Source organism: Zingiber officinale, chromosome 1B (assembly GCF_018446385.1).
Source record: "Zingiber officinale cultivar Zhangliang chromosome 1B, Zo_v1.1, whole genome shotgun sequence".
Taxonomy (NCBI): Eukaryota; Viridiplantae; Streptophyta; class Magnoliopsida; order Zingiberales; family Zingiberaceae; genus Zingiber; species Zingiber officinale.
Genome location: NC_055986.1, coordinates 79446661 through 79518749, shown reverse-complemented (window position 1 = coordinate 79518749; position 72089 = coordinate 79446661). Strand labels below are relative to the sequence as shown.

General features: G+C 38.1%; 2 protein-coding genes and 1 long non-coding RNA gene across 9 annotated transcripts in view; 2 read left to right on the top strand and 1 right to left on the bottom strand.

Moving 5' to 3' along the window:
- Nucleotides 1-22795: 22795 nt before the first annotated feature.
- Nucleotides 22796-43368, top strand: LOC121968216. 5 transcript variants are annotated; one of them, XR_006108015.1, is made up of 9 exons: nt 22796-23036; nt 25061-25102; nt 25229-25316; nt 25740-25814; nt 28761-28794; nt 37943-39290; nt 39379-39472; nt 39587-39798; nt 42290-43368. XR_006108015.1 is itself a non-coding variant. In XM_042518701.1 (8 exons), exons 3-8 carry the CDS (start codon nt 25237-25239, stop codon nt 42321-42323), a joined length of 1665 nt encoding a protein of 554 aa, XP_042374635.1. In that variant the 5' UTR covers nt 22796-23036; nt 25061-25102; nt 25229-25236; the 3' UTR covers nt 42324-43368. The 5 variants fall into 5 exon arrangements, 3 of the variants coding, with proteins under 3 accessions (XP_042374635.1, XP_042374617.1, XP_042374623.1); XR_006108014.1 differs by having other exon boundaries at nt 42216-43368; XM_042518701.1 differs by lacking the exon at nt 39587-39798.
- Nucleotides 43369-43711: 343 nt separating this feature from the next.
- Nucleotides 43712-44501, bottom strand: LOC121968248 (light-regulated protein, chloroplastic-like). The gene is made up of 3 exons (XM_042518707.1): nt 44300-44501; nt 44046-44207; nt 43712-43965 (listed from the first exon to the last, which is right to left on the bottom strand). Exons 1-3 carry the CDS (start codon nt 44455-44457, stop codon nt 43890-43892), a joined length of 396 nt encoding a protein of 131 aa, XP_042374641.1. The 5' UTR covers nt 44458-44501; the 3' UTR covers nt 43712-43889.
- A 24662-nt stretch (nt 44502-69163) lies between these two features.
- The window catches only part of LOC121968200, a 3184-nt gene continuing 258 nt past the window's right edge, over nt 69164-72089 (top strand). The window contains exons 1-5 of one of the 3 annotated variants that reach the window (XR_006108000.1): nt 69166-69841; nt 69943-70381; nt 70509-70574; nt 70665-70731; nt 70960-71021. This is a non-coding gene — a long non-coding RNA (uncharacterized LOC121968200). Of the gene's footprint in view, nt 70382-70465; nt 70575-70664; nt 70732-70959; nt 71022-72089 lie in introns of all 3 variants that reach the window. The other 2 variants (XR_006108003.1, XR_006107998.1) reach the window with 2 other exon arrangements.

Genomic DNA, 72089 nt, shown 5'->3' with positions numbered 1-72089 from the left:
AATATCATAGCTTATATTAGGACTAGTACACAATATAGTGTATATTAATGTAACGCCCGAAAATTCTCAAAACTATTCTAGAAATATTCTATGATTTTTCTGGAATTTTAGGATATTTTTACAGAATTTTTAGAGTAGCGGAAGTAGCAAAAACAAATAGAAAACGAAAACGGCCTAAGCGGGAATTGAACCCGAGACCTATGGTTTACGGATAATTTTAGTAACCAGTTGAACCCAGCAGGGCCGTGCTGAAAGGAAAGGGAGGCAATTAAATTTATATTAGAGTTGGGCGAATTAATCCTTTAATATAAATAGGGAGGATTTAAGTAAAGAGTTATTTTGGGATCGTGCTTTTCTCTCCTCAAACCCTCACCGCCGACTCCCCTTCTCTTCTCCTGCTCTCGGCGCCAACCACAAGAAGGAGCCTAGGGTTCCTTTCCTAGGGCTTCAAGGACACCTTCCGGCGACATCTCCGACACGAGGACGTTCCTCTCCGCGAGAAGAACGCATAGACGCGAGAAGATCGTCGAAAGGATCGTTTCCTTCGGAAATCTAGCGATTAGAATCGTAAGAAAATCCGAACAGGAGGTAAGAAACCCCTCACCTGCAGTATAAGTAGCTTCCGTGTGAATTCCATGTTTTAGTTTAGTAATATGTAGACTTTCGGCACAAGGATGTAAATTAGTGCATACTAAGTGTTTGATTAAATTATTTAGCATAAAAAAATGCAACTTAGGCATTTTAATAGCTTGGTAAATGCAATAGAAGCATTTAAATAGTTTAGTTAGCCTTGCCACAGCATATATGGGACTACGGTCCAATGGGTGGGCACCCACAGTCGCCTCTAGGTTCAGATAACCTAGTAAAAGCAAGGTAAATTAATTAGCTATGATCCAGTATTTTACTTCCAGTAGGAGCACTGTACAGGATTAGATATCCATTGGGCTGGGCTCCCATAGTCGGTCCCTAGGTTTAGATAACCTAGTAAACCTTACTAAATTCGGGATTTGCAACCCCGGGTCTAGTTAAGGATGCGCGCATAGCATGTACAGTTGTCGGGCCCGTTAGTAGTATGATTATGTACTTTAATCTATTACATTATTAGTTTTTTCAAAACTCACAAAGATTAGTTATGTTAGTTGAGTTTGAATTCAGCTCCAGTCTAGCTCAGTTTATGTTCAGTTCAGTTTTTTTTATTATTGATACCTATGCTAGTTTATGGTTAGCTTTGTATGCCATGCTTTGGTGTTCATGTTCAGTTTTGTTACACATGTTAGATGATAGTATGTCATGACTAGCTTTGATTTCTATGTATGATAGCATGCCATGTTTCAGCCTAATCAGTACATGTTTTAAATAGCATGTTTTCAAAGCATGATTTGCATCGATTGCATGTTTTGTGAAGTAGATGGTTTCTTACTAAGCGAAAGCTTACAGATACTTTTTCCTTATACTGCAGATAAAGGTAAAGGAAATATAGACTAGCGGAGGCTGGAGGGCAATGCTACGAAGATGTGTGTGGGCAGGAACTTGGAAAGAAGATCTTAGGAAACTCTAGCAAGTTGTTTAAACATTAGAACTTTTCAGTGTTTTAGTATTTTGCACTTCAGTATGTTAATTGCCATGAATTAGTTAACCATGCACCTGATCATGCTTAGAACACTTCTTTTATGATGTTAGAATGTTATTTGTTAGTGGTAGAGTGATTTCTAGTCATTTTAGAACTTGTAATAGGATTGAGGCACGAAACAGTGCTGAAATCAGAGCTTAACTGCAAAATCAGAAACCCCAATCGATCGGTGGATCGATTGGGGGGTCCCAATCGATCAGCTGATCTATCGGGCAAATTGCTCCGTGAACAATAGGTTTCTGGATCGATCAGCCGATCGATCCAGCAATTTTTGTCGCGAACAGAAGGTTCTGGGATCGATCACTGGATCGATTGGTCAGTCTGGATCGATCAGCAGATCGATCCAGAATATCGTCCCGAGCACAGTAGCGTGCTGGATCGATCACTGGATCGATCCAACCTATGTCCCGCATACAGTAGTCGGCTGAATCGATCCCTGGGACGATCCGACGTTCCAATCGATCAATGGATCGATTGGGAGGTCTAATATCAGCGGGAAAATGTCTAAGTTCAGTTCCTTGGCCATGGGGGAAGTAAGACATGTTATGAATAGTTAGTTTACATCCCTTAGTATTCATAGAATCAAGAAAAGCAATAGTTTAGCAAAATTTTAATTAGTACAGCTTCCGCATCTAGATTTAATAATGGTCATGGAATAGCATTAGCACAGCATAATGTGACGATCAGCCTCACAGCCTAGTTAGTAGGAGGCGGGTCGTTACAATTAAACTACCAATAGCACTGACATATAGTTTTTTCTTCATTTCGGCTATTTTTTTGGGAGTCTTGGGATACATACTTTTGCTTAAAATAGTACCTCTCGCTAAAAGTATTTGTTCAATGTTGCAATATGACATATTGAAGTGTTGTAGCATCTTAGTGATATAAGCTTCTTGAGACAAATCCAAAAGTATTTTCGATTGATCTCTAATGATCTTCACTCCTAAGATGTACTCAACTTCTCCTATATCTATTATGTCAAATTATGATGAAAGCCACGATTTGACTTTTATCACACTTTATGTCAGTTCCAGCTATTAACATATTATCAACATATAATGATAAGATGACAAACTTTCCTTTTTTTCCTTTTATAGGTGAACATAATGATTCTCATTGATCATTTTGAAATCATAAGACAAAATAACTTTATTAAATCTTATGTTTCGTTAACTTGACGCTTGCTTTAGTCCAAATATAGACTTCTTAAGTCTATATACTCTATTCTCTTGGCTTTCAGCAATGTAACCTTCTAGTTGTGCCATATAGATTTTCTCATTAAGATTACCATTAAGAAAAGTTATTTTTACATCTATCTAATGTAATTCCATGTCAAATTGTGCTACTATAGCTAGGATGACACGTATTGACATAAATTTCACAACTAGGGAGAATGTTTCTTCAAAATCAATATCATCCATTTGAGTATATCCTTTTACAACTAAACGAGCCTTGTATCGATTAATCAATCCATCTCCTTTCCTCTTTATTTTGAGAATCCACCTATTCCCAATAACCCTTCGGCTTGGAGGAAAATCGACTAAATCCCAAACTTGATTATTTCTCATTGACTCTATTTCTTCATCCATTGCAATTTTCCATTCTTTTCTAACTTAGCATCTCAAAGCTTCCTCAATTGTTCGAGGTTTTTCATCGTCAACTGGAGAATTATCAATGTCTCATTCTCAATGTCAAACCTTCTCCAAGCAATAATCTGATGATTACTTCTTCGTAGGTTAGACTATTGAGAAACTGACTCATTCAATGGTAAATCACTCCCACTAGGTTAACTAGATTCAGGCATCTCCTGATTTGTTGATAAAGGAACATTATCCTCCTCCTCTATCGCATATAGGGGAATTGTCTTATCAACATCATCTCGTGTTGGGAACTCAGTTTTAAAAAAAGTACCTCTTGACTCTATTTCAAACATGGTTTCATCTTGTCACTCACCAATGAAGACATAACCCTTAGAAGTTTTAGAATACCTTATAAAGATACATTTCTCACCTCTAGGTCCTAATTTTTCATATTCATGAGTCTTATCATGACTCTATTTCAGAGATGGTTTCATCTTGTCACTCACCAATGAAGACATAACCCTTAGAAGTTTTAGAATACCTTATAAAGATACATTTCTCACCTCTAGGTCCTAATTTTTCATATTCATGAGTCTTATCATGAATATAAGCAGTTGACCCCCAAGTAGGGCTGTAAATGAACCAAGCGTTCGTGAACAAGCTTAGTGTTCGGCTTGGTAAGAGCTTGTTTATGTTCATTTAATATATATAAGACCAATTAAACAAATAAGCTTAAACATCTTGTTAAACTAAACAAACAACCTTGAACATATATGCGTTTAGCTCGTTAACGTTCGTGAAGAACGTTCGTGAACAACATTCATGAACAATGCTCACAAACCATATTCATTAATAAAACTCTTTTAAATATATTAAATAAATAATAAAATAAAATAAATAAGTTTGAATTATGAAGCTCAATAACCAATCAAATAACTAAAAGTTTCAAATAATTAAACAAGCTTAAATTGAAAGATTGATAATATCTAAACAAACCAAGCTCAAGCCAAGTTCGAACCAAGCTCAAGCCAAGTTTAAATTGAGAGCTCGATAACATCTAAACAATTCAAACTCAAGCCAAGCTTCAAACAAGCTCAAGCTCATAAAAAATAAACCAAGCCAAGCTTTAACAGCAATTTCAAAAGCTCGATTCATTTTAAGTTCGGCTCAGCTTGGCTTGGTTACCTTATCAAACAAGCTTGAACATCCTAAATCTTAGCTTAGCTTGGCTCATTTACAACCCTACCCCCAAGGTCTCAGATTACTCAAATCTCACTTTCTGCCTGTCCAACATTTATATGAGGTAGATGAAACTAACTTTGAAGACACTTTGTTAAGTATATAGGCCGCAACTAATAATGCATCTCCCCAATAGGATATCGGTAAATTAGCCTGTGCCATCATAGACCTAATCATTTCAATAAGAGTCTTATTTCTTCTTTCAACAACCTCATTTTTTTGTGGTGTTTCAGGGATAGTTAGCTATCTAATAATCTCTTTATCATTACACATTGTCTTGAACTGATCAGACAAATATTCACCTCTATGGTCAGTGTCTAAGATTTTAACCTTATGTTCTAATTGATTTTCAACTTCGTTCAAGTAACGAATGAAACAATCTAATGCTTCAGATTTGTGAGAACTCAAATATACATGACCAAAACATGTGAAGTCATCAATAAATGTAATAAAATAAGAACTCTCATTTCTAGCATGTACATTCATTGGACCACAAATAATTGAATGAATTAATTGCAATGGTAATTCAGCCCTAATAGTCTTACCAAATGATTTCCTATTTGATTTTCCAACAAGACAATGCTCACATATAGATAAATTAATCTTTGCATGAGCGCCTAAAAGACCATCTTTAACTAATCTATTCATTTGTTCTTGCCCTATATATCCTAGTCTAACATGTCAAATTCCATCATTAACATTAGCATTACTAGTAAAAACATTGTTTGAAAAACAACTATCATTATTATTTGAGTTTACATCAAGAACTATGAAACTATTTATTACATAACTATTCACAATTAACACAAAGTTAATGTGAAGTTCCACACAACAACTATAAAAATTTACACAATAATCTAAATCAAGAAGACAAGTAATGGAAACTAGATTTTGTCGAATCTCAGGAGCATATAGCACATCATGTAGAAATAAGGTACATACACCACGTAGGTTGAGTTTGCAAGTGTCAATTCCTTTTACTTCAATTCTTGCATTGCTTCCCATATATATCCATTTGTTGCCAGCTGGTACCCAACGGTACTCCACATATGTAGCCTGATCACGAGCTACATGATCATTGCTCATGAATCTATAATCCATAAAGGATAAGAATCAGCTAACAACACTGTATTTGCACATAATGCTCATGGAAAGAAGATAAAGATGGATCTACCTTTTTGGGCTAAGTATAATCTCAAGCAAAATGGTCATTCTTGCCACAGTTATAGCAAGTCAGCTTGCTCTTAGGTTTTGTCTATATTTCTTTCCTTTCTTCTTGATTCGGTCTTGCCCAGCAACAACACTAGCTTCTTTTCCTTTTTCCTTTCCTTTCTTAAACCATCTTTTCTTATTTTTGGAACCAGAACCTTTAGCTACAAAACCTTGACCAAAAATCCTTGCGGATTAAATCCTCTCCGCCTCAAATTCTACATAGCGTGAGATATCGGTGAAAGTCTTAATACTCTCACTATGAGTAAGGTTCTGTTTTATCATTTCCCAAAAATTAGAAAGAGGACAGATTACTGCTTGAACCTGTTGTTCATCGGTCAACGCATGACCAGTAGTCTTAAGCTCTCAAATCATATTACCTATTTCCCTTAGGTGTTGGGTCATGGTGGCGTTCGAGCATTTTTTATAGCTAGGACTGTAAACAAGTCGAGCCGAGCCGAGCTTTGGGGTGTTCAAGCTTGTTTGATAAGATAACTGAGCCGAGCCGAGCCGAGCTTAAAATGAACCAATCTTTTGAAATGAGTGTTCAAGCTTGGCTTGGTTTATTTTTTATGAGCTTGAGCTTGTTTGAAGCTTGGCTTGAGCTTGGTTCGTTTAGATGTTATCAAGCTCTCAATTCAAGCTTGGCTTGAGTTTGGTTCGAGCTTGGCTTGAGCTTGGTTCGAGCTTGGCTTGAGCTTGGTTTAAGCTTGGTTCATTTAGATGTTATCAAGCTCTCAATTCAAGCTTGTTTGATTGTTTGAAACTTTTAATTGTTTGATTGGTTATTAAGGTTGATAATTTAAATTTATTTTATTTTATTTTATTGTTTATTTAGCATATTGAAAAGAATTTTATTAATAAATATTGTTCGTGAACATTGTTCATGAACGTTGTTCACGAACATTGTTCATGAACGTTGTTCACGAACGTTAACGAGCTGAACACATATGTGTTCAAGCTTGTTTGTTTAGCTTAACGAGCTGTTCAAACTTGTTTGTTTAATTAATCTAATATATATTGAACGAACATAAACAAGCTCTTACCAAGCCGAACACCAAACTTGTTCACGAACGCTTGGTTCATTTACAGCCCTATTTATAGCTATCAAATTTAATTGTTAGCTGACAAAGCTTACTGAGACTTACTCCACTATACTTCTCTCTAAGGTCTGCCCAGATAGCATAAGCTAATGATAATGACTTATACTTGAATACCAGGTCATCCACCATTGACCTAATTAATATTCCCTTAGCAGTGGAGTCCTTCCTTTTCCATGTCTTATTGGCATCAAGGTCACGTCAGTGCTGCACTGTAGAACCATCAGCTGGTTCTTCCATTAACTGATTTACAACTTCTATAACTTCTTATTCCTCAAGAATATATTATATCTTGAGATGCCAAATTTTATAGTTATCTCCATATAATTTTTCTTACTTATTGAGTTTAGCTATGATATTCTTAGTTGCTATAATCTACAATAAATAAACATATTATTTATTATTTCAATGTAATTCATTATACATGTAATTAATTATTGATTCAATGGAAATTAGAATTTGTTTACAAAATCAAGTGATAACTATGTTTCCACTCATCATTTGTATATGTCAATCCAATCAATATTGATCAATTATATTACACACATCCTATCAAATGAACTAATCATTATGTTAAGACTGTTGACAAATAACATTCTTTCCCAAGTTTATAAAGTATAACATAACTTTCCATTAGAATAGCATTGTTTGTACATAATAACAATTTCTATTACATGATTTTATTAATATGAGCTTAATACTGTCCGCACATAGTGACATTGATAACAATTTAACTCTACTTTGTAAAATAAGTTAGCACCACTCCTACTAAAAAAATGCTAATGGAGTGGGCAATGTTATCCCGCTCATACTAGACTCGATGATGACATGACCAGCCTCAAAATCATCCTTCAGATTCATATTTAGATCTATTTCTAGATCTTTCACACACTCTTCTAGATCCTCTAATTCGTCATGATCTTTCTCCTCATATTCTTCGAGATCCATCTCTAGATCCTCCTCAAATTATGTGGGATCTATTTCTAGATCCTCCTCAAATTCTACGGATCTAGATCCTCTTCAAATTCTGCAAGATTTATTTCTTTAGGATTTGGATCCTCTTTAGATTCTTCAAGATCTCATTCCAATTGAAGTAACTCCCTTTATATCTTTGAATATGAAATGCACCCTTCAGAATGATCCCATAGTTGGTGTGCTATATCACTGAAATGTTCTGGCAGTGACTGAAGAAGAGTTTATCTTCTGTCTTTATCCAGGACTAGAAACTCCTCTCATTCGAATATTTAGAATATCCGATTGAGCTGACTAATAAGTCATCTGACTCTATGATACGGGTCATATTCTAGCTCCTTGATCTCCTCCCAAAGTTCTTGTTGTCATTCATGGTGACTAGTCATTGTGCATATTGTTTGTGGTATCTGGAATTGAAAATAATGATGTCAGTACAAAACTGACAAATCAGTAACAAAAACTGATCAAATTCAATTCTCACATATTTATGGAACAACATATGGAATCCATAAGTAAATAAAAAAAACATATTTTCTTTATTTAAGGAGTTCCAGTTGACTGATACACTGGATCGGTCGATTGGAAAATTGGATCCTAAATCATTTATCCTTATTAGAACTAATCCAATTGGGATGTTTAGTTATTTTTATTTAATCTAAGCTCATTTAATTAAATCATCCTAATTTATCTAGTTAAATCAACTAATAATTTGAACCAAATTGAGATCTGCTTGGACCAACCCAATCTGATATAGTTTAGTTCAAATGAACTAAACCGATTAAGATTGGACCATCAAGTAGTCATGCAAATCCAAACTAATTGAAAAATTAAAACATAAATTTTAATTTTTAATTTTCTTTAAAAAAACTTTCAATTATATTTTTTTGCAGGCTCATGTGAATCACTATGTTTCACATATTTTATTTTTATTATTTTCTTTACATGAAAAAACTTCTACACTTCCTCATTTTTTATTTGATTTAAAATCAAATTTAATTTGAATCGATTACACAGATTTACTGTGCTTCGTCAGTTTAATCTATTACACACTTATTTGAATCGATCAAAAGCTATTTTAATTGATTAAACTTCTTCTTCCACCACCATGACAACCTCACTTTCTCTATCACAACGAACATGACATCTGGAGAGACTGTCGATTGTCATTCCCCAAAAGTAGACACCAGTGTTCTTCGGTGCCAGTCCCAGCGATAGAGAACATGTGACTCAGTCACTTTTTCCAAGCATGATTACACGGTAGAGGTTGCGATGTAATTGCGGATCGTCGGAGGGATTTTTTTTAATTCCTGAGCACATTATTCTGATACCATTGTTACTATATATAAAAAGGATTTGTACAAAACAAATAACTCACACTGATGCTCGGAAAAGAAGATCGATGAAGACACCGGTGAAGATACTATTGTTGTCACCAAGAAGATCATCACTTGGAACATCCTCAGATTTTTTATAAACCAAATTCCTCTCTACTAGATGTTCTCCTTGTACCTTTGCCCACACTTTTGATCTTTGGCTTAGACATCATTTTATAAGGGGATTGAGGAACATGAAGAGGTAGGAGCATTCCTTCCTCACGTCAAACCAACACATCAACGAGGAAGATGAATGGGAAAAGGTGCCCCTTCATCTCCTCAATGTCTAACAAGTGTAGCATTGGTCCTCCATATAATCCAACCAAGCTATAGTTGGTAGTCCCTTCTGAGCTAATAGTCAAAAGGAGGAAGGATTAATCGGCTATAGGTACCTCTTCTAAACGGCCACTGCCCATAACTTCCTAGTGCTTGCCCCTATGAAATAATTGTTAGGACCCTTGGTGGTCGGCTAGAGGGAGGGGGGGGGGGGGGGAATAGCCCCTGCAAAAATTAAGCAAACAAAAAAACCTTTCTCAGATTTATAGCTTTATAAATTAAACACTTGCATATAAGAAATACAAAAAGACTAAAAGACAGAGGCACAGAGATTTACTTGGTTACAATCGGGGAGGTTGTTAATCCAAGGAAGTAAAGCGCACTAATTTCTCCTTCAGGCAAAGAAGCCTCTTTACGGCAATGAAAGCATAGAAACGATGAAGCTAAACAGAAATGAAAGTGTCTACAAGTGTTGCTTAAGTATTTCTTTTTCTTACTTAGCTTCTGGGAGTAGGGCTGTTTATATAGCCCTTCTCGGGGTGTCTGGAAGGGTTCTAGGCGCCTATAATGGGATAGAAATCTATCCCAACACAATGTTCAAATGCCACATTGATATGGATGAAATTCGAGTTTCGAGCGCTCGGAATGGTTCCGAGCACCCCGACCAAGTCCATGCGCCCCGGATTGGTCTGGGCACCCCAGGCAGAAAAATCAGCCCCTTGCTGATTTTTCAGTCCCAACCTCCTGCTTCAGTTCCGTTCGCATTGGTCCGGGTCTTACGCTCGCTTGAGTGGTTTCTGTCATCCGGAATAGGGCTCACCCGAACCCAACTTCCGATCTTCTCAAGCAAGCTTCCGCTCTGGCTTTTCATCCCTCGGAAACGTCGCACGCCTCTTTCTCGTTCGCCCACGTACTCTTCCGCAGCACCTCGTCCCTCAGACACACCGAGCCTGTCGGCTCTCTCCCGTGCCGTCCTTCTCGCTGCTGCGTCTTTTGCTCGACATCCTGTGATCCTATGTTCCTACACACTTAGACACGGGGTTAAACACAACAGGACCTAACCTAACTTGTTTGATCACATCAAAACTACCTTGGGGTACCAACAATCTCCCTCTTTTTGATGTGAGCAACCCAAGTTAAGTTAGGGTAAATCAACATAAAGTCAAAGCAATAAATGTACAATTAAAGCGCAAAAATTAAGTTTAAACTACCTCCCCCTAGACTTAATCCTCCCTTCTCCCCCTTTGATCATATAAAAAATGGGATACCTCAAAAGTCTAAGGGTGACTTTTCAAAAATAAGAGAGTTTAAGTTTTAAAAGAAACTCTGAATTTATGAAAATAACTTTGAAAAAATGGAAAAACAATTTTGATATCACTTAAAAAATTTGCAACATAAATAATTTTAGAAACTTTTAGTTTTGCAAAAAAAAAAATCTAAGTTAAAAAATATTTGAGTAACTATTTAAAGTATTAATTATAATTAAATGCTTTATCTGTTAGTCAATTAAATATTTATTTCATTAATTACCTTCCAGGCTATGGTGAAGCACTAGGTCTTCTTGGTTATTGGAGCAACAACCACTTTCTAGACACAGCCTCTTAAGGAAATCAAACATTTAATCTACTATCTAAAAGCCCTAACTTTAAAGTTTTAGTCCAAGAATGATTTTAGAACCCAATATAGGTTCCTTCCAACTGGGTTGATTAAAAATCTTTTAAGTATATATTTCTAAGAAATTCTCCTAATTTGTCCCTTGTGGTAATTAAAATACCAGTTTAAGTTATTATATTTCCTAATGTTTTGATTATGTGGGCATACATGATTTTTCAAGTATTTTATTTCTGTTTCAATTTGTCATTTTCTATGTTCAAATTATCAAATAATTCTTGTGAACATATGTTGGACAACTATATTTTCAAATCATTATTTTCTTTCTCCAACTTGCAATAGTTTTTTGATAGTAATTTAACAAATTTGAATAACTTATCAGGTGGAAGATATCATATCTGACTTACCTTGTCGATCCCGTTATTCGTAGCTCCCCCCCCGGAACTGTTGCTTTCTTCCTATGTAGCTCCCCCTTCATCGATGCTCTCGATACTCATTTCGGATGAGCTTGCTTCATGTTCATTTTCTTAATGGCTTATCATTAACGTAAGTCTGAAGAAAGCTTTAATCTCTTATTCGGACGATGTTTCATCTTACGTTGCCTTTAACGTCTTGTACTTGTTAAATTGGGCAGGCTTCTTGCTCTTTCCTTTATCATTGTCCTTGATCTTTAACTTAGGGCATTTATTTTTAACGTGCCCTTTTTCATTGCAGTGGTAGCATCTGATCGTTCTTTTCTTTCTACCCTGTAGATGGTTAGATTTTCTAGTTTTAAATAATTTTTTAAATCATTTTACCATCAACGCTATTTTGTTGTCATCGAGAGAGAATTCTGAATCTTGTTCGTCCATCCTTACCTTAAAAGCAACGTTGTACTTCGACTCCTTTGAATCTACACATCTCGTTTTATGGATTTCAAAAGTTAAAAATAACTCTGTAAAATACCGAAAAATGACGAATAATGATAAGGGAATTTTTCGAAATTTTTAAAAATTTTCTGGAATTTTTCGGAGATCGTATGGACGAGTTTACGGGGATAAAAACTAGGTCTGGGAAAGCCTGTTTAGGCTACCCCATTTAAATGAGGAAATGTTGATTTTCCTTTTTATTTTTCTTTTCTTTTTCTTTATTTCTTTTTCCCCGTTTCCTCTACTGTGCCACCCTCTTCTTCATCTTCGCCGAGCCCTAACCACCCTTCCCAACCGGCGCTGCAAAAAATCGCCTTCTCCCTCATGTACAAGGTGATCGGCCAAGGAGTCCGAGCCTCTGCCGATTCTCCCCTCTTTGTGCTCGTGCCCTAGCTAGCCACTGGCCACCACAACCAACGCTGACTTCCTTTGCCTAGCGTCACCAGCCGACCGCCACGAGAGCACCGCCGGCTCCTCCTCTCGGCCAATCCATCTCGCCCGCCGACGAGAGCCAAGGAAAGCCGATCTCTTCCTCACGCGATTTCCTCTGCCGACACCGACCCTCATCTCCTCTGCTCGGTGTCGCCGGCGCAGATCTAGTCTCTTCATCGCTGGCGCAGGGCCACGACAGCCACATCCGAGACCTTCCCTTGTGCCCTAGTGTCGGTTGCCTTCTGATCTGCCCAAGTTCTCCACTGTCGAGCCACCTATTTGGCCGAGATTCTACAGCGGGTCTTTCTCGGTCACTTCTTGAGACATTCTCAGTGAAGTTTCCGGCAGAGGAAGCAATTAGCAGCACTTTAGGTAAGGCATTGTATTCGGTAATTAGGTATTTTTGATTTGTGATCTCATCTTGAATTGACAATGAGGGAGCATTCCAGCAGGACTTGCTGAGCTGCTGGAAGTGTAATCATAACGTGAAGTAAGACTTACTGTGGGGTTGCTCTTGGATTCGGAAGTCAGTGATTCCAGCAAATTCCAGCAGCTTCTTGTTCTAGAACAAGGTTGTGATTTGAGGTAAGGTATAAGGATTTGATATATGTGTTGAATTAGGGCTAAATTGGGTAAGATGATATGATTTATTATGCTTATTGTAAATCCTAATTCGAATGGATTGGTTAGAATTGATTGAGGAGTTAAATGATCCAATTAGGGTTTATAATTGGATCTGGATTTATGTTAGCTTCTCGAGGATTTGATTTAGCTAATTTATTTATATGTAATTAACTAAATCTGGATACCATGTATCACAAGACTTTGACACGAGATGAGTATCTCGACGTCGGATTTGGACTGGATTGGACTTTGCTATTGGAGGCGGGTACCTTGACTTATCTTTGATAATGTCATGTTGATATGCTTAGTAGGTTATAACCTTTAGTAATGATTATGTTCGTCTTTGCTTCGGTTGGTCACTACCCGATACCTATTACATGCTTGTTTTGTTTACCTATTATGCACTTCATGTTAGTACCTACCTGATTATACATGCTTATAGGGGTAGTGACACAACCATATATTTATTATGTTTAGGATCTAAGTTTTTATATCTTATCTGGTCTGTGTACCTTTGATTTGATTCATTGTCTTATGGTACACATTTTATATATATATGGATATTGCTATGCTGTTCAGGATTCTGTCATGCTTAGTGCCATGTATCATTCGCATGATTGCATGCTGCGCGATAGTCTGCTTCATTATTGTTGAGCACATCGCTAGTTTCATCTCTGTCGGTGCTCCGCTGGTCCGCTCATGGGTAGCGTGACGCAGCATGGTAGCACGTCAGTTTTGCTCTGTCGGTGCTCCGTTGGTCCGCTCATGGGTAGTGTGATGCAGCGTGGTAGCACGTCAGGGATCCCTCCCCGTCATCGTGTACCAGGAGATGAGAGCATTGAGCTCCCCCACTTATGATTTGGGGTAGGAGGATAGGTGTACTCCGACAGCATCCCGTCCACTCGGTCACTCATCAGGAGCAGTGACGGCAGAGTGCATGGTTGTCACAGCCCTACCCACTCAGTCTCACCATCGTGTGTGAGATGGCTGACTGGCGTCAGGAGTGACCATGTCATTGGCATCATATGCATTGATGCATTTACTGATTGTGTTTGTTGCACTTATATGCTGCATTTAGATGGATGCATATGTTTGACATGCATACAGGATTTATGATACTCTCGATCTGATGACCTGACTATTTTGATAGGAGGCCCTGGTGAGTACAGTTCTCTTCAGCCTTTTCTATCATGCATTTCCAGCTTTTGTCCAGGAGACTGTACTCCATAGTTATTACTATTTGTTATGGTTTACTATACATGTCAACTAGGTATCTACTGAGTTAATGAACTCACCCCGTGGACACTATCTTTTTCGGGTACCAGGTTGTTTATGGAGTCGCTTGGAGTATCCTGCCTGCCGGTTCCCACGTCACATCAGAAGACTTACCGTTTCCATTTATGTTTTATTTGTTTTATGTATTAGTGTATTTAGCTTTGTGCTCTGATTTTGTTTCCGGAGTGTTGTTTTGTTATGTGGTGTAAGCCTAGCCGGCTAGCAGTCTTTGTTTTTAGTTTGTATGTGTTGTCCATTGTATTCCGCTGTGTTTGGTTTTGGTATAGCCGAGTGGGCTGTTAGATTTACATATAACCGCGTGGTTGTTCTTTTATTGTATCAGCCGAGTATACTGCATATAAACTGCGTGGTTGTGTGTATATTTTAGCCGTTTGTGGCTGAGGTATATTGTGTCTGTAGAAATGGTTCAGATTGTCACCCGTACAGGGGAGGTGCTGTCGAAATTTCTTCGGACAGGGACTCCCCAGGGGCGTGACAAACTCTTCTAAGGTAATAGTTTTTAGATTCTTAGAGACATAGTAGGCATCTACTAATGATGCACATTTCGTATTTCTAGGGAATACATTAAGAGCATACCTTAGTGAATCTAGGGAATACATTAATTTTAGAGGAAGACAATATGTAGCAACCGAAAATATACGAAAATATACAAAGAGACTTCCCTTTGTTAAAAAAAAATAATTTAATTTTTATATTAAATATTAATTTAATTATTTATATAGGATATTAAATTAATAAGGATAAATATTACATTTAATCTTAGCCAAAAGATTACAATAAGAGTATCTTAATCTTAGTCAAAGGTCATGATAAAGATGTGTCAAACTCATATAATAGTACAATGTAAGAGTGACGTTCTAGTGGCAAAAGGTCAAGAAAAATATGCTTTCTGACATTATCTGTTGGTGCAACCTTAGGTCAAGGTTGACCTGGTTGACCTGACTCGAGTTGACCTGACTCGAGTTGTATTTTGATGTTTGACTTAGGAAGATTGTTGGTGCAACCTTAGGTCAAGGTTGACCTAGTTGAGTTGTATTTTGATATTTGACACTCGTGGAAGAGTTGTATTCTTGATATGGGACAAGAATAGATGTTTGGGAGATTATTGGTGCAACCGTAGGTCAAGGTTGACCTGGTTGACCTGATACGCGAAAAGTCCAAGAATGGAGACTTGGCACTGGAAAAGTCCAAGCAGGGAGCTTGGCACGCGAAAAGTCCAAGTATGGAGACTTGGCACGGGAAAAGTCCAAGTATGGAGACTTGGCACTGGAAAAGTCCAAGTATGGAAACTTGGCACTGGAAAAGTCCAAGTATGGAGACTTGGCACGGAGAAGTCCAAGCAGGGAGCTTGGCACGAGGGAAAGTCCTAACTGGGATGTTAGGCAGTTGGAAAGTCCTGGTGAGTGAAGCCAGGCAGTGAGAAAGTCCTAACTGGGATGTTAGGCAGTGTGGAAAGTCCTGGTGAGTGAAGCCGGGCAAGGGAAAAATCCAGATGGATCAAGGGTGATCGGACATCTGGTGTGGAGAAGTCTAAGTGGGTCAAAAGGATTGACCGGACAATTAGCGGGAAGTGCTAGCAGGTCAAGGGAGTGACCGGATGCTAGGAATGATGTACCAACAGGTCAAGGTTGACCGAATGTTGGTGTGGAAGCCTTAGGTCTAGGGCTGAGAAGTTTGGATCGGTCTGGTGACCGATCCAGTGATACTGCGTTTGCCCTGATCGGTCTGGTGACCGATCAGAATCAGATCAGTGGCTCACTGATTGTAATCTGATCGATCTGGAGACCGATCAGGAGGCAACGCAACCTCGCGAGAAGAAAGTCGTGGATCAGTCTACTGACCGATCCACCCATGGCCTGATCGGTCGGCAAGACCGATTAGGCATAAGCCTGATCGGTCTGTGGACTGATCAGGGCTTCGATCGCGACACCTGATCGGTCTGGGGACCGATCAGGTGACAAACAGAAGCTTCATGCGCCTAGGCTGATCGGTCTGCAGACCGATCAGGGTTCTAGCCGTTGCGACACAACGGCTAGTTTCTTCGTTGTCTTCTTCGCAGGTATAAAGGGGTCGAGGGCTGCTGCTGCACAAATTCTTCTTCTTCTTCTTCCTTCCTGTTGCGAAGTGCTGTTGTGCTTGAGCTTTGTTGAGCTCCTCCTTGTCGAAGCTTCGCGTGAGCTTCATTCCACGACTGGATCAGCTGCTGCTGAGTTGCTTGTTGCATCTGTCCGTAAAGTTGCTACTTCATCCGGGACCCCAGTCGACGAGAAGGCAAGCTACTGTGTTTACATTCCTGTTGTATTTTGTTCTTGCTATTCTCTTGTACTCTTAGCTTGCTGTTGCAAGTGATTGTGGCGAGGTTTCTCCACCCACAAGGAGTTTGATTTAGCCGGTTTTCCAGGGACTCATCCACCGACGGATTGATAGGCTTCGTCCACCTTACGGACACGCCGAGGAGTAGGAGTTTCATCTCCGAACCTCGTTACATCCTTGAGTAGAGGTTTGATTTCTTCTCCTGTTTTCTTTCTGCATTTAGTTTTCGCTGCGCTAACCCTAGTTTGTAGAAAGAAACGCGAGCAATTGGGGTCGGCTATTCACACCCCCCTCTCTAGCCGTACGAAGAGATCCTAACAAGTCATCAATCTACTTGATTTCCATAAGAGCCCTAGAGGATGGATCTACTAGAAAGATGTCACCATTTCACCCTTCTACGAATGCGGTGACTTCGCGTATTGGAAGGTAAGGATGAAGTACTTTCTTATGACTAACATAATGAATTGGTTTTGTGTACAAGAAGGTTTTACTCCTCCGGTGGATAAGGAAGGAAAACCTCTTGAGAAGAAGGAGTGGACCAGAGAACAAATTCACAAATCCGAAATCAACGAAGAGGTAACGAGAATAATTGAATTTTCATTGCCTACTAACATCTTGTGTAAGATAGGTTACAATAATGCCAAGGAATTATGGGATAACTTGGCCAAGTACCATGAGAAGAGCTCCACTTCAAATCATGAAGAGGAGACAAGTGAGTCATCAAGTAGCTCACATCATGGAGGAGAGGAATTAGAAGTTGAGGGTTACTCAACATCTAAGGACGAAGAGGAGGAGAGTTATTCTTCAAGTTCGGAGCAAGAAGAAGAAGCTTCTACCTCCGAAAGGGATGAAGAAGAGAGCTCGCATCCACCCTCAACCCTAGGTAACTCAAGCAATTTAAGTTCAATTAAATTACACATTATGTGCTTCGAGTGTAGGGAGTTTGGGCACTACAAGAGCAAGTGTCCAAAGAGGGTTAGAAAGACTCCACCGGCACCAAAGGTCAAGGAAGTCGGCGTCCCAACACGCAAAGGCAAGAAGCACGTGGTGTGCTTTCAATGCAAGCAACGGGGACACTATAGGAGCCAATGTCCGAAGGGGAGGAAACCTCACAAGGACAAGGGATGCACATCGATAGGGGGAGCTAAGGCAAACCCTAAGGTATCTTTTAAGGCTCATTCGTGCAATTCTAGTAGGATACATGCTAGTAATTTTATTGCATTAGTCAATAATGATAAGCATGTTAACACTAGAAATCGATACATGTGCTTAGGAGCCAAGCATGTTAGCCTAGATAAGAACAATTCTAGAAATGCTAACCCTAGAATTAACTCATCTAAGGCTAAGGAGAACCTAGGTAGAAACCCCAAGACAACTAGACATATGCCTAGGAACACCTCAAGAAAGAATGATAAATTAAAACTTGAGGTTTTAGAGAAAGAAAATCAAGTCTTGAGGTCAAGGCTTGATACCCTAGAAAAGGCCCTTAAAAATTTAGAGAAGTCAACTCTAGGGCCTAAGGGTCAAAAGTCCCAGGACAAGAAAGGTTTGGGTCACAAATCTAAGTCCCAAGTGGTCAAGCCCACTTACCACAATGTTCCATTCGATTATGGAACAAAACCTAGGGCTAGGAAGACCATTACCAAGGTTACAAGGGGAGTCACCCCTATAGTTGACCTTGATGAGACCCAAATGACCAAGGCTTCAAAGCCTAAGAGGGTCATTAGGAGGGTTGCTAGGGAAGTCATCCCTAGTGAATATTTAGTGAACCCAATGAGCTCAAATAGGTATTGGGTTCCTAGGAGCATCTTCTCTACCCCATAAATGGGTTAGAGAGTGTCAACTCCAATTAGAAGGGTAGTTAACCCAACTTTGAGGAAATTGACACTCAAGGAGCATTTTCAAGGTTTTGATAACTTTTGAAAATGAAAAAGAATTATTATTTACTCCTTGAAGAGTAAATTGTGTCATATTTGAAAAATATCGATTTTAATCTTATTTGGCACAATTTAAGAAAACCTAGAGAAATACCATAATTGGGATTTTGATTTTCTCTTAGGGATATATGGGCAATCTAGGGTTAGATTTTAAGTTAGCTAAGGCTAAGGATACTTAGATAGGGAATTTAGGTATTTTATTTGTGCTAACTTGCCATGATTGGTTGCCATATGCCATGCCATGACATCATATTTATTTTATTATCATTTGAAATGTCATGATAATGCTTAGGCTAGTTTATATGTCATGCTTTATTTAAGTTTTCAAACTTTATGCCATGACATCATGACATTGGCACATGTTTTTACTTATGATATCATTATATGCCATGTCATCATCTCTTGCATTATAATCAATGAAATTGATTTGAGGACAAACATATAATTTGATATTGAGATCAAATTGGTGTTTAGAAAATGCATGAGAACTTAGCCTAAGTTGACCTTAACCCATATCTCACATCAAATTGACTTGAATGTGGTTTGATACACCTTAGATGTGTGAGATATTAGGATCATGAGTTAGGATCAAGGTGCATTGTCCTTGTATCTAGATGACCCTAATTCAAGAAATTAAGGATCATAGGGAAAGTTTGTGTACAAGTCATGTACATCTAGCCCTAAGATTATGGTCCTAAATTCAAATGGTTTTAAAAGCATTTTAAAATTGATTTGAAAAATCTTGATGAAGCTTTCCTAGTGATAGCATTCATCATTGAACATTGTGATACAAAGTTGAGTTAAACTTGAACTATTTCAAAGTTTTTGAACTTTGTATCAAGATTGAAAAATGGAAGTTATTTTCATAGAAAACTATTTTTCCATGATAGTATATGTTATGAGGAATGTATCCTCAAAATTTCACAATTTTTCGAATTTTCTGAATTTTCTAGGAGTTTCTGAATTTCGGGAAGGAAATTTCATAAATCTGCCTATCAGAGTCTGGATCGGTCCGGGGACCGATCCAGGGAAATCTGATCGGTCCGTGGACCGATCCAGATGCATGGATCGGTCCGCAAACCGATCCATGAAGAACCGAGAGCTTAGTGCGATCGGTGAAGGCCTGATCGGTCCGGGACCGATCCATGGGTTTCGATCGGTCAGGGACCGATCGAGCGCGCTTCGATTTTCAGTTGGTCTGAAATTTCAGCTGGAAGTTGGGTTTGTGGATTTCTAAAGGTTTGGAACTCACAAAGACATTGTTGGTGCAATGGTCAAGGGGAGTTAACCTTTAGGGGAGTTTTACCTAATTGTCAAGGGGAGTTGAGTTAGGGGGTTTTACTCCTTAAGACTTTTGAGGATTAGTGATATGGGATTATCACTAAGCTGATTGTTGAGTTTAGTATCAAGGGGGAAATTAAGAGTTTCAATGAAATGTATGGGACTTTCATTAGGAAGAAACTCTTGACCTTGATACCCTCTTTTTTTTCCTTTTTGATGTGTGTCAAAAAGGGGAGAGTGTTCATTGGAGAATTATTGGAGAACCTAAGTTAGGTTATCGGGTTAACCTAAGCTAGGGAAAGAATGTCAAGGAATGTTCAAGAAAAGAACATTGGAATTCTTTTTGATATGTGTCAAAAAGGGGGAGAATTATTGGAGAACCCAAGTTAGGTTATCGGATTAACCTAAGGGGAGAATGTCCAGAGGATGTTCAAGGAAAGAACATTGGACATTGGAAGATGGTTGGAAAACCTAAGTTAGGTTATCGGGTTAACCTAACTTGATTATGGGTTTTGTCAAACATCAAAAAGGGGGAGATTGTTGGTGCAACCTTAGGTCAAGGTTGACCTGGTTGACCTGACTCGAGTTGACCTGACTCGAGTTGTATTTTGATGTTTGACTTAGGAAGATTGTTGGTGCAACCTTAGGTCAAGGTTGACCTAGTTGAGTTGTATTTTGATGTTTGACACTCGTGGAAGAGTTGTATTCTTGATATGGGACAAGAATAGATGTTTGGGAGATTATTGGTGCAACCATAGGTCAAGGTTGACCTGGTTGACCTGGTTGACCTGATACGCGAAAAGTCCAAGAATGGAGACTTGGCACTAGAAAAGTCCAAGCAGGGAGCTTGGCACGCGAAAAGTCCAAGTATGGAGACTTGGCACGGGAAAATTCCAAGTATGGAGACTTGGCACTGGAAAAGTCCAAGTATGGAAACTTGGCACTGGAAAAGTCCAAGTATGGAGACTTGGCACGGAGAAGTCCAAGCAGGGAGCTTGGCACGAGGGAAAGTCCTAACTGGGATGTTAGGCAGTTGGAAAGTCTCGTGAGTGAAGCCGGGCAGTGAAAGTCCTGGTTAGATGGTGGAAAGTCCCGTGAGTGAAGCCGGGCAGGAAAAAATCCGGATGGATCAAGGGTGATCGGACATCCGGTGTGGAGAAGTCTAAGTGGGTCAAAAGGATTGACCGGACAATTAGGAAGTGCTAGCAGTCAAGGGAGTGACCGGATGCTAGAATGATGTACCAACAGTCAAGGTTGACCGAATGTTGGTGTGGAAGCCTTAGGTCTAGGGTGAGAAGTTGATCGGTTTGGTGACCGATCCGGTGATCTGTTTGCCCGATCGGTCCGGTGACCGATCGTAATCGATCGATGGCTCATGGAATCTGATCGGTCTGGAGACCGATCAGGAGGCAACGCAACCTCGCGAGAAGAAAGCCGTGGATCGGTCTGCTGACCGATCCACCCATGGCCTGATCGATCGGCAAGACCGATCAGGCTTACCGATCAGGCATAAGCCTGATCGGTCTGTGGACCGATCAGGGCTTCGATCGCGACACCTGATCGGTCTGGGGATCGATCAGGTGACAAACAGAAGCTTCATGCGCCTAGGCTGATCGGTCGATCAGGGTTCTAGCCGTTGCGACACAACGGCTAGTTTCTTCGCTGTCTTCTTCGCAGGTATAAAGGGGTCGAGGGCTGTTGCTGCACAAATTCTTCTTCTTCTTCTTCTTCCTTCCTGTTGCGAAGTGCTGTTGTGCTTGAGCTTTGTTGAGCTCCTCCTTGTCGAAGCTTCGCGTGAGCTTCATTCAACGACTGGATCAGCTGCTGCTGAGTTGCTTGTTGCATCTGTCCGTGAAGTTGCTACTTCATCCGGGACCCCAGTCGACGAGAAGGCAAGCTACTGTGTTTACATTCCTGTTGTATTTTGTTCTTGCTATTCTCTTGTACTCTTAGCTTGCTGTTGCAAGTGATTGTGGCGAGGTTTCTCCACCCACAAGGAGTTTGATTTAGCCGGTTTTCCGGGGACTCATCCACCGACGGATTGATAGGCTTCGTCCACCTTACGGACACGCCGAGGAGTAGGAGTTTCATCTCCGAACCTCGTTACATCCTTGCGTAGAGGTTTGATTTCTTCTCCTGTTTTTTTTCTGCATTTAGTTTCTGCTGCGCTAACCCTAGTTTGTAGAAAGAAACGCGAGCAATTGGGGTCGGCTATTCACACCCCCCCTCTCTAGCCGTACGAAGAGATCCTAACATTATCGACCCAAGTTATAGAAACTTCTTCGTTCTTATTGTTGTTAATCATAAGATGTGAGACTAAAGAGAACTTAAGAAAATTATTGATGAAAAAAATTCTCAATAATACGTCGCATCTAAGTTTCAAACTCTAGATCCTGATTGATTAATCAGAAAAATTTTCAATAATACGTCGTAGTTGAGTCTTGAATTTTAGATTCCTGATTATTTATTAAGAAATTTTTTTAATAATACATCAAGTTAAGTCTTGAATTTTAGATCCTTGTTTGTAAAAATTACTAATAAATCTTGAAATTATTTTAGGTGTGTAAAGAAAAAAAAAAGAAAGGATACTTTAATTTTGAGATTTAGTAAATTAACTGACAATTAGTTAATAAAGGTTTCGATTTTTAATAAAATAGTAAAATTATTAAAACTATTTAGATATAAAAAATATAATAATAATAATAATGATGAGATCAATTATTTAGATTTTTCTATATTATATTTTTACTATATTTTTTAAAATAATAATAATAATAATAATAATAATATTTTTCTAAGGATGAGGGACGTAAAGGAGCATAATTATGTGGCAAGTTAGTTATGCTAACTATGTACATATAAGTCGATGACAATTAATTAAAGTTAATGATGTGTATAATTACAAATTTTAATTGGGAAGTTATTTTATTTTATTAAAATAAATATTATAATATTATTTTTATATTTAGCTCAATAAATTCGGTAAAAAAAACGTGGTCCCACTTTCCGGTGACCCCATGGGTTCGCGGCGGAGAGGGGCCGCGCGACACGAAGAGGTCGTTGAGTCGCGTGGGTTTTAAAAGGCAAAGGCTTCATCCTCCTCAACCGTGTCCCCAGATCCAGAGACGGGAAACGAAACGGCGATTGCGATCGCGATTAGTGACCTCTCCGTCGATAGCGAGTTAACCGGCCGTGGATTTCCAGTGGTGAGCTGTGACGGTGCGCAGCGGGAGACCAAAGCCCTGCAAAGCTAGAGTGAGTTTTTTTCTCTCAGGTGGGGTGCTGATTTTCTGGTTCTCCTTGTTGGTATTTGTTGAGCCGCTATGATTTTTGGCCTTCATCTTCCGCCTGATAATGAGTTGGTATTTAGGGTTGGTTATGTCATATGTTGTGTTTGGAATTCATGTATTTTTGTTGATCGGCAGTTAATTAAGTTGTTGTTTCAATCTATGGCAAGTACAAAAGTGTTCCTGCATTTGAGTTACTCTGACTTTTGCAAATTTTCTATCAATGTAATTTATGCACCCCGCTTTTGATTGTTAAAGAGGTACGTACATCACATAACCAACTATATGGTGTGAAGTGGTTAAAGAGGTAGTTTAATCTTTGGTCGCGGGTTTTTAAGATTATCCAATGTTGATGTCTATGGTGCCATCGCATTGTCGCTTGTTTGGTAAGTTGCGTTTGGTGGTATCATGATCAACTATATGGGCAAGGTGTTAGGTACTGATTGTGACGGTTGATAGTGGGGAAATCAAGATTTTCTCCTGGACAGGGAATCAAATAAATAAAAAAAATAAATCCTCCAACGCAATATCTAGTTTGAGTCAAGACAATCAAAATACAAAATCAAGTTATTGATATAAAGAGCTACAACAATCCTCTACAAGTGCTCTTATTTTGAAATTATGTAAAATTATTTCATTGTTATTTCTTCAGTCTGTTTGACTCATTTGTTCTTTCTGCCTAGCCCATTAAGTTCATTTGAAATTCTGTCTCAAGCAATCCATTATTATCAAAATTGTCTAGCTTGTCTTTGTCCAACCCCTGTAGTTCATTTGACCCTTACCCAAAAACCCATTTATTATTTTTTTTGCACTATCTCCATTCAGCTCATCCCACCCATTTGGTCCATTGTATCTGTATGACTTGATCAGTTCAGTCCATTTTATATGTGAAAATTATAATTAATATTATGTAAAGTTGGAGTACTGGATTCCACTTCTTAAACTCTGGGATGGTTGGAGGAGAATGCAATATTTTGAAAACCAGAACAAACCGGCTGGAAAACCGAACAAACCAATAACTTAAAGCTAAATTGCGATAGTTCAACTAGTTAAGAAATCCAAGTTAAACAAAATTTTAATCAGTTCATTTGGAAAAAAAAACGTGTACATGGTCTGCATTAGTAGGATTATCATCTGAACCTACATGTTTTACTTCATTTTTGAAGTATTTGTTTAAACCTCATTTTGTCTAATATTATCTACAAACTATAGATTACCATGATTTTCAATAATCAAAACCAGATTTTTTTTTTCTAGAGTGCTCGTTAAGTAGTTTGCGATATAAATTTTAATCTTTCCTTATAATGCATCATCAAATTTGTCATTTTCCTCTTTTGTGAATCTAAAAATTATCTAATTGTAGATTATTTAAAATTTAAATCTTCAAGAAGGGTGAAATAGGAGAGGGGAAATCTGATGAAGATTTAACATATATCGAAATGGAGGTGTTGGTTGTTGTTTTTTATCTAAGTAAAAGGCATTAATTTGGCATCAAGCCATATAGATTTGACATAACCAGAAGTGGCTGACTAGGTTTTGTTAAGACTGGATGGGGAACTGGGTCAATCTGTGGGAGAAAGAAATTTTGTTAAAACTCAAATAATCTTGTTCCTTTGTCTACTTGTTTCTTATCCAATTGTACTTTATTTTGTTCATATCTTGTGTTGTGAGTTGTATTATAGTCTAGTGTTTGGTTGTGATATTGGATGCATTGCAAGGTAGTTGTGTGAAATTGTACCAGCATTGCATGAGCATTGGATTACATTCTCACTGCTAGTGCAAATTTTCATGGTGAAATCCAAACAATCAAATGTTTTGAACCCGTTTATCACAGTACCTAACAGTGTGCTGAACATAATTCTTAAGTGTAATTGAATTTAGTAATTTGATCAGTATTACATGTTATTTTTTCACACACATGTATACTATATATATATTTTTTAGCATTTCTATTTACCATCATTTTATTAACTTCTTTTTTGTTACCTCTAGTTGCATACTGTTGGGTCAATTGGCTAACAGCTCTAGATAGAGGTATTAATCTCTGCACTCTTGTTCACTACAAATGGGAGTAGATTGCTCTAGTAGCCTCCATTGGTCTGTCTGAGTCTTGTATTTCTTCTTTGTTTTTCTTATGTGCTTTCCCTAATTTTTCTCTAGGTTTCACAATGGATATTTCTTGGGATGATGGGATAAGGTTATGGTCCCTCATGTGGAAAAAAGAACAGATGATGGCTAAGAAAAGGAGGTTTGTCATTCACTTATTCCTTCCTTTGTGACTCGTGTACTTGTGTTTTTATTTTTGTGGGCATTACATCACAACCTTTTTCTATAAGAACTGGAGAGGAAGCAAAGCAACTTCATTGGAAGAGCTGAATCTTTCATTGCTTCGATGAATTAAATAATATGAAACCAGTTGAATTAGGAATTTAGTTAATACCTGTTTTTTGTTTTGTCGATATTTTCTCTTATTTCTCATTGGGTTTTAAGTAAAGATTTGATTTTGTTGAGGCTTGCAAATAGTTCTGGTTGGAAATTATCAATAGGTTTGGACTTACATGACAACATAGTGAAAGAAATTCAGAAGCTAATCTCACTTTGCAATAGAAAAACTGCACATATTGTTTTAGAGATCCCTTCCTGATTAGAAATGATTGAACACTTTGTGCAGGTTACTGATGGGACCAGTAACTTCACTGGATGGGCATATAAAGAGATGCAAAAAACCACAAATTGCAACAAACTTGTAAGTTCATAGCATGATGCCTTTTTGGTATCTCTCCTTGCTTCTCTCTCTTCAAATAAAAAGCAAACATTTTATTAATTATGAAACCAATATGTTCATGCTTGCCTGGATAAGGGAGCTTATTTTTATCCTAGCAGATACTGTTTTTTATTGTCATAATTTGTAGATCAGATATTTTATTTGTTTCGAGCACAGCTAAGGGAATTGCAGAGCGCTGGAATTTAAGCTAGGATTACTTCTGGTCATCTTCTAGATCCACGTCTAGCTATTGTGTTTTCATTTGGTTGTAACTTAAGGTCCTAACTCCTAATCTCTTTGAAGAGTAACAAATAAAATGTGATATTTTGGTGCAAATAATTTTTAATAGATATGTTAGAATTAATTTGAATGAAAAGTCTCACTCAAATTCATTTATGCTACTATCAAATTTTGTTGTGATAATTATTAATTAAATACAAATCCTTTCTAATTCAGTGTTTCATGAACACATCAAACAAAAAGGTTTATTGTCATTTTCTGAGACTAAAGTTCAGTTGTTGATATCATTTATCAGTTCCATTGTCCAACTAATTAATGCCTTCATATGTTTTAGAATTGTCTTTTGATTTTTCCAACAATCTTAGACTATGTGGGGTGTTTTGTCCAACTTGAGAGGGGTTAATTATACATGTGTATCAAAACTACAAGTGGAACCTAGATTAGTGTAGCACTCATATGTAATCATCCCTCTATTTGTGTAAATAGTAATAAGGCCTAATAATTTATAGATGTTAAATTTTCTCCTACTTCTAATCTATAAATTATTAATGATATAAACATGGTTTAAAGTGTCGTGCCGAAACGAACGAAACGTCTCATTCCGCCCGACACCAGCACGACCCCCCGGCACCAGACCCACGACAGGTGCGACGTGTTGCACGACCCCGTGGTCACAGCAGAGGGATCGTTCGACCCTGCAATAGTAGCGGAGAGGTCGCATAACCCTTTCGCTATCGCCGTGAAGGCATCGTGCGACCCCTCACTTCAGAGGGGTCGCACGACCACCGTGGTCGCGCCGAAGGGGTCATGCAATCCCCACGACCATGGCTGGTCGCGCAACCCTGCGACAACACCGAAGTCGTGCGGGCTCACGAGTGGTATCAGATTTCATGTTTTTTTAATTAAACTTAGGTTAATTTTTTTAATTAACTCCTAGTTATGGTGGAGATAATCTAAAGAGACTTTATTAAACCTTAATAAAATTATCTAATTAATTTTATATTTCATTTATTTTAATTTAAAAATTATAATAAAATTTTTATTTATTTATCTATTTTCATATCTTTTCCTTTTTTAAAAGATTATTTTTTATCTTGTTTATTTTTTAAATATTTATGTTAAATATTTTAGTTTTTAATTAATATATTTTATATTTAAAAAATACCGAAACTATATCGGCATGGCACGATACGGTACCGAAATGATGACCGAAACCTCGGCACGGGTCAAAATTTTAAACCTTGGATATAAATGTATGCATGCTAAATTCTGTTTTTTATTTTTTTCTTTCATTATAATTAAACGATGTTAAACAATTTCCAATCAGCTATATGGTTTGATCCTCCATCTAACTTGGTACAAAGTTATCCAAGTACTAATATACTGATTTTTCAATAAGTTTGTTATTTATATCATGTCTTGGATGATCACTTTTCCACATAGAGGGTAGGCTTCCTTGGTGCACAGAACTAGTGTTAGATCAACAGAGCACACATAGGATAAACAAAAAAACGGCTATGTTAAGAAGGCATATTCACATGTTAATATATGCTAAAATCACAAACCTTGTAACCAAATAGTCACACTAGCAGAAAAGTTCAAATAGAACTTGCAACTTCAATGTGGTTTAATAATAAATTTACTCATTAGGTAATTATCAAAATTTAATAGTTAGTTTCTTTGTAAGTATACTAGGTTTCAAAAACAATATTTATATAAAAAATGAAAAGCATAATACTCATATGAATTTGAATAACATGTTGCACTTTGTGATATTTGCCTTTCACATTATACCATGAATGAAACACCCACCCTGAACCTTATAATAACAACATATATTTATATCCAAGGTTAAAGATCTAGTTTTGATCCTAATTTTCAGTTGTGGAACAAAATGGTTGTGGTATCATGCTGGAGCACTGACACATTTATACCTTTACTACATTGATTTATAGCATGGAGACTATTTTCCTATTGATTTATAAATTTATGGGGTTGTCACTAATTATCTATGTTAATCAAATATAGGTTAGCCTGAATTGACATTATAAGTAAATATAAAATTTATATAATATATTTTCTTCATATCACATTGTATTATTCTTTAGTATTTGTAAATTTCATTTTTTATGCATAGATTATCAATTGTTTTCTCCTTTATTAATGTTTTAGAATTTTTCACTATTCAATGCATTGGTGGATCATTGACTTGTTTTACCTAGATAGCTATTTTTATTGCCTTGCATAGGACTTAATTGAGGGGAAAAAATTTATATACCTGACTTCAAATAGTTGGGACAGATACTTGATGATGTTAGCTAATTGTATTCTTTAGTTGTTCTAATGCCCCTCGAAAATGCTATTGATCATCAAAGTTCCCGATCTCTGTGGCCTCACTTTATTTTGCTCCATTCTTTTCTGGTCTCCCATTAACTGCATTGAACACCATAAGGGAACCTTCAAATTAACCATTACTACTATGTTAATTTCTAATTGATTGATTCATGTTTTTCTTGATTTTGTTTATTTATTCTTCTAATTTAATATTCAGTTCTCATGCCATTTTTAACAAGGTATTATCTTTTAATGCATGTTGGGTACTAGAACAATGTAATGTATTTTTGTTCGTTACTAGAATGCTAGATAAGTTTGTCAAGCTATAATGGTCTTTTGCTGCTGTTGCTGCAGGTACTTGCCAGAATATTATGTTAGGAATGATGAAGTAAGTTTAACCTTCTTTTCATTCTGCAAATCTGAAAAGTAGCTAATTGACTATGATTTAAGAGAGAACCAATTGAGGCAACCTCTTTTTAATGACATAGTAGCTTGTTCTTCATAGTCGTACATAGTGAGGAAGTTTGATAACATTAATGAGAATATTTTCCATGATCTGAGAATGTAAACTATACTTTTTGTCTATACCACGTGCAGTTGAAACTAACCTAATTATTATTTGGTAAGGCAACTTTACGAAAGACTTACTATCTGACTAGTGCATTTTAGAGCATATGTTTAACATTATATATGGGTGTCCACGACAATGGTTGGTTTACTTGAGAAAACCCAATCCGATGATGGTCATGCTTTTGAAAACTACCTAACATAATTGAACTTATGTGATTATTATATTAGAATTAAAGTCAGATTAATATAAACAGAGTATGAAATTGTTAACTATTAATAAAAATACTTTGAATGGAGAGAATATAATAGATTTTCATTCCAAAAATTTAATTAAAGAAGAAAATCTAAACTGAAAAGGTGGAATGACTGATACAAGGTGGAAGTGACTTGTCCCACAAACAAGGTTTAGCTCAAATGGTATCTTTTTCACTTACATGCTCTTTGCAAGTTGGTAATGTTAGACAAAGTAAATGCTCAATAGATTATCTCAAGCATGTAAAAGCTCTAATTGACACAAGAATATGTATCTAACCACAATGCTTAGCTGACACCTTAGTTTATTAATAAATTGCACATTCCATGTACCAAATCTAAATTACACTACACAATATCACTAAGCCAAGTTTACATCTTGATATTTTTCCTGATTTATAAATGTACTACCATGGGTTTAAAAAACCCATGTTTGGAACATTATCTAGCAATATAGGCTTATTTTGAAGGAAATCACATAATGATTGTGTATTGTCATGTGTCACATATGCAGTCTACTCACATAGATAAAAATGGAATAAAATTCATAAAACCAATTTAAATTAAGCCAAGTGTCTCAAAAATCCTCGGGTCTCATTTCCCACTAGGGTAGGAAACAACTAGGGAAAGAGAGAGGATAGGGGAACAATCTATTGGAGAAGGATTGAAAAATATTTTCCTAGTGTTAATTTCTAAGGGGAAGGAAAGAGGAGGGAAATTTCTAAATTTTACTACTTTATTTGTTGAAAACATAAAAAAATAATAAAAAATAGATATGAAAATAAGATTAATTTTAAAATTTTTAAAGTTAGATTTGAGCTCCATTGTATGATCAAATGACGTCTTTGCCCAAATTGGTAGAAACCAATATAGAGGAAAATTTAGAGAAGATTTCCTTAGTGTTTCTCTTTCTTTCTCTTTTTTGGCCTGAGGAAATTGAGGGAAAGTGCTGTTGGGATGATCTTTTTGTCACCTTATCTATGTTGATGTTTCCTTATAAGTACACACCTAAAGTATCCTATTTAGTATTGCTTGCAATTGCTTTTTGAAACCTAATGCACTATTTAAACATTTCAAGTTTAAATTCACTAGAGCAATGCGATAATGGTTGAGTTTAAAAACTTGAATATGCTTATCATGTAATATTAGATTAGAATATGAGACCAACACATTACATTCGTGTCTCAATTAAGGATCCTTTTATGAGAGAGAATAAATTAGAGTAGGAGAATTTTTTTAAAAATTTATTTATTAGAGATAAGGTTATTGTTAGTGAGCTAATTGTAAACAATATATCCTTTGGCGTGTATTTTAAAGTTACAATAGTGAATATAAGTACAATAGAAGGGATTATCTAGGAAAGCAAAACCCTAATAATTTCCAAACAACTCCTATGATTTTTATTTTCTTTCATGGTTCACTAATTGAATTCTCTACTGTTTCACACAAGATTTGCATTTGACATATAAGATACAGCCCTTTCCCATTCTCAAGGTTTAGTGTGTTATGTCCCCTATATGTGATATCCTCTATGGAGATTGAGTGTTCATTCGCATGTGACACATGATCTACCCTCACTATGCTATGTACGTGACTCTCAATTAGCCTTGGTAGGATCTCTCAGCAAGAAGACACCTTCTTACTTGATCTTCATGTGCCCTTTCTATTTGTGTACATGGGCACACATCATTTAAAATATGACTAGGCGCCTCCCTAGGTGGTGGGAAGTTATTGCTTCACTTGTGTCTAGGCAGGCCTTATTAGACAACCGTTTTAAGAAGTATCCAAGGTGCACTGTCTTGGTGGTTGAGGTGGATATAAGGAATTTTTTTAACAAGTTCTTAATTGATTTTGATAATAGTTATCTATATTTTGATTTTAGCATGACACAATTATAAACTAGTTATGAGTTTTTACAATTTGAATTTATGACTGAAGTATTCAATTTAATCTTTTGTTTGGATTCTCATTTTATTGGTTTCATTGTGAAATATAAATTGTTCATTGATTTTATATATTAGTGCTTAGTTATTAATTATGACTTGATTAATTGTAAACTTATTTTGATTGATTAAGAATACAATTATTATATATATACATATATACTAGCCATCCTTAATATATTTTTCTTTTTTATTTAAATATCCACTTATGTTCATATATTAATACTATATTTATTTAAGTATAGATGATGATATAGTAGGGGATAGAACCCAATGACGTAAAATGATCCATATAGCCGATCCCACTTAGTGGGATAAGCTTTGGTTATTGTTGTATTTAAATATTGACTTAGGTCTTGACCTAGGTGCTTGTCACCTATCGCTTATGCACTAGGTAGTGGATTGATTATTTGAAATCACCTTCTAATAGTGATACATAAGTTTTACTAGCCTTCAATCTCTAGTAGTATCTCACTGACCGCTATTGCTTCATTAAAGCAAGCAAGGTTGCATGCCACCATTGCCACCTTTAGGCAAGCTTATTTGAGTACTGTAGTGTTCAACATGGAACCTATTGGTAGTCTCCCTATTTACTCTATTCTTGAGCATCAAGTGATATTTGATTTTAAATAAGTATTTGCTCTCTTAAGTCTTAACAACATCCTTTTATTTGGTGACCAATTCGCTCCCTTCCGTTCAAAGTGTCAAATTCATTAACTACTTCATAGTTTCTCTCTATCTTTTGTTTTCTATATCGTTTTGGCTCCATGATGATTATCTTGTAGAAGCTAAACATGAACAACTATGCTTCATGGGTCGTAATTATTCGAGTTTGGTTCATACACCATGGACAACTCAAACACCTAAATACACAAGATTTCAAGATTCTTGAGCCTAATGTAGCCTATGAAAGCATAGCCTAATTAATCATAAAATGCCTAACAACTTGGAAGTTCATCCCTTCAATATAAGCACACTTTGCCGCATTGTTCTACACTAGTCACTAACCTATGCTATGTTCATAGTGTAAAAATTAAACATAATAAATTTCCATTATTCATTATTTTGGTTTTAAATTGCGGTTGGAAGATCCATTGGATTTAGATTTGGTAACTAAGCTTAGTGGTGTTAATTGGGAGTTGCCAAATTAATATGCAAATACAAAGAAAATATCTTTCTTCTAAATTGGTAGTAACTAATTTGGAATAGAGTAAACTTTGTCTTGATTCATGGATCATATAGATTACAATTAATTGACATTAGTGTAAAAATTCTCTCTTGATTGTGATTGTTTACGAATAAAAATTATACATAAAAAATAGCTATAAGAAATAATATTATCTATATTTGTAACATTAGTAACCATTTTAGTTACCAAGCCAATTAATTGTTCTCTCAAACAAAGAAAAAATATTTTGAATTACGACAAGTAAATCAAACATTGTTATTGTTGCTATTGCTATAGAAACAATAAAAACTAATAATATTAGATAAATTGCTTGAAATATAACCAATATGAATATGGTAGAAATAGGCCCCAATATATATCTTGCAACAATACAACAACAACCAAGCTTTATCCCATTAGGCGGGGTTGGCTATATGGATCCTCCTATGACATTGAACTTTATGCTCTACTATATCATCATCTATATTTAAATAAATTTTATCTTATTTCATCGTTGCTAACCAAGTCTTTTTTGTCTTCCTCGTTTAATATGCGTAATTGTTATAGTTTAACATCGCCTAACTAGAGCATTTATGGGTTAATACATCTTTGTATCATCTTAAACGTTCCCTCAATAAATGCAACTTTGACTTTTTCTCTAATGTTCTTATTTCTTATCTTATCCATGGTCATAAGTCCGCACATTCACCTTTGCATCCTTATCTATGCGAGTCTCATCTTCTACTCCTGTACGTGCGTCATTGTCTAATTTTTAGCTTCATATAACATAGCAGGTTTAATAGCCTTTTTTAAAAACTTCCCTCTAAATTTTAGAGATATTTTATTATCATAAAAAACACTTGACACTCTACCCATGTCAACCATCTTAGATATCTCTTTCCACCCCTACATCCTTTTTTTTTAAAATGATAATAAATATTTAAAGCTCTCAGTTATAGGTAACTTGTCATTTTTTATCTTAACAATTCTCTTACTATGTCTAATATCGCTAAATCTAAATTCCATGTCGATTTTTACTCTACTAAATCTAAAACCTTTCACTTCTAATATTTGTCATCGAAATTTGAGTTTAACATTTACTCCTCGTATCTCATCTACTAAAACAATACCATTTGCACATTTACTATGGTAAAGTATCTTGGATGTGTCCATTGAGTTCATCCATGATTAGTATACAAAGATGAGATTTAGATTTGATTCTTAATGTAACTCTATCTTTATAGGCAACACTTTGGGTATTTCATCTGAAGTCTTCACTCTTGTCATTACATCCTCATAAATTTCCTTAATTATTTCAATATATGCTCTAACACCTTTCTTTTCTAGAATTCTCCATATTATTTTCCTCAGGACTCTGTCATAAATTTTTTCTAGGTTGGCGAATACTATGTGTAAGTCTTGCTTCTCTCGATACATTTTAATTAGTTGTTTGGGAAGATTTATAACTTTTATTTTCAATCTTTCAAGCATGAATCAAAATCGATTTTCAATCGCTATGTTCTCCTTCCTTCGTGTTTTTTTCTATTACTCTTTTCCCAAATTTCATGGTATAAGTCATTAACTTAATACTCCTATAATTCACACAATTTTATATGTCTTCTTTGTTTTTTTTTACAAAGTGACTAGAGTAGCTACCCTTTAGTGATTTGACATCTTTTTCATTTTTAATGTTAGGTTAAATAACTTCATACCTAGGGATTTCTATATCTCTATCGGAATATCATTTGTTCCATCACTTTTTCATTTTGCACCCTATTTAAATCTTGTTCTACTTTTGAAGTTTTAATTATATAATAAAATTTTAAATTACTAAACTCCTGATCTACTTAAATTACCTAAGTTAAATTTGTCACTTAAACTTTTATTAATGAAAATACGTCTTCCATCACTCTTTTATTTCCTCATCATTCATTAGAACCCTATTGCATTTATTTTTAATGCATCTTATTTGAGTAAGATCTCTAATTTTTCTCTCTTTTGCTTTAGTTATTCTATGAATATCCTTTTCCTCTTTTTTTTTAAACTAATTTTCCCTATAAACATTCAAAAGTTTCATTCTTGGCTTCACTTATCGCTTTCTTAACATCTTTCCTTTCTATTGTATACTTTTTAAAATTTTCTTCATTCTTACAAGTATATATTGACTTATAGGCACTTCGCTTTTCTTCTCATGTAGTTTCTCGTTCCACCTATAAGATTCTTTACTGGGTGGTGCATGTCCTTTTGAGTCACCAACTATGCTCTTGACCACCATTTTCAAATTTAATGTCATCTTATCTCATGTCGTATTTGAGTCACTATGTACTTTTCCTAACAATTGTGCTCCTATTCTATCCTTAAATATACTTTGCTTCTCATCTTTTAACTTCTACCACTTGGTTCGAGGAGACATGCACGTCTGCCTTTTATTGATACTATGTTTGAGGAGCATATCTAACATTACTAACCTATGTTGAGTAGTTAAATATTCTCAAGGGATGACTTTACATTTTTATAAATCTTTCTATTCTTACTATAAGATACTCAATTTGCGATTTATTGTTTTCATTTTTAAACGTAACCAAGTAGGTTACTTGTTATTCTCTTTTCTTGAAAAACATATTAATTATTATAAATCCATATGCTATTGCCAAATCTAATATAGCTTTTCTTTCTTCATTTCCTATTCTAAAATCATAATCACGATGCACCCTATCATATTTCTTATTTTTTACGCAATATGTATATTTAAATATCCTATTATTAAAATCATCTCATTTAGCGATTTTTTTTTTTTATACTAGCTTATCTAGTATTTTCATCTAATCTTACTTGAGATACATATATGCTAATTTCTTTTAACACGCTATCTTGAGAGTTATAATCTTATCTCTACCTAACTACTTTGACTTTATCCTTAATGAACTATTTATAACAATAGCTAGCTCATTTCTTATTTCACTCCTTATGTACTATAACTTAAAATCTGAATTCTCTATCATCTCTTCCTTCTCTCCTATTCATTTTATCTCTTGTAAAAATAAAATATTAATTGTTCTCCTAATTATCATATCTACTACTCCATTACATTCTTATATTGCATGATTCAAATCTAAGACAATTTCCTATAATATTCGTTTATATCCAACTTATGGTTCGAGAACTCTAGCATATTTAATGCTACACGTAAGTTCTCATGGAGATATAACGATCTTTGCCGTTATATTACAATCAGATCCTGCAATACGTTCTTTCCGGGGAACAACCTAATACAATACTTTGATGAATTAATTCATAGAACATTCGCTTGTCTTTGAGATCGACATTGACGATTTTATATATCTTACAATAATATGAACGCTAAATGTTATTTTGAAGGCCACGAATGAACATTTTAGATAGAATTCCATATTCCTCCACCTTACTCCTTGCTAACCTGGTAAGGTTGGGGATGTGAGTTATGTTGTAGTGGAAACACACCACCTTGTTCCCATTGGCGAGGTCCTGAATCATATCATATCTAAATTCCACTTCGATTTCAAAGAACTCATCCATCCTCTTCTTAGCTATTTAGCTGGCCTTGCCAAATTCACATCAACTTATGCCTAAGACTTACTTTGTAACGACCCGGCCCCTTGGGCGGCACTCACTTGGCTATCAGGATTCATAAACTCTAGTACTTAGCCTGGAGGTCTAGAGTTTGAATCCTAGGGAAGGCAAAAATCCACTGGCTAGGAGTGGGAAGTCCTAGTGAGTAAGGGGTCGCCAAATGGGCCGCCAGTTGGGCCGTCCAAGGGACCGCCAAGGGGCCACCAGTTGGGCCACCCAAGGGCCGAGGGGCCGGGTCGTTACATACTTTACCAGCATCATTTATGCTTGGGATTCTTTTAAACTTCGATAGATAAAGTGAAATTTTTGATAAATTTTAGGAAGTCAAAATTAAATTTCCTCAAAATATATTTTTACATATTAACTTCCATTTCTAATGTTATTGTCTTTGTTATTAAAATTATATTGGACCAATCAAGTAAAATCAAACCCGAGTCATGTCTGCTTAGATTCCTTAATTTTTTTTTTTGGTAATCTAGTATCCAGCTCTTCGAACCGACTAATCCTGGAGGTGACGTGCTCAGTCAACGGAAGTTTTCCACGGGCCATCGGGGCAAATCAGGAAGTACTCGCGGAGGCCCATCCAAGCGGCCAACGTTTTAGGGTTGTCGTCTCACTGAAGGAAAATCCCTGCAATGCATCGCAATTAAGATTTGACCCTTAGATGTCTGGTTAACCACTTGGAGGACCTAACCACTGTACTATAGCCTTGGGGGTTGCTTAGATTCCTTAATTGAATTGAGAGTGTATGTCTTAGGCAAAAATCACAAACCTTAGAGAAAATTAACTAGTTTTTGAATGGATTTGTCAAATTCTTCATAAAAGTCCATTTATCTAATTCACTATGTGATGAATATATGTCTTTTTTATTTTACCCTAACCTAACTTACCCCTTGTCAAAAAATAAAAATGAAATGTCCCTCCCATTTCCCAGTGCCACCTTTAATATGATACTATCCTTAGCCTTTCATAACCTTGACCTCAACTACCTTGAGCCAAACATCCCACCTCCTTTGATGCTCCCGTACCACCATCAACACTTCTCTATACCTTGCTCCTACATAGTAGAGTGAACACTTGACCACTCTCCTAGTGCGGCATAATAAATGACACCATCAAGCCATTCCAACCACTTCACACATAGTTGTGGTTGACTTCAGCCACTTTGCGTCCAATCATTTTCAATTACCCAAGACAACAAACTCAACACTCATCAACACAATAGCCGACCTAAATTCAATGATCCCAAGACCAATCAAGCATCAATAAGCGAGAGCCTATTATCCTCTTTGTTTTCCCCCTTTCATAGACTGCTTTTTGTTGTAGAAATCTACAACCGCATAGTAATTGGTTGTTTTCTATTACCCATATTGTTAATTATGGTAACTACGTTTGCACCTTCAATAATTGCTTGTACTGTCCAACTAGTTATCTTGTCTTGTTTCTATATGCTGGAAAACTATGACAAACTTAAAAGGAATTTATAGTCAAGTCTTAGAAACTACTGTTTACTTTAATGTCAATATTCCATAAAAGTTTAGAATATGATGATTGAGATCTTACTAGGATGGTGAGGGGTTTGGTACAAGATATTTATGTAAAGTCCTACCAAATCTGAACCTTATTGTAAATCACAATTCCAATTATTTTGACTGTTTTTGCTCTTAGGATTATAAGAACCAACAGACCAGTCCCATATTTTGACAAATACAGTTCATTCTGTTTTCTATGTAATATAGGAGCTGATGTGAAAAATACTATAAATGTAATTTCAAGTAGAAAATTTGTCTAAAATGGCTTAGATCCTTTCATTCTTATTCTTGAACGGTCAAAGAAATTTCAATTTCCTCTAGCTGAACGGTTTTAAGAGTGAAACATTATTTTTCTTTTAGTATGGTCTTTTCCTATAAGCATGCTACCTTATTAATGATGCTCAATTAATTTGTTTTGTTCTTTGCTTGAAAATTTTTATTGTTAACCTTATCCTTTGATAGGTCACCGCTGATTATGTAAGAACAGCTATTGAAAGAAGTTTCTCATGTGATGGTAAAGGCAACAATCAAATGATTCAAGACTATTTACAGCTTGTTCACATGCATGTTGAGAAAAATAAATGCAATAATGGTCTCCAAGTGAAGCAAAAACAAAATGCAGTAAGAAACAAAGAGAAGTTTGTTCATGAAACTCCTACCTTTCAATTTTGCCTGAAGTCTATTAACAATATGTTGGAAGCACTTGATGAAATGTCCCATCAGGATCTTACTGCAACAAATAGGAAACTTAGAAGTGTATCACTGAAATTAAAATTTCCACTCACTCGCTTTACTGGAAGCAGGGAATTGCTTATTGAGCGATTAAAGAAAAAGTTCCAAAAGTTTATATCAAAACTTAGCGATGGGGATGCATTGCCAGAACCTTTATTCAATGCACTCTCTGTGATTTATTTGTCTTTCATGCATAGATCCCGGCATATTGATATGGTAAAATCAAAGTTTTACCCTTTCTCACCTGATGTAGCAGCTTTGCAGAGCAATATTATAAAAGCACTTGGGGTGCTTCCAAAAGTTAAAAATGATGAATTGAAAGATATACATGCCTTACTGGATCCGGAAGCTAAAGTTCCTCCAAGACGTTTCAAGTGTGCACTTCGGAATTACTTGATAGAGTACTTGTTTGAATGCAATGAAATAGATATCACACAGGAGTTATTAAATATCATTCATTTAATAAACCAAAGGATGCATAGTCAGACTGTTACACTCTCTACAAAGACAATAGAAGAGGAGGTTGAAGTTGTAATGGTTTCCAGCTGTCACCTTAATCAAATTATGTCAAGCCCACTTTCAGATCAGAGTGATGATGAGAATCTTTTACATGGGTTTGGAAATAATGAAAGTGCGGATGCTTTTAGTTTGGCTGGAACTGATTATTTCTTGTGTCTTAGTGAAAATGAAGATGGGGAGGTATATGGGTGTTGCTCTAACTTTGAAGCTGGAGCTACTGGGCAAGCCACTCCTAGTACAGATCTTTCCTTTCAAAAAGTGGTCACTGAGGAAATTAATCTGAACAGTAAAGGAAGTCCTGCATTTGAGCAAGATGATGTAGATGAGGAGAAACCTTGTCTTGAAGAAGCTGCAAATTTTGGTCTTGATAGAACTACCCAAAACTCAAAAAGCTTGAGACTCAAATCTAATCAAGAAGTTTGTGACGAGACATCACTGGTTGCTTATAAATTGATTGGCTCGATACTTGATAACTTACTAAAAACTGAAGGCACAGTTGTAGATTTGTCGACAAGATGCTACTTAAATGGTGGATTATCAGATCCTGCAGATTTGTCAGGTATGAAATTGTCACAAGAGAACAAATGTTTTCCTCAATGGCGCTTTCCACATAAACCTTCTAATTAATGATTCAATTGACATGCCAGATGCTGAAGGCGTGCTGAACACTTCAAAAATAAATTATGAGCGTCATATGCTTGTTCAAACTGTTGAAGAGCTAGTACCTTCCTTGTCGAAGAGGTTTGTTTAATTTACCTTGGGAAATTTTTTGCACTATCTAAACTTCTATTTTTGTTGGTAAAATTGACTTCGATGGCTGACCTTGAACTTTCCCATATGTTATTGATATTGTAGTTGTATTAGAAGAATGAAGAATTTCATGGGTATCTGATTCAGTTTCTATCCCAAGGATAATTCAAGGATGCAAAAAAAAGTATTTGGTGGAAAACTTTAATTCTTTGGTGTTCCTGTTGGCACGCTGCTAACAGCTTTTGCTGTCCCTAGAGCCAAAGCAAGAGTACATTATGAAAATTTTCATCTTGGCTAAACAGAATACTTTCACTGAGGTAATGAAGTAATCACAGTGATTACTGAGACCTTTTCCAGCTTTTGTAATGTTTTCATCATGAGAACATTTTCTAAAGATATCTAGAGAAATAGCTGAAAATTGTATGACTTAGTTTTACTTGATAGATGTAAAAAAATGTGTGGCCATGATCAAGCTTACAAATTCCATGTTAGGGCCCTTTCTCTTCCTCTCACTCAACATGTGAGTGCCTCCCCACAAATCCTTCCCTTACTCTTTCCATCTACTTCAGCTCCGTGCGACCTAACTCCTCCCTTGCATCACTTGTTTCCTTTCGCTTGACTCTTCTCCCTATTTGACCCATTAACTACCCTACCCTATGTATTACAACCCTTTGGAGCCCTCACTTGTAGCCATCTCTCTTCTTCCTCTTTGGTCTTTTACATGTGCATAATCATTCATTTTCATCTCCAGCCCTAGGACTTCCTCATTTGGCATTTATTGTACGGAAAAAACAACTTGGTTGCTTTGAGACTCACAAGTAAAAGTGATTTCTGCCATTGGACTAATCGTGAAGGAATTATTGCCGATCGACTATGGTCTCTTGACATTATGCTTAGGAAATATGTTGGCACATATAGGTGATCTCCTTTTGTGTTTTTACAATTTGTTTCAACCACTGAAAGTATTAATATTTTTAGTAATTGATCACGTGCACAATGCACTTCTTGAAGCAGACATTCCTTAATACATTTTCTTAAATATACATTAAAAAATATATAGCCCTTATGATGGAATATCCCGTGGTCAAGTATTTGGTTGAATATTAGTTGTGCTTCTTAGGTGAGAATATGCATCCTTTTGCTCTGTTTTCATTTCCTTAGCTAAAAAAGATAGGAAAAAATGATATAGTATATGCATTCCCGTGGAATGATGCATGGTTAATAAATGAGTTGTCAAATGAGCTTAGCTAGTATTAAGAGTAAAAACATAAAATTCTTGAGTGAAATTAAATTTGCATGGATAAAAATGAGAAGATTCACTTTAGGCAACCCATCCAAAATCATAAGGGAATGATAATAAATTCATACATATGTTATTGAAATATGTTGAGGCATATAAAACAAACTTGCATGTGAGACGTCTCTCTCTTTTTATTTGTTTCTTTGTGGTGGGGTGGAAAATTTAAGTCACAAATAGATGTGATAATGTTTGTCAAGTTCATTCCTAGAATGTGGTTTTATTTTGTGAGTGTCTGAAGTCCATATATATCAGGTAGGCCTAGGTAGATCACTTGTGTCGAAATATGGAAGGATTATAAGAATCCTAATTGAAACATTTACATTTCTCTCACACACTATGGGTTTTCCCGTTAATTTCCAATGAAACCTCCTCCCCTAACTCCTATTCTACTAATGAATTAGTCCTCGGGGCTATGGTGCAGTGGAAGGATTCTCAGTTGTCACCCAAACACCCACAGTTCGATTCCAAGCTACAGTACGTCTGTAGAGTTTTTTTCTCTAAATGAGACTCGCAACCAAGGGATGCTGGGCTTTTGAGCCGCCCACCGCGAGCGCTTCCCTTTTACCCTAACAGAAAACTTCCGTGGAGCCGGACCGGTCACCCCAGGTTCGACGTTACCTGACCTGGTTAATTATTTTACTTTTTATTCTACTAATGAATTACCTATAATAATTTGGATGAGCAATACGAAATATTTTATGTAGGAATCGTTTTTTGTTGAAAATTATTCCTTGGTTATTGCTGATAATTTTCCTACAAATCAAACATAGGAATAGTTATCCCTAGTCCATTCATTCTTTACTTTATTTCCTCTACATTACTAGCCCATTCCTTTCCTACTACTGTTCCCACTTCATGAACTTAATGAAGAGTTGGTTTTAGTTACATCATATGTTGGCCAATTGTGAATGTGGTAACCAAATCTAATCAATTTAGATGATTTTCCAAGAGGATGTGCAATGCAATCAAGATTTGGGGATAAATTTAGGTTTCCTTTAAAAATAAGTTCTAAATTTCTACAATTTATTGAATTTTAATAATTTTAAAGGTTTAAAGTTGTTTAGATTTTTTAGAAAAAGTTGATTTTTGGAATAAAGTAGGCGGTTATTTTTGAAAGAAGTGGCCTTATTTTAAGTTTATAAAAGGGGTTAGGATCCAATGTTTTGGTTATCTTTAATTTACGAACAATACAACCCCAGCTGCTGTTTTATCAGTGGCCGGGATTTAATCTTGCTTAAATGGCTCAGATCTGATAGCTTGGAAGAGAATCTCATGCAATGACTGTCCATGACCCTTCATACTAGCAATGTTTCTTTTTCTCTAGCTCTAGTATTTCAGTCATCAGTCTTGCTGCATTTTTATTATCTACTTCGAATGATCTACTATGACAATGAGGGAACATCTTTCACTCATTCATATTTTTGCTATTTTCAGCATTATCCTTGTCTATCATGAGAATCTTAGAAGATTGGGTGGAAACATGTTTGTTGTTTTTTCAAATTTGCCAGGGCAATGGTAAATGCAGCAAGAATTTGTGCTTGAAGATCTTGGCAATAAATAATAAAAAAATGTTGAAAGAGCAAAGCAGCTGGTCCAGAAAGAACAATGCATCAAAGAGTGCTCCTTCACGCAACTTGGATGTTAGAATTCTTTGGTATTTGGATGATACCCAATCCCTGGTATTATCTAAGCTGGATGAGCATCATAGTAATCCACCTTGATCCTCCTGTCATTTTTGTAGTCTGCATGATCACTCTTTTTTTTTTTTGAAACATTGTAGTTTTTTTGCTATAGCCTATTCAAATGATTGCTTCTTTTTTTCCCTTGTTCACTGCTGGTGTAAAGATAGCATAGAAATAAGCTAAAGAGACAGGAACTTATCATGAACTTGAAATATCATGCCTGTTTCTTGTGTCAATGTACTCAAAATAGGTCTTTATTTCGAAATAGGAGAAAGAAACATAAACCCTGAGATGAATATAGAAGTTAACTTTGGGTTGCTGTTCAAAGATAATCTTGCTGTGCGAATAACATACCTAGGGCTCTTAAATGAGTAATTTTCCCTTATCAGTTTCTTACCATTTAGCTTGTTGGGTGTTTAAATAGTTCCATCAAGTCCACTTCGAGGGGAGGGAATGGCAACTGCAGAAAAAGGATGTATGGTTCTCTCTTTTGTAGAAGACTTTCTAGCTTTCCAAGCTTTATATCCAAACCACTTCCTTGAAATGGCTTGCAAAAGATCCTTTAGGCATGTTTGAGATGAGGTGGGCATAGGTTTCAATGAAATTGAGCTCAGAGGGGGGCTCATGACGGATGTGCAGAATCAATTGTGTGTGTAGGCGAAGGCAAGGTCATGACAAATTCGACCTAGCTTAGCTTGGTGACACTTTCTATTTGATATTTGTTTAGAACCATCTAACGTTGATAGTAGTTTGACTGTATTAGTGGACCGCATCTAAATGTTCAACGCCCCAATTGAACTTACTCACTTGACCATGCTTTGATGGCCTGATATGTTTGGTGTAAATTGAGCAAAGAGAGATTTAGTAAATTGAATGATAGGTGATCAAATGATAAAATGAAATGATAGTCACAGCTTTAATGAAGCAAATTGATGGTTGGACAAACATGTGGCAAAAGGGATTCATGATGGTTGGACATGTGGCAAAAGGCGAATATGCTCGTCCCCAGCACCCCTGCCAACCCGTTCCAGGGTCAACATGGAGGAGGTAAATTATAGACGGCTATTAGCCTTTGAAATAGTGAACTTATCATTTGTTGCAAAATTCATGTCCATATGAGCATGTAATTCTCAGCTTTTATAATACAGCTTGAATATACAAATAATTCGAGTTGAAATTTGGTTTTGACAAAAGGTTAAGTGAATTTTAACTTGGATCAAATTTTAGATTAACAATTCAACAGTATCAAGCTTAAAATTGCACTTATAGCAATATATCTATCATCCAATGCATTTACAACACCAACATGGAAACTATATGTTAAAGTCTATCCTCTCCTTTATTGAACACATATACATATATCACACAGCTACGTCCACATGCTGCATGTGTTTCTGAATACTCGTCTGCTAAATTCATTTCTCTCTTAGTAAACACCACTTTGGTACTCAGCTTCACAGAACTCTCCTCCAAGGTCATCACATGCCTCCCCAGGAAACACACTTACAACACAAACACACACATTCAGAAGACTTTTAACTGAAGAATGAGATGCATAATTAAGAGGCTAAGAAGATCTTACGTTTTCGAGTCGTTGTACTCGAGATAGTCTCGCTCGATCTCCTCCGATGCAACAGAAGAGCCAGCGGTGTTCTTGTCTGATGCTGCAAGTTTCGCCTCAGGGAACATCTTCGTGTCGCATGCCTCGCCCCCGAGTATGTCACAGGCCTCCATAGGGAACACTCTGCATTAATTTGAACTACCATGATATTAATATCAGAGGTGTGAAAGATCTATCTATGTGTGTGTAGCTGAAGTGGTTTGATAGAAGCTTACGAAACGGTGGAGCTATAGTCGAACGTGGATTTTTCCGCGGCCGTGGACCTGATAATGAAGGCTCTGTGTGGCTTGGCTGAGCTTGGCACCAGTGATTTGGTGCTCCTGATGGTCAGAATTGAGGGGGTGAAACACACTGCTGCTGCTGCTGCCTGCATTTTGGGAGGTTTGTAGTTTTGCCTTCTTGATTGATGAGCGAACTTGGTGCCTATTTGTAGGCGAGGATGATCAATGGATGTGGATAAGATTGTTGGATATTTCATTGGTGATATTGTTTTATTATTTTTCTATTTTACATACTTTGTTATAAAACTTTCCTGTCTCGTGCTGGAGATATTTTTCTTTCGGATTCTCGTTGAAGTATTTGGATCTTTCTGTAGATATTTTTATTATGAGACGAGGACTTGGCTGAATATTACCCACGCAAAGAACTACAAATAGGGATTAGTAAAACTCCCATTAAATTGAATAAATCGATTAAATTGAATAAATTTAAAATTTTAGTTTGATTATTTTAAAAAAAAAATTTTAAAAAAATATTTATATCAATTATTTCAGTTTAATTTAAATTTTAAAATTTCTTATTTAATGAAATTGAATAAATCGAATAAATTAAAATAAAAGAATTAATCAGTAAATTTTTAAATAAGTGAAGTTATAAATTTTTAACTAATCAACAAAATTTTCATGATATTTAAAATTAATTAATTCGATTAATTCAGTATAATCAAATTAATCAATATTTATTGGTTCGATTTGTTCTATTTTTATTAAAAAAAATTTGACTGGTTTAATTAATTAAAAAATAATAATTTATTTGATTTTAATTAATCCAGTTCAATTTAATTTGATTAAATTTTAATCGAATAATTAATTCTAGCTACAAAGAAAAATTAGGAGGTATCATTTTCAGAACTAGCCGAGATGTTAAAATCTTCAACAAATTATTATTATTATTAAATATAAAATATAGAGTTTTTAAATTAATGTTTAAAAGAGTCAATTTATTTTTTTAAATACATTTATTTAATTTTATTAGAAAAAATAGGTCACATGAATAATGTATTTAGTGGCGGATTTAAAATTTCATCACGATCGAATTAAATTTCGTCATTAAATTTAACTACAAAATTAAAATTCCATCACTAAAATTTAAGATGAAATTTAAGATGAAATTTAACTTGATCTTTAAATTTAGCAACATAATTACAATTCTATACAAATTTAACAAATTAAATTTCTATCATTAAATTAGCTATAGATTTAAAATGTCATTTTTAATTTAGTATCAAAATTAAATTTCATTACTAATTTCATTATGAATTTTATTAGATATACTTTAATATTAAAAAACCCCTATATATAATTATAATATAAATATAGTCAATATCAATATCAATCATCAATCTCTACATTAATTACTTAGGGAGCAAGTCATCTCCTAAATCCAATAGTAACCCGATCCATTATAAATAAGTTTGATTCAAAATTAAACCATCTTAGTTCATGACTAAACTAAACCCTTTTGATTTATCATTAAACTATCTTAGTTCATAACTAACCAGACTTTCTTGATTTATCATTAAATCATCTTGGCTCATAATTAAATCAAACCCTTTTAGTTTATTATTAAACCATATTGACTCCATCTCACCTACAATAGGCATGTCCCACCATTGCTCTGATCCAATAAATATCTTCCATATTTACTCCCCATCTTGTTCTACCAGACTTAATCTCTCTCAATCTGAGAATCTAATTCTCAAACTTATTTTAAGTCTTTCGGATATACTCGTAGTTACGTAGTACTTGTAACCCAATAGGTTTCTGGTTTATATTGGATGTCCATAATTAACCATTAATTATGGATCGATCATGAGTGACACCTAATAGTACAACCTGATCCCCAATTAACCAAAAAATCATAGTTGATTCTAAAATCACTTTTGAACCCTTCAACAACTATAAGTATTCGTGCATCTACTTATCTCACTCATTTTATACCCACTTGGTTTAGGACATGATCTATGTGTCTGTTCCTACTAGGCTAACTATGTCACACCTACCTTAAGTAGTAGTTTATTGGCTTGTGAATTCAAATTACTCAAACACGTGTCTAAAAAGATCACCCTCTTGAGTGTAATATTTTGGCCAAAGATTTACAATTAATAATCCTGACAAGAGGTCATAGGATATACATCTCCTTATAAAAGGAGTGGTGAATCTTCTATGGGCTATTCAAATACCTTCGGACATATCAACTTATACCCAATCATCCTGGAGCCACATTCGAGGAGATGCTTGCTTAATATGTCAAAGTATAAGCTTTCATGACTAAGATGACTTGAATACCTCAAGTTAAAAGAAACTTACACTTGAGCTATAATGAGATCTTTATATACATGTATAGATGTCACACCCCAGGTAGTCCCTGCTAGAAGAAATTTCGACAGCATCTCCTCTGTACAGGTGACAATCTGAAACTTTCTACAATGCCCTCAGGGCCACATATACATCGGCCAACACAGCCGGAACAATAACAATAAAAATAAAAGTACAATAAGCAAGCATCCACGCAGTTTAATAGAAACAACTAAACTAAAGCAAAGATAAGGAAATTATCGCAAAATTCCTACTCAACTACACCTATAAAACACAAATCACCAGCATACATCCAAATGAAAATCCATCGATAATAAGGAAATGTACAAGATCCAAATACCAGAAGACACAAGTCTGAAACATAGTCCAACATAATAAGAAAAACCAAAATGTGCGAACTCGTCGCGACGCGCAGTTGTGGGGGACTAGCGACTGGAACCTCCTGAACACCTCAACCTGAAAATAGTAATAACGAGGTGTGAGTCCAACACTCAGCGGATACCTAGTTGACATGCATAGTAAATAATAACCAACAGTAATAAATATGCGTACAGTCTCCTGGATAGAAAACGCAAAACTGTAAGGTAAGGAGAAGCTGTACTAACCGAAACCTGAGTATAGGGATATCAAAGCAGTCAGACCTAGAATATCATAAATCCTGTATGCATGTCAAATAATGCATCCACCAAAAATGCAACATATAAAGTGCAGCAAACACAAGGCCGTCAGACCCAGAGTATCATAAATCCTATATACATGTCAAATAATGCATCCACAAAAAATATAGCATATAAAGTGCAGCAAACACAAGCAATAAATGCAAATAATGCATATGATGCCAACGACATGTCCTGGTCACCCCTGACGCCAGTCAGCCATCTCACACACGATGGTGAGACCGAGTGGGTAGGGGGGCTGTAACAACCGTGCACTCTGTCATCACTGCTCCTGAGCCACCGAGTGGACAGGATGCTATCGGAGTACACCTATCCTCCTACCCTAAATCATAAGTGGGGGAGCGCAATGCTCTCATCTCCCTAAGCCAGTCCAGAGGAGGGATCCCTGTTGACTACCACGCTGCGTCACACTACCCATGAGCGGACCAACGGAGCCAAACAGAGCAACCTGCTGCACACACCCTGCCTGAATAAAAACCACTAACCCATGAGTGGTTGTGTATGCAGACCCATGTAACTGACAATGCGCTCAACAATAATGGAGCCGACTATCGCACAGCATGCAATCATGCGAGATGGTGCATACACTAAGTATAGAAATATCCTGATCCTATCTACCTCCATACAAACATGTACCATATACGTGGATCAAATAATATAATCTAGGTACACATGTCAGGTATGGTATCTAACTAGTCCAGTATATCATAAAGCATGACATGTCACTACCTCCATAACATAAATAATAAACAGGGCATGAATGCTAAACAAGTAACAAACAAATCATGCTCGGAAACAAATAGTGACATGCAGATGCAGATATAAACATAATTATTGCTACTTGCTAAAATATACTAAACATATCAACAAGACATATCAAAATAGATGGGCCAAGGTACCCCGCCTCCAATAGAAAGGTCCAATCCAAAATAGATCCAAAGTCAAGACGCCCGTCTCGAATCAGAGTCCTGCATCAAATAATATATATATATTTTATTTAGCTAAATCCAAAAGAATAGCTAAATAAAATCCCTAATACCAAGTTAGGGAAAAACCCTAATCACAACACAACTAATTACAATCCTCAAATCAAGCCTACACATGATCTACCACATGTTCCAACCATACTAATCATGAAATCCTCCAAATTCAATATGATCTACAACCAAGATCAATTACCTACATTCAACTAATCAATCACACTTAACCTGATTCATCTAGAACATGTATCAATTACTCCTACGCATACCTCAATCAAGCTATTGGAAAGCAAGGTGATTGGTGGCGCTGCCACTGGAACCAAGGGTGGAGATACAACGAATGTCCAACTAGAGAAGTCAACTAATAAATAAATCTCTAATCCCTAATCAATACATATACTATACCTCAAGCTCAGCAAAAACGTTTACTGTCAGAAGGAGGTCCTGTCAAATCCAAGGTGAGCTGCTGGGTCAAAGAGCAACCCACAGCACACAATCTTGCTAAAATCTTTTCCTCACAGCCGTGATCACTGATCCACTTCCAAGAGATGATTGCTGCCAAGAAAGAGCAACTGCCGGTGACCAAGAAAGCCCTACAATCTAGATCTACCAAAACCCTACACCTGCTGGACCAGATCAGAAGGGGAAAATCAAGAGTTCAACCAAGCATTGCAAGTACAACCAACTCACCTTGTCAGCTCGGAACTAGGGCATGTCTCAAGAACAGGGGAGAGACAGTGAGTAGAGAGGGAGATCCAATTTCTCACCCTCAGAGCCCTAACTGTCCCGTTCACGCCGGCGGTCGAAGGGTCTGGCCTCGGTTGCTGGCTCGAGGTGAAAGATTGGCCGACTCTTGCTCAAGTGCCGGCGAGGAGGGAAGGGAGGGAGTCGCGGGTCGGTCGGGGCTAGGGCTCACGGACAGCGGCAACCGGCGCTGCTTAGCGAGAGTGGGGTTTGCGTCAATGGCGTCGACAGACGCTAGGGTGTGCGCACAACCCATACTAGGGCAGAGGGAGAGGAAGGTGATCGGGTTCGGCCACGAAGAGGAGAGACCCTTGGACGAGGGGTCGCAGTTGCGGCTTCGGCGCATCCGTTGGGGAAGAGACGGCGTCGGGTGAGGGAGAGAAAATGGCGATCGGGAGGATTAGGGCACGGGTTTGGCGATGAAGAGAAGGAAAAGAAAAGGGAAAAATAAAACTTTTCCTCGCTTAAATGGAGTAGCCTAAATAGGCTTTCCCGGGGTCCAATATTTATCCCCATAACTTAAGTCATACGGGCTCCGAAAAATTCCCTTATAGTGATTCACCCTTTTTCGGTATTTTACATTCTCCCCCACTAATAAAAATTTGGTCCTCAAATTTTCATTATCTACTATTAGCAAGTATTAGCAACAGATAGATAGTATAAATGCTGAACAGTAAATAACTCACATACCTCAAGTGAAAAGATGGGGGTATCGAACTCGAATCGTATCCCCGAGCTCCCAGGTAGCCTCATCGTCTGAATGATATTGCCATCAAACTTTAACTAGCCGGATAATCTTGTTCTGCAACTGACGCTCCTTCTGGTCCAGTATCTGTACCGAAACCTCCTCGTAGGTAACGTCTGGCTGTATAGGAACTGAGATATCTGTCAGCACATGTGTCGGATCAGATATATATCTCCTCAGCATAGATACGTGGAATACGTCGTGGACGCCTGCCAGGAACAGTGGTAGTGTCAGACGATAAGCTAATGCTCCAATCCTCTCCAGGATCTGGAAAGGGCCAATGTACCTCGGAGCTAGCTTACCTCTGAGGTCAAATCTCTTCACCCCTTTCATGGGTGAAACTCGCAGAAATACATGGTCGCCAGTAGAGAACTCCAGGGGTCTCCATCTCTGATCAGCATAACTCTTCTGGCGGTCCTGCGCCTCTGACATCCTCCGTCTGATAGTACGGACCAACTCTGTCTCATGCTGAGCTTTATGAGGCCCTAGCAACTGGGCCTCCCCAACCTCATCCGAGAAGGTGGGTGTCCGACAAGGTCTACCATACAACACTTCAAATGGTGCCATCTGGATAGCTGAATGAAAGTTGTTGTTGTAGGTGAACTTTACCAATGGCAAATGGTCCTCCCAACTGCCTCCAAAATCCAATACACAAGACCTCAGCAAGTCCTCTAGAGTCTGAATGATCCGCTCTAACCGTCCATCTGTCTGCAGATGGAAAGATGTACTAAAACGGAGCTGAGTGCCCAAGGCCTGCTGCAGACTCTGCCAGAACCTGGACGTGAACCGTGGGTCTCTATCCAAAATAATACTCAAAGGAATACCATGTAATTTGATAATCTCTTGGCAATACAGATCTGCCAATTGATCCAGGGAACCAGTCTTCCGGATCGCTAAGAAGTGCGTGGATTTGGTTAATCGATCAATGATTACCCAAATCGCGTCATGACCTTGTCGTGTCCTAGGAAAAACCCACCACAAAATCCATTGTAATGTGTTCCCATTTCTACTCAGGAATAGGAATCCGTTAAAGTAATCTGGCAGATCTCTGGTGCTCTGCCTTCACCTGCTGACAGAAAAGACATCTAACTACGAATTTCGCGATGTCTTTCTTCATGTCGTTCAACCGATAGGAACACCTCAAATCTTGATACATGCGGGTCCCGTCTGGGTGGATAGCAAATCGAGAGCGATAAGCCTCCTGAAGTAGCTCCTGTAAGACCGGGTGAGACTGAGGTATGAATTATCTGCCTCGGAAATATATAATACCCTCCTCATCTCGTGTGAACTCGGTCTGCTGCCCGGAAGCTATCTGGCTGCCAATGAATTGAAAATGCTGATCACTGGCCTGGGCCTCTCGGATCCTAGTCCTGATCGACAACTGAGCAACCATGGTAACCAGAATACCCTGCTTTGTCCATCCCTACTCCTGAAGGCCCAACTCGGAGAAGCCCTAAATCAAGTCCGTGACTGAAGCTTAGTGGCAAGCCAAAGTCCATCTGAACTTCCTGTTGAGTGCATCGGCAATCACATTAGCCTTCCCTGGGTGATAGCTAATGGTACAGTCATAATTCTTCAGGAACTCCATCCATCTCCTTTGTCGGAGATTGAGTTCTTTCTGGGTGAAAATATATTTGAGACTCTTATGATCCGTAAGAATGTCAAAGGTAATGCCGTGCAAATGATGCCGCCAAATCTTCAAAGCAAAGATGATGACGGCTAGCTCCAGATCATCTACAAGGTAGTTCTTCTCATGCTCTTTTAACTGCCGAGAAGCATAGGTGACTACCCTGCTGTGTGGCATCAAAACAACGCCCAAACCCTGTAGAGATGTGTCGGTGTAGAGCACGAATCCGTCCTCTCCAGCGGGCAAAACCAAAACTGGTGCCGACACTAATCTCTGCTTCAGCTCCTGAAAGCTGGTCTCACAGTCTTCTGTCCATGTGAACTTCAAATATAGATGTTTCCGTCCAAACATCTCTAGAAGTATGTGAAGGGGGTGTATGTGATTCTCCTCGGATCAGAATAGATTACAACATTGTCAATAAAGACAATGGAAACCGATCCAAACAACCTAGGAATACCGAAATCATCGAGTCCATGAAAACATCTAGGGCTTTGTAAGCCTAAATGGTAAAACCTAGAACTCATAATGGTCGTACAACAGGTATACTCAACTATAAGATTCTCGACAACAAGTCTGAAATATGATCACTAGCTACAAATCACCAAACAAATAGATCATTGAATGTGAGAGCAATGCTCCATCACAAAAAATACTACATATGTGGGAGCAACGCTCTACCACCATCAATAAAATGGAAGCAACGCTCCTCTACAAGCAATCTACAATATGTGGGAGCAACGCTCCACCACAACAATCCAAACATGTGGGAGCAACACTCCACCACAAACAATCCATAATATGTGGTAGTAATGCTCCACCACAACAATCCATAACATGTGGGTGCAACATTCCACCACAAACAATCCATAATATGTGGAAGCAATGCTCCACCACAACAATCCATAAATACCGCTAGAGCATTGGTAAGCCCAAATGACATTACCAAAAACTCATAATGGTCGGAATGTGACCACCCTCGTCTGGCAATCAACAGTGGCATGATATGCTGACAAATAATTCATGCCAAGAATAATATCAAAGTCGACCATTTCCAGTACTAAAAGATCTACTGTAAGTATCATGTTGCCAAAGTCTAACGGGCAACCTCTGACCTCCTGAGTGACGTCCAATGAATCACCGGACGGTAGGGAGACAGTCAGTTGCTACGGTCTAAGAGTAGGTAGTCTACCTATGTCCTTCATAAAGGCACGGGAAATAAAAGAATGTGAGCTACCAGTTGTTGGGGATCGGACGACCGGCTTGAAGGGGGGTTGGATAGACGGCGCCCCCAAATACTCGCTTCTTTCTACAACGTTAGTGCGCAAGCGAAAATGCAAACAAAACAAGTAGAAAGCTAAATACTAAAGGAAAGAATTCAAACCAAGCTACACGATCATTTACGTGGTTCGGAGATAAAGCTCCTACTCCACGGCGTGTCCGTAAGGTGGACGATCCCGATCCTTCGGTGGATTACTCCCCGGAAAACTTCCGGCTAGCTCAAACCTCCTTGTGGGTGGAGAAACCTCACCACAACCCTCACAAGAGCTCTTTTGACGCTAGGGCACAAGTAGACTACTAATAGAGATTAACCACCTCTATTTCGTCAACTCAAACCAAGCTCCCAAGCTTTGGTTTTATAGGCCACGGGTTGGAAAACCCCGCCTACCAGTCGACTGCTAAAACATGCAGTCGACTGCCCTCTGTGGAAATTCGACCGTTACATCCCAACGGCTCGATTCCAGTCGACTGCTCGACTGCACCAGTCGACTGCTAAAACATGCAGTCGACTGCTACAGTACTGCTACAGTAGCGCTACAGTAGCGCTACAATACTGCTACAGTAAAACCCTAAAAACTAATATTTTACTCCGAGTACAATCTCTCGTGCACTCGTACCCTCACCCTTATGACTCACTTGATGCTTCCTTTGCAGCTTTGACCTTTTACCTTCAAGCCTACTTCCTTTGGCTCTCGTCCCTCGGATGCATTCAAGCCCGCGGCTCGTCCCCAATGCCATCCTTCGCGTATGCCTCGAAGTCGCTTCCCTCGGCCCTTGTCCTCGCTGCCTTGTCCACGGTCCCTCGGATGCTCCATCCTTCACCGGACCCGAAGCCATCAACCTGAGTCATATGTGTATCCTGCAAACCTGCACAACTCAAATACACATATCAAATACAAGGGTGAACCTAACTTAAACCCTTTGCCCAAACACCAAAACACATGGTCGCACGGACCATTGGGATTGCTCCAACAATCTCCCCCTTTTTGGTGTTTGGCAATACGTTTAAGTTAGGGAAAACATATAGCAAATAAACATGCTAAAACAAATGGACTTACGTTGCCAAGGCTACACACTTGGACTTACACCGCCGAATGGACTTACGTTGCCAAGGCTACACACTTGGACTTACACTGCCGAATGGACTTACGTTGCCAAGGCTACACACTTGGCAACCGCCGAATGGACTTACGATGCCAAGGCTACACACTTGGACTTACAACGCCAAATGGACTTACGTTGCCAAGGCTACACACTTGGCAACCGCCGTAACAATGCACAGGGCTTTTTAAGAACCTATCCCAAGGCTCCCCCTACACCTAAGCTCCCATTGAGATAGGATTTTCCACATAGGGCTTTTTAAGGACCTATCCCAAGGCTCCCCCTTTACCTAAGCTCTCCATTGAGCTAGGATTTTTACAACGGGCTTTTTAAGAACCTATCCCAAGGCTCCCCCTACACAAAGGCACTTTCAGGTTTTCCCAACTAAACCTTACTTCTCCCCCTTTGCCTAACATCCAAAAAGTCCTCCAACAATATCCCAATTGTTGAAAACTTGTCATTCCAATTGACCCTAAACTCATGTATTAATCCCCCATGGATTTCATACACCTGTATGAGTTGACTTGGTCAAAATTCAATGCTGAAAACAATTTCAGACTGGTATCAGTCGATTGCAAGAACTCGACTGGTCGCTACTGGTCGAGCGAACAGAATGCTTCTGTTTCCAGCCAGTCGACTGCAACTTTTAGCAGTCGACTGGTGCAGTCGACTGCTAAAAGTTGCAGTCGACTGGCACAGTTTTTCAGCCTTTTTCAGCATTTCTGACCCAATTTCAGAAATGCACCAATAATTCCACAGACCTCCAAAAATCCCCAAATTTTGTGGAGAGGTCTGTTTTACCCATGTCTACTTGGGAAAAATATATATAAAAATATATCTATCACCAATCCCAAGATTGACACAAAACACAAAACTAGCTAAAAAGTTCAATTGAACCTTGACCTAAAGTCCTAGTTTTGGCTTCCTCTTGATGTATTTGCCCATACCAACCCACAATGCATCCCTAGCATTGGTTTATATGGCATCTATACTTCCAAAACCAATTATCATGCAATATGACCCCAATTGTCATATTTCTTGCATGAAACATAAACCATGTGTGCCAATTCCCTAGGTTTGAGACTCAAGTCCGTCTCTAAACCACTTGGCACACTCCATGGCTCCTCTAGACCCCCAAGTAGAACCCACCTGAGATCCATTGGCCATGGGTCCCAAATTGACTCTTTGAGCTCCCCCTAGAGCTCTTAACCTTAGTCACCTCCCTAGGTGACTCATCCACAATGGCTAGGCCACATCGGTCCACCCCCGGTGACACTTGGCCTACAAACGTAACTTTCTTAACCTTGGACACCTTGTCCTTGGTTAATTTCTTCTTACCATTAAATGACTTTCCCTTGCCATTTATTGATTTCTCCTTGCTATAGTCATATGCAACCCTAGCATAAGACTTTCCCTTAGCCTTGAAGACCTCTCCCTTACCATGATCATTTGCCACCCTAGCATATGAACTCTCATTGGCCTTGGAGGGACTAGATCGGTATCCCAAGCCCGATCTATCATTGTTGGGTCTTTGGCTACCCAATATCATCCTTAATTCCTTAGATCCAACATTGAATCTCTTAAGGAACTGTTCCAACTTATCAAGCTTTCCCCTTAAAGCTTGATTCTCCTTCTCTAGGTTTCTAACCCTAGAGTTAATTTGTCCAAATTAGACATTCCTAGACCTACCCTTCCTAGACATGTGTCTCCCCTTCTTGGGATTAATGCCTTGGGTCTCCCTAGGTCTATTGTTTCTAGATTTTTCATGCATAGATTTCCTAGGGTTTTGATCTACATTAACCCTATTCCTATCATGATATTTAAAACCAAAATTTTTCATGGGCATATAATGATTAACATTATTTTTCCTAACATGCATGGGAACATAAGAATTTGAATTTGAGTTACACTTCAAATTAGGGTATACCTCCCTTACCCTTGAAGCTCCCCCTTGATTTGAGCTCTTCTTCTTCTTCTCCCATTTCTTTAGATGCTCCAACTTCTTGAACTCTCCCTTTTTGGGGCATTTGGTGTGGTAGTGACCCTTCTCTCCACACGTGAAGCATATGATGCGCATCTTCTTCTTTTGGACTTCTTCATTCCTACAATCCACATTAGAATTTAAAATAACTTGATTGGGTTTAGGATTTACCTTCTTCTTACCCATAGGACATCTATTCTTGTAGTGTCCCTTCTCATTGCACCCGAAGCATATTATGTTGTCCTTTGACTTCACTTCGGTGGAGGTGCTTGCTATGTTGGCCACTTCCAAGACCTCTTCTTCATCCTCTTCACTTGTCTTGGATTTTTCTTCACTTCTTGAGGATGTTGATGATGCCTCATCTTCCTCATCCACACTTGTGGATGGCCTTTCTTCATCCTCCTTCTCCTTGGATGTGACCGAATTCACTTCCTCTTCCTCTTTTGATGTTGAATTGGTCTCCACATCCAAATGGTCCTTCTTCTCCTCTTGAACCACTTCATCTTTCTTCTCCTCCTCGGATGTTGAACATTTCTCAACTTCTTGTTGATCTTCCTCTACTTGAGCTTCTACATCCGTTTCTTCGGATTTTTCTTTTTCTTCTTCTTCTTGTGTAGGTATGAGTTCTTCCCATTGAACCTTCTTTATTTTGCTCCACAACTCGTGGGCGTTCTTATACTCACCTACACCATTTATCACATTAGACGGCAATATATCTATTAAGATTGATATTACCTTTGAGTTTGCCTCCGATCGTGAGGTTTGCTCTTCCGTCCAATGTCGTGTTCGGAGCTTCTTTCCTTTCTTGTCCTTTGGGACTTTGAATGGCTCTTTGACCACCATCATTATGTCCCAATCCGTATTGAAGAAGGTCTCCATCCTCATCATCCAATACGTGATGTCCCCAAGGCTTCCTCCTTCAAATTTTGGAGGGACAATAAACCCGGCCATCTTGTGCTTCCTTGGCGGTTAGTCCAATGGAGAGCGTCCTCGCTCTGATACCACTTGTTGGGGATCGGACGACCGGCTTGAAGGGGGGTTGGATAGGCGGCGCCCCCAAATACTCGCTTCTTTCTACAACGTTAGTGCGCAAGCGGAAATGCAAACAAAACAAGTAGAAAGCTAAATACTAAAGGAAAGAATTCAAACCAAGCTACACGATCATTTACGTGGTTCGGAGATAAAGCTCCTACTCCACGGCGTGTCCGTAAGGTGGACGATCCCGATCCTTCGGTGGATTACTCCCCGGAAAACTTCCGGCTAGCTCAAACCTCCTTGTGGGTGGAGAAACCTCACCACAACCCTCACAAGAGCTCTTTTGACGCTAGGGCACAAGTAGACTACTAATAGAGATTAACCACCTCTATTTCGTCAACTCAAACCAAGCTCCCAAGCTTTGGTTTTATAGGCCACGGGTTAGAAAACCCGCCTACCAGTCGATTGCTAAAACATGCGATCGGCGCCCTCTAAATTCGGCGTTACATCCCAGGCTCGATTCCACACGATACATTATTGCCGGTCGGCGCGATCGGCGCGCGATCGCCAAAACATGCGATCGGCGCTGATCTTGCTACGATGGCGCTACGATCTGCTACGATGGCGCTTCAGATCTTCTACAATAAAACCCTAAAAACTAGGATTTTACTCCGAGTACAATCTCTCGTGCACTCGTACCCTCACCCTTATGACTCACTTGATTCTTCCTTTGCAGCTTTGACCTTTTGCCTTCAAGCCTACTTCCTTTGGCTCTCGTCCCTCGGATGCATTCAAGCCCGCGGCTCGTACCCAATGCCATCCTTCGCGTATGCCTCGAAGTCGCTTCCCTCGGCCCTTGTCCTCGCTGCCTTGTCCACGGTCCCTCGGATGCTCCATCCTTCACCGGACCCGAAGCCATCAACCTGAGTCATATGTGTATCCTGCAAACCTGCACAACTCAAATACACATATCAAATACAAGGGTGAACCTAACTTAAACCCTTTGCCCAAACACCAAAACACATGGTCCCGCGGACCATTGGGATTGCTCCAACACCAGTAACTATCAGCATATCAGTGGATAATGCATAAAGTAAAACCATACCGTAGAAAATAGATCCGTCGGTCCGTTGTGCATCCTCTCTGGTAATCGCATGAATATGTCTAGTCTCTGGCGATGGTGGAGGTGGTAGTGTTGCCAAAGGCTGCGGCGCCTGAGTTTGAGCCTGCCACTGTGGCGGTGTAATACCCCGGTTCTGAGATTCTAGTTAAGTATGACTTAAAAGGTTAGGTAGTACTATTCATATCACCAAGGTGCACATTCCTTTTCGGAAGCTCAAACTTAAGAACTCCAAAGTTAAGCGTGCTTGGCTTGGAGAAATCTGAGGATGGATGACCTCCTGAGAAGTTTTCCAGGGTGCGTGCGAGTGAGGACAAAGCACGCTGAAAGGACCTCTGGTGGTCTGTGGAGCTAGTCGTCAACCCGATGGGCAATTCTGGTGGCGTTCCCGGTTCAATCTTGGTGGGCCCGCCCAGGCCGGGGCGTTACAGATGGTATTAGAGCGACCTTGCGACCGTGAGTACGCCTGTGGGCAATTCTGGTGGCGTTCCCGGTTCGATCTTGGTGGGGCCCGCCCGGGCCGGGGCGTTACAGGCGGTGAGGGTACTGAGCCAGAGACGGATAGGTAGGTCGCGACTGATACTGGACCAGCGGCTGGGGCTGTGACTGGTACTGGACCAGTGGCTATGACTGATATTGCCCCTGAGTCAGATACTGTGGTCCCGGAACAAAGCTCTGTGGTACTATGAGGGCACTGAAGTGCTCCTGTCCACGCATGCCATATGCAGCTGCTGCGGGGGGAGCTGTCCTCTGCTGGCTATGCGAAGATTGGGCTCTCCGCCCTCCTCGATAAGCTCTTGTCTAACTGAGCTGTCCTCCATGACCAGACACTCCGGAAGCGATATGCTGAGCCTTCAGCGAACAATTTCGGCTCTGGTGCCCAGACAGTTTGCAATAATAGAAAACTGACTATCCCAAAGAGCAGGTTGAGGTGATGTGGTCTCTGGACCCACATTTGGTGCAGTGAATGTCGCTGGCGGATTATTTCCGGTTCTACTTAGAAGACCGGAAACGTCCTGATGTAGATCGCCCTGACTTCTGAGGCTAACCGAATGCCCCAAAAGTACCCTGACCTGGCTGACTGCGACCACTCTGCTACTGTCTGGTCGCCTGTGCCTGCTGGATCTGCCCTGATATCAGACCCGTCTGCTTCCTTTTCTTGTCCGGATACGCTCTCTGGTGAGCTGACTCAATCATAAGGGCTCGGTCTAGTGTCTCTATGTAAGATGTGTTCCCAAAACCAACAAGCTTTACTTGTAGATGTCCATCCAATCCCTGAATACACTGCTGAATACGGGAACTGTCCTCAGCAACTAGTTCTGGACAAAATTGGGCTAACCAGTTAAACTCAGCATTGTACTCTGTCACCGAGCGGTTGTTCTGTCGTAGACTCAGAAAATTCTACCGACGAGTCATCTGATATGCCCGTGAGAAGTAGCGGCTCTCAAAAAGCCTCTCTGAATCTGGCCCAGGTGATGTCCTGCTCGCCTATGATGGAACGCCACGTAACCCACCAGGTGTCGGCGTCATCCCGTAAATGGAAAGCAGCCAACTCTGCTTTCTCCCACTCGGAGCAAGCCATGTAGAAGAAGGCCCACTCCATAGTCTCTATCCAGGACTGAGTCACACTAGGATCAGTCTCTCCTCGGAAGAGTGTGAATCGACTCTTCATTGACTCTGCCAATGTTGGGATCCGGGCTCGTGCTGCGACTATATCAGTGAGGTGAGTAGGGACGGCTGCAGGAACTGGCGGAACCACTGGAGCTGGTACTACAAGTGATATCGGTGGATAGGCCAGGGGAGGCATCCCCGGTGCTGTCGCATAAGCTGGGGCAAGTGTCGGGTATGTCGGTGGTACCCCTGGTGGTACCGTAAATACTGTAGGGGTGGGTACAGCGGTTGCAGCCGAGGTAGGTACCTCTAAAGGAGCCATCGGGGTCTGAGAGTCCGACGCACCCGTAGTATCTTGAGTCTGTGCCTGACCGACAGGCACAAACCTAGTAGGGATCTCTGGTGAGTCCGTTGCCAGAGATTCCAAAGTCCTCTTACGTGGTCGTCCATCACCACGTCTCGCAGCTACTCATGTAGCTCTCCTCTAATCTGTTAAGTTATATCAGAAATATCACTGCAAGTATAAAATAATAAAATTACCTTTATACCTATTTGCTGTCTGGAGATGTTTTGTCGCTGTCCAGTCCCCCTTTTTAACCTCGAAAATTTTGAAACGAGAAAAATCGACAGAAATCCATACAAATCCGAAATAGAATTCTAAAACATAATCATAACGAAAATCCGTACAAATCCGAAAATACCAGTTTGACTCGCAAACCTAGCTCTGATACCAAACAAATTGTCACGCCCTAGGTAGTCCCTGCCAGAAGAAATTTCGACAGCATCTCCCTTGTACGGGTGACAATCTAAAACTTTCTACAATGCCCTCAGGACCATATATACATCAGCCAACACGGCCGGAACAATAACAATAAAAATAAAAGTACAATAAGCAAGCATCCACGCAGTCTAATAGTAACAACTAAACTAAAGCAAAGATAAGGAAATCATCGCAAAATTCCTACTCAATTACACCTATAAAACACAAATCACCAGTATACATCCAAACGAAAATCCATCGATAATAAGGAAAAGTACAAGATCCAAATATCAGAAGACACGAGTTTGAAACATAGTCCAACATAATAAGAAAAACCAAAATGTGTGAACTCGTTACGACGCGCAGTTGTGGGGGACTAGCGACTGGAACCTCCTGAACAGCCTCAATCTGAAAATAGTAATAACGAGGTGTGAGTCTAACACTCAGTGGATACCTAGTTGACATGCATAGTAAATAATAACCATCAGTAATAAATATGTGTACAGTCTCCTGGATAGAAAACACAAAACTGTAAGGTAAGGAGAAGCTGTACTAACCAGAACCTATATATAGGGATATCAAGGTCGTCAGACCCAGAATATCAAAAATCTTGTATGCATGTCAAATAATGCATTCACCAAAAATGCAACATATAAAGTGCAGCAAACACAAGGTTGTTAGACCCAGAGTATCATAAATCTTGTATGTATGTCAAACAATGCATCCACAAAAAATGCAACATATAAAGTGCAGCAAACACAAACAATAAATGCAAATAATGCATATGATGCCAATGACATGTCCTGGTCACCCCTGACGCCAGTCAGCCATCTCACACATGATGGTGAGACCGAGTGGGTAGGGCTGTGACAACCGTGCACTCTGTCATCACTGCTTCTGAGCGACCGAGTGGACGAGATGCTGTCGGAGTACACCTATCCTCCTATCCCAAATCATAAGTGGAGGAGCGCAATGCTCTCATCTCCCTGAGCCAGTCCAGAGGACGGATCCCTGCCGGCTACCACGCTGCGTCATACTACCCATGAGCGGACCAACGGAACCAAACAGAGCAACCTGCTGCACACACCCTGCTTAAATAAAAACCACTAACCCATAAGTAGTTGTGTGTGCAGACCCATGTAACTGACGATGCGCTCAACAATAATGGAGCTAACTATCGCACAGCATGCAATCATGCGAGATGGTGCATGACACTAAGCATAGAAATATCCTGATCCTATCTACCTCCATAAAAACATGTACCATATACGTGGATCAAATAATATGATCTAGGTACACATGTCAGGTATGGTATCTAACTAGTCCAGTATATCATAAAGCATGGCATGCCACTACTTCCATAACATAAATAATAAACAGGGTATGAACGCTAAATAAGTAACAAACAAATCATGCTCGGAAACAAATAGTGACATGCTGATGCAGATATAAACATAATTATTGGTACTTGCTAAAATATACTAAACATATCAACAAGACATATCAAAATAGATAGGTTAAGGTACTCGCCTCCAATAGAAAGGTCCAATCTGAAATAGATCCAAAGTCAAGACGCCCGTCTCGAATCAAAGTCCTACGTCAAACAATATATATATTTTATTTAGCTAAATCCAAAAGAATAGCTAAATAAAATCCCTAATACCAAGTTAGGGCAAAACCCTAATCACAACACAACTAATTACAATCCTCAAATCAAGCCTACACATGATCTACCATATGTTCCAACCATACTAATCATGAAATCCTCCAAATTCAATATGATCTGCAACCAAGATCAATTACCTACATTCAACTAATCAATTACACTTAACCTGATTCATCTAGAACATGTATCAATTACTCCTACGCATACCTCAATCAAGCTACTGGAAAGCAAAGGTGATCTGGTGGCGCTGCTACCGGAACCAAGGGTGGAGCTACAACGACTGTCCAACTAGAGAAGTCAACTAATAAATAAATCTCTAATCCATAATCAATACATAAACCATACCTCAAGCTCAGCCAAAACGTTTACTGTCAGAAGGAGGTCCTGTCGAATCCAAGGTGAGCTGCTGGATCAAAGAGCAACCCACAGCACACAATCTTGCTAAAATCTTTTCCTCATAGCCGTGATCACTGATCCACTGCTAAGAGACGATTGCTGCCCAAAAAGAGCAACTGTCGGTGACCAAGAAAGCCCCACAATCTAGATCTACCGAAACCCTACACCTACTGGACCAGATCAGAAGGGAAAAATCAAGAGTTCAACCAAGCATTGCAAGCACAACCAACTCACCTTGCCGGCTCGGAACTAGAGCACGACTCAAGAACAGGGGAGAGACAGTGAGCAGAGAGGGAGATCCAATTTCTCACCCACGGAGCCCTAACTGTCCTGTTCACGCTGACGGTCGGAGGGTTTGGCCTCGGTTGCTGGCTCGAGGAGAAAGATTGGCCGACTCTTGCTCAAGTGCCGACGAGGAGGGAAGGGAGGGAGTCGCGGGTCGGCCGGGGCTAGGGCTCACGGACAGCGACAACCGGCGCTGCTTAGTGGGAGTGGAGTTCGCGTCGACGGCGTCGGCAGACGCTAGGGTGTGCGCACAACCCAGACTAGGGAAGAGGGAGAGGAAGGCGATCGGGTTCGGCCACGAAGAGTAGAGACCCTTGGTCGAGGGGTTTAATCGTGAGGGGGGGGGGGGCGGGAAGAAAACCGTCGCGGTTGCGGCGCCATCGGGTGAACGGCGTCGGCGCACCCGTTGGGGAAGAGATGACGTCGGGTGAGGGAGAGAAAACGGCGATCGGGAAGATTAGGGCACGGGTTCGGCGATGAAGAGAAGGAAAAGAAAAGGGAAAAATAAAAAGAAAAATAAAATTTTTCCTCGCTTAAATGGAGTAGACTAAACAGGCTTTCCCGGGGCCCAATATTTATCCCCGTAACCTAAGCCATACGGGCTCCAAAAAATTTCCAAAAAAATTCTAAAAATTCCCTTATGGTGATTCACCCTTTTTCGGTATTTTACAATAGAACGACATGAAGTCTCATAATAGGTAACTTCCAATGAACTAGTTATTTTTAATCAACATCTATATGTTAACTCTCAACATCCCAATATTTCTTGCCAATAGGTGCCAACTACTTGGTTAAACCAAGGAGCATAACATATGCTAGTCTTACAGATTTGATGATGTCCAATCTTAACAATTCATTGACTATGAAATATTTCAATACGTACATAATTACACATTGAGACATAACCACTAATTGTGATCCAATTATAATTTCTCATATTCTATGCATTGTATTGTGGATTTTATTAATTGAGTTTAAAATCAATATCACATACATATAGAATGTACACTCAAATAAGGAATTCATTTATTTAATAAATAACACAACATCTAAGGTGATTGCCTTAGGTCACCTCTTAAATATAACATACTTCTACTTGCCTAATGCTAATCACCTTAGTATCGTATACCAAAGGACTCGACATGACTCACTAACTTAGTTTGTGGTAGAACCTTTGTCAAAGGATCCGCTAGGTTCCTTTTAGTGGGAATTTTCTCAATTTGTATTTCTCTCCTACTTATGATCTCCTTGATTAAGTGATAGTGATGAAGCATATGTTTAGATCGTTGATAAGACCTTGGTTCATTCACATGAGTAATGGTCGCATTGTTATTGTAGTAAACTAGTAATGCTTCAACAATGCTTGAAACCATCCAAGTTTTGTGACAAACTTCTTAATCCAAACCGCTTCCTTTGCTTCTTTAGAAGCTACAATGTATTCTGTCTCAGTGGTAGAATCATCAATAGTCTCTTGTATGGAACTTTTCCAACTAAGTGCACCTTCATTCAAAATGAATATTTATCCAGATTATGACTTGGAGTTATTCTTGTCCATTTGGAAGCTGATATCAGTAGACCCACGTATAACCATATCACCATCTCCATATACCAAGAACACATCCTTAGTTCTTCTCAAGTATTTAAGGATTGCCTTAATAGCCACCTAATGATTCATGCCTGAATCTGACTAATATCATCTCGTGACACTCAGAGCATACGATACATCAGACCTAGTACATAACATAACATACATGATCGATCTTATAACTAATGTGCATGGGATCTCACTCATACGTATCCTCTTGTTTTATGTGCTCGAGCACATAGAATTCGAAAGGTGAATCTCGTGTCTCATGGGAAGAAAATCTTTCTTAGATTCCTCTATGCTAAACCGTTTTAACACTTTATCTATGTATGTAGACTGTGAAAGACCAAGCAACTTTCTCAATGATCTCTATAGATCTTAATCCCAACTTAATCCCAAGGATATAGGTTGCTTCTCCTATCTTTTTCATGGAGAATATGTTGGACAACTAAAATTTAACTACTATAGAACAGATAAATCATTTCCTATAAGTAATATGTTATCAACATATAATGCTAAAAATACAACCACATTCCTACTTGTTGGTGCAGGTTGCACTAATAATCTGATTTTTGATGTATGATAAATAAGTTAAAATTAGATGTAGTGTGTGTCTAACCTTTTTACCAAGTGTTCAAGACTTGATGGGTCTAGAGGACTGAAACACTAGACTAAAGTCTAGCTAGGTTGATAGTTGGCATGAAGTCTAAATTGGTTGAAATCGACAGGAGGAAGTCCAGTTAGGTTGATAGCTGGCACGAAGTCTAGATCAGTTGAGATCTGGCAGGAGAAAATCCAGATTGGTTGAAATATGGTAGAAAGTCATGGTGGGTCAAGGGACCTAAAGTCTGCAATTGGTAAGTGGAGGTAAGCAACCAGAGGAGAGATCCAGTGAGGACGCATTCCCGATTGAGAGAACTGTAGGCGTCGGTCCAACTTAGGTCCATTTGGAAAATCTAAACTGAGACCTTGACTAGATCCTGATCTTGAAGGGACAACATCTAATTACTACTCCTATCTTATTATGTTGTGCTGACTTTATTTTGTAGGATAAATATATTTTTATTTGTCTGGACTAACTCTTTTTTGCAGAAAGGAGAAGTGCGGAAAGGGGAGTCTAGGAACCTAGAAGGGATTTAGGCACCCAGAGCTGGTCCAGATGCCCGTATCAGAAATTTCATCCTAAAGTTGAGTTGGAGCGTGACGACTGGCCGAATCCACATCAACAGTCCAGGCGCCCGAAGGGGGTCCGAGTACTTGGAAGTGGATAAACTTGATGGATTAAGTTTCGACGAGAGATCGCCATATCAGCAGTGGTCCAAGCGCCGGAGGGGTTCCAAGCACCTGGAATGGGCCTATATAAAGCCCTTCAACTAGCAGCTTCAGTAGAACATCTGCTACAAGTTTCATTCTTGTGTGTTGCTTCGAAAAGGCTCCGACGACACCAAAAGGCTGCTCCAAAGTTCAAAGAACAAAAGATTTCAATTTCCTTTCTGTTTGTCGGTAACAATTAATTTCAGTTCTTATACTCAATATTTGTAACTCATTATTCGAACTGATAGTAATTGCCCAACGAAAGTGATCGACGATTGTAGGCCTTGGAGTAGGAGTTGTCACAAGCTCCAAACCAAATAAAACTTGGCTTTATTAGCGTTGTTTATTATTTTCTTTATTTCGTTGCGTAACTCATTTTAACTCTTGATTTTTGATGAACACTGTTCACCCCCTCTAGCGTCTTTATGATCTAACAAGTAGTATCAGAGTTAGGTCACTCTAAATTGATGAAACCACCAATCGAGCAAGGGGTTCTTATGTTTTAAAATTCTTATGCCTTTTTTATTTTTATTTGTTCACCATTAATCAGCATTGGTGAAATATCCCTGCTGACAAAATCTATCATAATAATTTTTATTATTTTATTATTATTTTTAAAATTTATGAAACATCCTTATTTCTTTATCTCCCACACTACTTACCCCAATAGCTAATCTTGAAATTTCTTTGTAAAATTGTGTTGTGTAAGTAAAATGGAGAACAAAGAGATGCTTGGGTGGAATGTCAGCCAACTACCTCTATACGAGATATACAAGAAGGACGAATTCAACCTATGGAGGATGTAATGAAAAGTTTCATCTGATGAATGACTTCGACAGTGGCATAACACTGAAGCGATCTTCGATTCTTCTTAGAACACGGAAGCAAACTAAAAGATAATAAAATTAATTTTAGATTTATTGCCTAACAATGTTACATGTAGGATAGGAAAGGTCAAAGATACCCACGAGTTTTGGACCCGCCTGACCAAGCTTCATAAGGAACCATTGAAACTAGAGAATCAAGACAAAAATGAATCTAGGCTCGAGCTCAATCCAACGGAGAAACCTATAAAATTAGGAGTCGCATTTAAGGTTAGTAATATTTACCAAAATACCTCTCCCAGTAGTAGTTTAAATAATTTGCATGATAATTTAGAAATTATCCCAAGTATGGTGCATGATGATCTATATTTGTATAATTCAAATTTAATTAAAAATTTAAAACTATAAAATAATTTATATTTTGATCAAGTCAATAAAGATTTTGACTAAATTGACATTAACCTTGACTTGGTCAACCAGAACAATGACCAAACCAATTTAAATTAATTAAATAATTCAAACATTAAGGTAAACTCAAAACTTTAAAATGAAGAAATAGATTTGGATAAAATTAATAAATACCTTAATAAAATATTTGACAATTTAGATAATGTCAATCTAGAAGTTTCTATCTAAGATAAAGATAATTTAATTAATAAAACTTTAAATCTTAAAGATAATAATGAAATTAATCTAATAAATTCAACTAAGAATATAAACTTAAAAGACAAAGGAATATAAGGATAAAATCAAACACTTTTGATAAAATTAAAACCAAATCTAACAAATTCAAAATTAAATATTAAAGATAAACCTTCAAAGAAAGATAATTCAAACAACTTAACTAATTCAATTACGAATTAATATAAACTTATACAATCTTTTAACAATGATAATGTAAATAATTTAATAAATTCAAAATTAAAAGAAAATTTAATCTTAAATACACTCCTTCAAAAAAAAAAAAAAAAAAAAAAAAAAAACAATTTAACCAACGTAATTAATTTAAAATTAAAACTTGAACTTAAATCACAATTAATTAAATGTTAATTAAACCTTGACTAAAAAATTGAGTAACCTTAATTAAACAAAATAAAAGTTCAATAATTCATGGGGAGGCACCAAATTAGTTGGCATCTCCAAAATAATAGTTTACACGACTGGGTAATTAAGACTAGTTTTATTAAGGATAAAAGTTTAACTTGACAAACACTACTAGAGAAGTTTGGATGACAGTAGGTTAGGGAAGTTATATCTATACATGCCGAGGAAGATATAACTTCGACCTAGTATATTTAACTTAGTGCAACTAACTGAAGCTACCCCTTACTAATCCTAGCTGGTTAGATCAAAGTTTTATACTAAGTTCAGTATGTAGGACTGTTTAGAAAATTTTGAAGGTGTAGTTACTCTAATGATGTCCAGGTGACTCATCACAGCTTAAACGTTTATCCAAAGAATGTCTGCTTGTTAAACCCAAAACTAAACTCGAATCTAACACAAGTTAAATCAAATACTGAAATTCAATTTAACTTATCTCACAAAATTATAGGATCTCTTTGTATGAAAGCAAAGACTGAGTGAGATGAATAAGGTAAAATTAAATTAAAATAAAATTAAACTAAATTAAATTCAAATTAAATTAAATTAAATTAAATTAAAATTAAAATTAAAATTAAATTAAAGTAAAATTAATTAATGTATTACATTAAATTATTTTATAAATCTTTTAAAAATTATTTTGAAAACCCTTTTAAAAAACAATAAAAATTATTTTTAAATAATCTTTAAAAAATTATTTTAAAAAATCTTTTAAAATTATTTTAAAAATAATTTAATATTATTTTAAAAAATCTTTTAAAAAGTTATTTTTAAAAATCTTTTAAAAAGTTATTTCTAAAAATCTTTTAAAAATCAGTTAAAAATATTTTTAAAATTCTTTTTAAAATTATTTTGAAAATCCTTTAAAAATTATTTTAAAAATCCCTTTAAAAATCTTTTAAAAATCCCTTAAAAAATCTTTTAAAAATCCTTTTAAAAATCCTTTTTAATAAAATCTCTTAATAGTCTTTTAAAAATTATTTTAAATCATTTATTTTTTTAAAAAAAATCCATTTAAAAATTATTTTAAAATCCATTTAAAAATTAATACTTTAAAAATCATTTTAAAATCCTTTGAAAAATTATTTTAAAAATTAACTTAAAACATTTACTAAATATAAATTAAATCTAAATTAAAACAAAATAAAATCTAAAACACTAAATAAACTTACATTAATTAAATAAAGATAATCTTAAAGTTTACTTAAATTAATTAAAATTAAGTAAATTAAAACTTAGATATTAATTAAACAAATCAGTTAAAATTTAATTAACTTAAATTTGAAACCTAATTAATAATTAATTAATTCAAAATGGCTTGTAACTAAAGTAATCAAACTTAATTAAAATTATTCCTAATGAATGCATAAGAGTTAAATTTCGGAGCTTGACGATTTTAAGGGGATCAATTATTGGGCCAAGGGAAAGTCTGTTTGGATATCCCAATTAAAATGAGAGTTGATTGAGGAATTAACCTAGGGGTTAATTATAAATACCTAAGTATAACTGTACGACAATAAATATTAATTAAATAATAAGGTTAAACAGAGAAATAACCTTAACGGAATTTTCTAAAATTTTTAGAAATTTTCTGAGAAATTTTTGGAGATCGTATGAGATTGGTTACAGAGATAAATATTGGGCCATGGAAAAACCTATTTAGGCTACACCATTCAAACGAGGAAAAATTTGATTTTTTTAAATCTTTCTTTTTCTTTTCCTCTTCCTTAGTCGTCGTGCCCTAATCTCACTCGCACCCAACCGATCCTCACACGTCCGATCCCCTCTCGCGATCCCCTTCATCTCCTCCCCTCCCTCTCGCGACACAACCCGACCTCTTCGGCTCCTCCACCCGACGGCACCGCCGTGACGCTTCCTCTTCTCTCTCGCGGACAAAAGGGGCGACCAAAAGGAAACTTGGCACTTTTCTCCCGAGTCTTAGCCGATGCCGATCCCTCTCTGTGTCGCTACCGACCACCACGGTCTGACTCCGGTCGTCATCGCCCGTCGTCGCTTGTCGCCGAAGTCGTGCCCTAGATTTCCCCTTTGCTGCGCAGCGCCCTAGGTGTCGCCCTCTTCCCGCACGGAGCAACGCCGACATCGCAAATCGAAGCCAGCCGAGCATCAGGTACACGAGCTCCTCTCCCTATCTCCTCACTTTAGGTGCGATGCTCGGTGCCCTAGCTTCCATCTCCGACGCCGCCGATGGGTTACTGCTGACCATGGAGATAGAAGTTGGCCCCACATCTTCATCCCTGGTCCCTGTGCCCTAGACCGCCGACTCTTGGTGTCTCTTCATCGCGACACCAGCTGGTCTTCTCACGCCGCTTCTCACTGCTCTGGTTCACCACCACAGTAGCTTTGGGGAGGAGGTTACGAATCTGGTTTTGGTAAGATTTAGTTGGTATTAGGTTAATAGGGATCAGATTTCATGTTCTGTTGGATGCTGAGATTGTTATATGACCGAGCATTTTTGTCCTTTGCTCACCAGGGGTATTCAATGTTGAATCTCAATCTGGTAGTGAAGAATTCTTGGTCTTTTCTTAATCCGAGCAGTGAGGTGAATTTCCAATAGGTGGGGTATTGATTTTGGGAATCTAGGAATTTGATCTTGTTGTAGATTTAGGTTATAGGGTAGTTAGATGAAGAATGAAATATTTTCTAGATTTGATTTAGGTTTAGACTTAAATCAAATTGTATAGTGGAACAATTAGGGTTAAGGAAATTAACCCTAGTTGGCCAAGGGACTAAATTTAGGTAGGGTGAATGATCATGTTGATTAGGGTATAAGTGAATGATCATGTTGATCGCCGACGCCCTACAACCGAACGATCCCTTCGTTCCTCCTTCCCGAGCAGTTCACAGAGCCATCCGTGCCTCCTTTCAGGCGGGATCAAATCGTGCGGCAAACTCTGGAGGCGACCAACGAGGTAAGGCAGCGTCGGGAATTCTATGGATTTAAGGATCTTGTTGATTGGTTCTCCTTTTTGCGATGTTCTTTCTGTTCGGGCTAGGGGGATGCATCGAAACAACTCACTGTTGGTTTTCCCTGATCAGATCCTGGTCCTCCTCATTCTTATGGCTGGTTGAGGCCTCGATTGAAGGTGTTGGGAATCTTTTGAGGTGAGTGATGTTCCATGTGCTGAGTTTCAGCAAATTTTTGCTTACTGGTAAGACTTGGACTAATTTCGAATAGAACTTATGGATGTATAGGTGTTCTTGGTAGATGTCGGCAGAGGTTTATAAGGCGGTGAGCTTTATATTTCGGCTATATCTTAAGGTAAGAATGTTGTACAGTGAAGTAAAGAATAAATTGTTACTAAAATTGTTTTAGGTTTAAATTTGAATCTAATTATGGTTAATCGATGGATCTAATCTAAGTTTTGGATTAGACTCGAGTTATGTAGCTAATCGAGATTACTAAATGAATTAGGGTTCCTAGTAAATAAGAATTTGATTTAGCTATTTGATATTTATGGTAGTAGCTAAGTTAAAGGTGTTGATACAGGACTCTGATTTTGCGATGAGCTGTCTTACGCGAGATTACATTTGGCACGCGATATATTGGAGGTGGGTACTTTGACTTATCTTTTAAGATATTGTCATTTGATATGCATAGTAATATTTAACGAGTAGTAATATTTATGTTCATTTCTGCATTGGCATGTCATTATCTATTACCTGAGCATGCTGTATTTATTATCTGCTTTTGCATTCATGTTCCTTTGATTATTTATGTCCTTAAGGTAATGACATATCATACCTCATTATGTTCAGGACCTAGATTTATTCTACTATACCTGACCTGTGTACTTAGGATATTCTATTTGATCCATATACCTTTTGGTACACATTATATAGAGATGGATAGGATGAGGATATTTTCATACTTAGTGTCATGCACCATCTTACATGATTGCATGTTGAGCGATTGACAGCTCCATTATTGTTGAGCACATCGCCAGTTACATGGATCTGCACACACAACTACTCATGGGTTAGTGGCATATCAGGCAGGGTGTGTGACATTATGCTCTGTTAGGCTCCGCTGGTCTACTTATGGGTAGTGGTGATGTAGCGTGGTAGCCGGTAGACAGATTTGCTCTGTTTGGCTCCGTTGGTTTACTCATGGATAGTGTGACGCGGCATGGTAGCTGGCAGGGATCCCTCCTCTGGCCTGGCTCAGGGAGATAAGAGCATTGAGCTCCCCCACTTATGATTTGAGGTAGGAGGATAGGTGTACTCCGACAGTATCCCGTTCACTCGGTCACTCATCAGGAGCAGTGATGACAGAGTGCACGGTTGTCATAGCCCTACCCACTTGGTCTCACCATCGTGTGTGAGATGACTTATTGGCGTCAGGGGTGACCATGTCATTGGCATCATATGCATGATTGCATTTATTGTTTGTGTTTGCTGTACTTTATTTGCTGCATATTTGGTGGATGCATATGATTGACATGCATACAGGATCATGATACTCCTCGGTCTGACGACCTTGTTTACCTTATACCTAGGTCTTGGTTAATACAGTTTCTCCCTTGTTCTTTCAGTTTTGCATTGTATATTATTTCAGGAGACTGTATGCATATTTATTACAATTAGTTATAGTTTGCTATGCATGTCAACTTGATATTC

Bases quoted from the DNA above. Each gene is read 5' to 3' on its own strand.
- LOC121968248 (XM_042518707.1), bottom strand. From the start codon at position 44,457: ATGCAGGCAGCAGCAGCAGCAGTGTGTTTCACCCCCTCAATTCTGACC. The intron at 44,208-44,299 runs GTAAGCTTCTAT...AAATTAATGCAG, and splicing joins GACTATAGCTCCACCGTTTC to AGTGTTCCCTATGGAGGCCT. The intron at 43,966-44,045 runs GTAAGATCTTCT...TTGTGTTGTAAG, and splicing joins GAGTACAACGACTCGAAAAC to TGTGTTTCCTGGGGAGGCAT.
- LOC121968216 (XM_042518683.1), top strand. From the start codon at position 25,237: ATGGATATTTCTTGGGATGATGGGATAAGGTTATGGTCCCTCATGTGG. The intron at 25,815-28,760 runs GTAAGTTCATAG...CTGTTGCTGCAG, and splicing joins CCACAAATTGCAACAAACTT to GTACTTGCCAGAATATTATG. The intron at 39,473-42,215 runs GTTTGTTTAATT...TGCTATTTTCAG, and splicing joins GTACCTTCCTTGTCGAAGAG to CATTATCCTTGTCTATCATG.